We start from the raw sequence: 70,947 nt of genomic DNA on the forward strand, positions 1-70,947 counted from the left end.
CGCACCTGGGCCAGCCCCCCGCCATGGGCTTGCTCTCCATCGCCGCCTTCAACAGCGCCGCGCCGGCGAGAAAGCCCAGCCCGCTGACCACCTGCGACACCGCCTCCATCGGACCCATCTCTGCAATTCTCTCCAAGCTTTTCCCCCCCTTCGCCGCGTTTATACTTGGCATGGAGATTTTTACGGCCATGGATGGCATGTGGGGGAGGAGGAAGAGGCGTGTTCGATCCGCTCTGGTCGCGGGCAGACCAGTTTCGTGGCGTAATCCGCGACGTCCGACCGATCTTCACCGAAGCTTGGACTTTGGAGCCTTCTCTTGTCTAACTATGACCGCAAAAGTTTGATTTTTTTTCTCCCTTCTCTTGCAGTGGTCCTCCTCGCCCATCCTAATCCACAAGTATTGTGTCCCCATGGGCTCCACATATCTTTCTAGAGGGAAAAAATCTGTCGTCGGTCGCATGCTACATGAGAGAAACCATTACTTTGAATGGGGCTAATTTGGGTTTGTAAGTTGGGTGATATTAACTGTATCTGTACCCGATATCCGTTATCTGAAATCGGTGATATTAACTGTATCTGTACCCGATATCCGTAATCTAAAATCGCGGTATTTGTTATCCGGAAAACTCAGAAACTTGTCAGATAACGATAACGGATATCGATAACACATAAGGGTTCCGGGACTGTAATCGGATTATGATATCGGATATTGATGAGGATACTATAGTTATAGATCAGGGAAGGGGTATGGACAAAATTCGGGATGAAAATTCATCCCCGGCACCACCAGACGGGATGGGTTTCGTCCCGAATGTGGGATGAAAAAACCGTCCGTCTGGAGGTCTCGGACGATGGACGGACGAATGTGGACGAAAAACCGCCGGATTCACATCCGACAGTTGAGATGTAGCCACGTGGCCTCACAATGACAATTTGCATCGAAGTCCCTGTATTTTTTGTGTGTGCAAACTGAAGCCGCTAAGAAATAATTGGACATATGTCCATTTTGATTCTCTCTCCTCCATATTTCCCAAAAAACTTAGAAGATTTTATATTAATATATTAAAAATATCAAATGGTCTTTTTCGTACGGAACGAGGGAGGAGACGGGACGAAAACTTGTTCGGGGAGGACTGGACGGGATGGTTTTCGTACCGTCCGACATAAATTCGTCCCCTCCTTCGTCCCTACACTGAATCCGGATGTCGGGCGGGATGAAATTCGTCCCGTCCCGTCCACTAAATTAGTGTCCATGGATGAAATTACTGTTATGTCCATGGACAGCAGAAGGGACGGTTTCTTCATCCCATGGGAGTCAAGTAGGAGCAGAGAGGGAAGGCCATGCAATAGCCGAGCAGAAGCTGAGAGCCTTAGAGGGAAAGTCGAGGTTGACCTTGGAGTGCAAGAGGGAAAGCCTAGTGCGAGCCAGAGTGAGAGCTGAGCGAGAAAGCTGAGCGGGAGCTGAGTATTTATAAGGGTGACATATTTTGTTTTAGTCCCTGACTAGACGATAGTGTCTCCGACATGATGGTTCTCAAACAGGATGGGATGTGGAAGAAAATATTTGGGACGAACGAACTACGGGCAGGATGATTTGGACAAACTTTTATAAATTGGGACGTGAGACGGAATGATCTTCATCCCATCCTTTGTCCGTGTCTTGGAGGATCATGTAATCTAGAGGGGATAATTATACTGGACACTGATATAGTTTAGAGAAAATTGATAACGCATATGGATTGTTTCACTAATCGTCATCAGATATGTCTAGAAATGTCATTGATCTAAAATTAATCTGATTAAAGCCATCTATTTGTTAATATAAAATTACTAATTTTATTGGATCTAATTATGCTATCGTATAAGCTAATACCTGGGTGGTAATAGTATCAGTGATATATGAGGTTATTTATTGATATTAATAAAACAGTTAATCACTGGAATATGACTAGTAAGTGACCATGGTACATAGAGTATTTGAGAAAAAGACACCGATGTCTACTATGTGCACTGAGGATGCTTTGGGTTCCAAAGTAAAGATCTTAGGATGAAGTGAAATGTGAGGAGAGGAAGATAGAAGACATGAGGTACTAGAATAAAGATATTTTGTTAACCCAAAAAGTCAGATATATGGCTAGAAGAAATAAATAAAACTAGAATCCTTGGAAGGTGGGCACTACAGCAATGTAAAAATTGTATGTAAGTTTGAATGTGAATGAGACCATCGAGTGGTTCATTCAACAAGCCACTCGTTGCCACCTATACATCCCTCCTTCAATGAGTCAACTATTTAGCAGATGATGTGGCCGAGTTGACACTGGACCAAGGCGGCCATCGTTGACAATAATTTTTAATGGCTAAAAAAATGTGATCGCTCCACCTAATGGAGTCTCGTTCTCTCCCATGGTTAACAAGGTTTCCGTGTCTAATCGCAGTGTGAGGACCCGTCATGGGGTCTGCCAGACCTAGGTGAAAGCTTGCAAGGAAGTACACAGTACTCGTCTGAATCAATGTGGTTTTCTTAATAACATCGAACAAACATCATGCGTGTTGGCATCATTCATTGCTATGCGTTGTCATCATTGTCGCCGGCAGATCCAGAATCCGAGCTGATGACAATAACATTAGAGTATTGGGCTTGCTTCGCTAGTCTATGTTAGAGGAGTTGCACACAATGGTGTGGTATGTGCTGAGGTTGGGCTTGTGTTTCCTCTGCATTAACATCATGTGGTCAGCTGTTAGGGCTATCTGAACTATTCATAATACATGCAAATATTCATCTTCCATGTTTGAAAGACCAATAGTTAAATAAAAAAGTTGCCCTATGTCAATTAAATTTACATTTTATAAAAAAGAAACATCCCAATGTCAGATTGTTTCATTCTTTTGCAGTGGCCATCACCCATGTTATCCACAACTATTACGCCTTTACTAATCTATATATCTTTCTAGAGGAAAAAAATCTGACATCTATACAAATAAAATAAGATAAACCGTTTATTTCCATGCGCTGAAGTGGATCTGTAGGTATGGCACCACACACGCCCTGATTGTGGTGTAGCAGTAGGTGGTGTAGGATGTGCAGAGCAGGATGGCCGAAAAGATGACAGAGGATGGCTGGAGGTCTGCTGAGGCCGGAAGGAGGGTCGCCGAGAGGCAGCTAGAGGGCTGCCGAGAGGCTACTAGAGGGCCACCAAGAGGCGGCTGAAAAGCCGTCGAAAGGCAAATGGAGGGCCGCCAAGAGGCGACTAGAGGGCACCGAGAGGAGGCTGGAGGGCCGCCGAGGGGCGGCTTGAGTGTTGTCGAGGGGAGTCTGGAGTGCCACCGAAGAGCGGTAGTTGGAGGGCCGCTGAAGAGTGGGGGTTGGAGGGTCGCCGAAGAGCGGCTTGAGTGCCGTCGAAAGGCAGCTGGAGGGCCACTGAGGGGTGACTTGATTGCCGCCGAGAGGCAGCTGGAGGGTGGCTTGATGGCCGTCGAGGGGCGGCTAGCTGGCTGAGAAGGGCAACATAGGATTGTCGAGGGGCGGCAGGATGGCCGCCGAGCGGAGGTTGAGAGGCAGCTTGAGGGCCCCCGAACGGCTACTGAAGGACTGCCAAAGGGGTGGCTAGAGGGCTTCCAAGAGGAGTTGAGGGACCCTTGCACCCCAAAGTGAGGTGCGCGGCCAGCCAATGCACCCTGAAGATGGGGCAAGCGGCAGGCACCGCTGTTGGCTTATTCAAACTTGACGGGAAAGTAGGAGGGACTGATGGCCTAAAAGCATTTCTTTTCTCTTCCACTCCATCCATTTCCTCCTTGTTTTTTCTTTCTTTCATGGCAAGCAGTTACGACCAAGCCATTCCTTTTGCTCTATAAATGAGCAACTTTGTATGTTTCTTTTCTGCACAAGAATGCCATATCAAGTTTTTTGTTCAAAGATTTAGCTCTCTCTTACTATCTTCCTTCTTCTAGTTGTAAGTGTGTGTGAGACCTGCCAACAACCACTGCATCTTGAGGGGGAGGACGCGGTGTCGCCCGTCGCGGCTATTGAGGAGGACGTGCAGATGGGCGCTGAGTCCTAAGTAGGGTGCACGACCAGCTGCCGCTGCACCCTAAGGACGTGTGGTCGTAGCCACTGCATACTGAGAAAGGGATGCACGGCGGCAGCCAATGCGTCCCAAGGAGGGCGCGGGGCTGGCCGACCTACGCCATAAGTATGATGCGCCGCCGGCCACCGCAATGTCCTGAAGAGGGGACGTGCGACCGGCTTGAGGAGCGCACGCAGCAGGCTGCCCCTGCACCTGAGGAGAGGACGTGTGGCCGCCGCCACTACGTCCAGAGGAGGGCACGCAGACGACGATGTGTCCAGAGGTAGTCTCATAGGAGGAGACGGCCTCCTACACTACGTCCTGAGGAAACCTGGAGTCCTTGCGAGGTGGCGGCGGGGGCTGAGAGGTGAGGTGCCCCTCACACGGCTACGAGAGTTGGTCGCCGAGGACGGAGGAGGCAGCCACGCAGGGTGTGGCGGTCGTGCAGAGTGAGGTACGCGTGAATTCCCCACTGCGTCCAGAGGAGCAGAGGAGGCGCATGAGGGGATTCCTTGCCACGCCCAATAGAGGTGGGTGTGCCGGAATTTTTGCCACGCCCGGAAGAGACGGGTGGTGCACAGGGTTTCCCCATTGCACCCGGAAGAGGCAGGCACGTGAAAATTTCCCCCGCTCCCAGAGGAGGCACCTGGAGTTGGCACCGTGCGAGGAGGAGGTGCATGGGGATTCCCCACAACGCCCTAGAGGCGCCGCACGGGGAGTCCCTGCTGTGCCCTAGAGGTGGTGTGCAAGGAGTCCCCATCGCGCTAAGAGGAGGCGTGCGGGGAGTCCATGCCGTGCCCTGTAGGTGGGGCACGGGGATTCCCCACCACACCCGAAAGAGACGTACGCGGTGGAGCGGCGGTGTGGCCGCGGTGGAGCTGCGGCAGGGTCGCGGTGGAGCAGCTACGAGGTCGTCGTGGAGCAGCGGCAGGCCCACGGTGGATCTGCAGTGGGGTCGTGGTAGATCTGAGGTGGAGCAGTGACGCAGCGGCAGATCCACGACGGGACCGCATTGGAGCGATGGTGGATCCGTGGTGGGGTCGCGATGGAACGACGGTGCTGCAATGGTGGAGTGGCAGCAAGGCCATGGTGGATCCGTGATGGGGGTCGTGGTGGAGCGGCAGTGAGGCCACGGTGGATCCGCGGCAGGGCCATGGTGGAGCGACGGCAGGGCTGCAGTGGATCCGCGACGGGCCGCGATGGAGTGGCGGCACGGGGGTGGTGGAGTGGCAGCAAGGCCGTGGTGGATCTGACGTCAGGGCTGCGGTGGATCAATGGCGGGCGACGATGGAGCGGTAGTAATAACACCCTAAATTTGGTCTTTATTTTAAGCAATTTAGCACATTTTTATGCATTTAAAGAGATTAAAATGGGGTTGTTATCATATATTTACAAGTAATTAATGTTTCCAAGTGATTTTTGATTTTTCCTTAATTTTATGTTAATTTATGAAATTTCCGGGATTTATTTAAGCTTGAAATACTTATTTTTAAATGAAAATGGCAGGTTTAAAATTTAATTTCGAGGTTAATTAGTGTGGGGATGAATTACTGAATATTCTAGAATTTATGGAATTTTCAAGGTTTTTAAGGATTTTATTGGACTTTTCTGCGATTTATTTGAGGAAGAAATGAAATCTTAAAGAGGAAAAGGATATATTTTTAACGGGAAATTGAGTGTTAAAGTAATTTTCAAACTTTGAGGAGCTTTTTTTAAATACATGTTGCAATTATACCCCTAAAAATGGCTCTCGGTCGTTTTGGCTGGGGCATAGATACAATTATGTAAAAGTTGCAGGGATTTAATTGAAAATTGTCATGTTATGTTTTATTATTTCAGGAAAAATAAGAGGAGAGAGAGTGCAAAAGGGGCATATACACAATTTCTTTTGGGCGGCGTCAGGCGGCAATTCCACATTTTAAGAAGGATGTTAACGCAAAACCATCAGAGTGGTTTTCCCGCGATCGACGTGGCCTCATCTCGGCCGTCGGATGAGACTCCAACGGTGCTTGATGAGGGGGGCCACCGGGAGGTAAGTTCACCACCCGTGCGGCGCATACAATGCTCGCACACAGGCGGTGATGTGGCGCTCTTCTACGCATCCAAATGACAAAAAAACGAACACTTAGGTGCATTTCAAAATGTAAGTCTATTCTTTTGATTTTTTTTCTTTGCTTTATTTTTGTCAGGGCGTACGTGGTGCAACGAGAAAGATCCTGCCATTTGAATTTTAAAATTTTTCAGCCAATGAGACAACAACACATCATTACGTGTTTAAAAAGCAAGTAACAAATAAATGGATTTTAAATCCAATGGCTAAAATTGGTTTAAATTCATTTATTCATGACTTTTGATCCAGAAGTCCGATTGAGATGATTTTTTTATGGATTTGTTTGTCTTGACCTCCCATTTCTATATATACAATTGGATTATTCAGATCAAGCCTACATTGATAAATAAAAATTAATTACTAAAAAGGGGTAAAATGGTAATTTTTACAATGTAACCTAAGTATGAAAGCTGAATTTCGAGAGGAGAAGCTCATTCTGGATGGTGCTCTATCACAGCTGAAAGACAGAGAGGAGCTCCAGCTTGGATCAACCTGTTTGGTACCTTTATTGTATTTGAATTTTTAGTGTATTTTGGATGATGTTTTAGTTTAATTTCTTCGTCTTTCTTCTTGAACTTGGTCTGAACTTCTAAACCGCTAGGTTTGAGTGAAATGTACAAGCAAGCCCTTACTGAGATTGAGAGGAGAGATTGAGAGATTTACCTAGCTATTCCAACTGCACATTTGAAAATCTATTTAAAAAGATTTAATTCTTAGGAGATTAAATTACCCCCTTTATTATCTTATAGTGTAGTTATTTATGAATTATCAAACCTACAAAACCAACGAAAACACAATCAAATTTCCTTATGAATCTCTCTAATTCACTACTTTGATCCTCTAAATTGGATCAAATAATTCAATTTAGAGCCCCACATTTCTTCTATTCCTCTCATCTCTCCTACCTCCCTTTCTAAGTTCCTCATCTAATTAGGGTGATTTGATCTTCATTGAAGATCAAATTAACTCTGATTAGGGTCAAATTACTCAAGCAAATCATCAAATTAGATTCCTTACTAGCTTCCCTTGGACGATACCTTTACTTATCACAACACATCTTAAGTAGGGTTTTTATAAATTTTATTGTATAAGCCAAAATTGAAAATGACAAGGGATAAAAATTGTGCAAAGATCACCCGTATTTTTGGCTGATCAATTGGAGCGACCACGGTGGAGTGGCAGCAAGGCCACGGTGGATCTGCAATGGGGGTGGAGCAGCGTAGATCGCCGGCGTAGATCTCTTGGCTGGGCCGCGATGGAGCGATGGCACGGGTGGGGTGGAGTCTCATCAGGGCCGCAATGGAGGCCGCGAGGCGGCAGTGGAGGCCTCAGCGGGGCCGCGGTGGAGTCCACAGCGGGGAGCCAAGGAGCGGCCACAAGGTGACCTACGACCAACTGCGCTGGGAGGAGGCGGCACACGGGGAATTCCTGTTGCGCCCTAAAGCGGAAAGCGTGGAATTCACGCTGTGCCCTGGAGGTAGTGGCTGCTCAGAGATCTGGCAGAGTGATGGCAGCCAGCGATCTGGCTGAGAAATGGTGGGCTGTGATCACCAGAAGGCGGAGCAGCGTGGATTGTCGACGGCGGAGCAGAGAGAAGTGGTTGGCTGGAAAGACAAAGTAGGAAATGTTTGAACCAAAAGGAGGTAGGGCAGTGGATGGGAAACCTCCACCACCCTAGGAGATGAACAATTGCAGGAACCCTACAATATCTGGCTCTAATACCATGTTGAAAGGAGAAGAGGGATTGATTTGGTTGATTAGAAAGGAAGGGATACATGCCCTTATATAGAGCTGAGAGAGAGAGAGGATGGGTGATTTATCCCATGTGGGACTAGGAGTAAGAGAGGTAACACTTAACGGGCTAAGGGGCTACTGGGCCTAATAGGCTATACCGCCTACTTTCTAACAGAGAGAACGTGTGTACATGCTGGAAATCAAGAAATCCTAGCCTCCAAATCCTTTGAATTATATCCAATGGCTGGGAGAGATAGGGACTTCTATTTATTATGTTATACCCTCTCTTTGTATCTTAAATTGGATTTCTGCTCCTAACATGTTGTTAGAGGCCTGGTGCCTCGCATTTATTTCATCCATTCTTGCTCTAAAAGAGTGTTGGAGAGAGATTTAAAAGGTGATCAAGATTCTTGGAGAAAGAGCACCACTTGGCCCTTGGGCAAAGTGATGACATGGTTTGTCTGATATTGTGAATGTTTGATTTATATTCTCTCACCTTTTGTCCCTAGGGAAAATTCTAGTAGATATCCTAGACTGGAAGCTTTTCAATGCAATAAATGACACTGAAAAGTTTTTCCAAGAAAATTTACACCATTTTCAGTGGTTTACCTGTTGGTGCCTTATTCTCCCATTTGGAGGAGTGCCGTCTCCCACAAATTGTGGCCAAGGGTTTTGTTTAACCTTAATTTTATTGTGTTCCCTAAAAATTTCCCAAATTTTTTTTAAAAGTCACATTTAATTAGTAGAACATATCTAAAGAAAAATAAATATGTATTTCATTTTTTATTAAATAGCTTTTACTAGATAATGGATAGTGATATCGAACATCGACGGTGTCATCATCCAACAGATGCAACCCTAATGGGGTATGTAACTACGACATGATGAATGGGTATCCTACGTGTCGTACGTGCAGGCTCTGACTGGAGGGAGGCACCGATCTCCGAGCTTGGACAGGCTCGTTGCGTGACAGCGACAGTGGCCTCTCGAATCTCGTCAGGGCGATGAAGGCGTCTACGGCCGAATGAAACCAATCCTTAGGGCTCACACGTAGCGGACGGTATCATCCGTACCGGTAAAACACTCAAAATTGTACATAGTTTCACTCACTACATCTCTGACCTACCTAACCCGAGCGTGGTGGAGTCAAATCGAAATATACTGCAAGGAATAAGTAAACGAGCATCAGGAGAGGACGGCGTACCTCGTCGGCAGGCTCGTGGTGCAGGATTTGATGACAATCGATGGTGATCGAAGCGGGTGGGGCGGAGAAGCGCTAGAGAGTAACGGCGCCTCAACTAACATCGTGCGTAGGAGCAGTTGAGGGGGAGCGGAGTTGAAGAGATGAAGATAGCAGCGATAGTGACCAAAGCCAACAACTGGGGTGGGATCGGCGTAGTTCTTGTGGTCGCACTGCAGGCAAAACCAGCAGCAGCGGCGGACCGAACGGCATCCGGGTGGATCGCCCACTTGTCGTTGGTACCACTAATGGTCAAACCAGTGGAAACTGGAGCCAAATAGTTGGTGGGCGGAGACCAAGAGCAGTGGATCAACTGCCCCAAACGGCCATCGCCCACGGGGAGAGGCGCCTGACGTGGGAACGTCGCCTCACCCGGCGGTAGCTAGCGGAGGCAATAACCGTTGGGGGAAGTGTCCACAACAGGCAGTCCAGTGGAAGGGTCCCACGCAACGGACTTCCTCAGACCCAAGGGGGAAGTCAACGACTCCTCGATTGATCCACGATTCCCTCACGGCCATGTTCAGTTCTCGTTGGATGGACCCCGGACCCTGCCTGAGAAGTTTCCTCTCGTGTATTCCAAGGACGTAGTCAACGGCAAGAGGGGAGGAAAGGAACCCGCAAATCCTCTGTCATTTCACTGGGTGTTCTAAGGACGCAGTCGTCCGGCGATCGCGAGGCTTGGATGCATGCCCGTCAACGGGTGATCTATGGACCCGTCGGGCGGAATGTGATCTGCCCCACAGATCAACGGTCGCGCACTTGAGGAGCGTTGCGACCAGCAAAAGACCGCCCTAGGAGGAGCTCCGTCTGGTCATTAATTTCTCCTTGAGGATTTGATCCTTACTTACCCTATTTTAAGTAATGAAAATTTTCTAGATATTTTCGCCTAAATAAAAACCTTAAACTAATTATTCAAACCAAATTATGGTTTATCAATTATTCCTTTCCATGAGTCATAATATTTCATCATTCAACCCATATGTAGGAATGGAAAGTGTCTTTGGAACAAATCCGAGATCGGCAATTTGCCCATAACTTTTGCGTCCGACATCGAATTGAGCTGAAATTGGTCCTATTGGATTTGTAAGGCCCGAATCTATTAGAATCGAATCAAAAAGCGCCTCAAACGGACCAGTGTAGCTCATTCTACAGAGATATCAAGTTCGAAGGTGAGTCTTCTTTCCCAAAATTTATTTTTCGAAATTTGGAAGCTATACAACGTGAAATCTTGCAAAATCTGAGCTTGGATTGATCGTGTTGGGGAGAAGAACACCAAGGTACACTTAGTTCATCATTTACTTGCCTTTTTAGCATGTAAATTAAACGTTTTATCCTGCCTTCGCCGAAAAAAAAAACAACAAAAGAAGGAACGCGGCCCGCAATCCCATGCGGGCCGCTGACTCAGCGGTGCCTCCTCGCTGGCCGCCCGACGTGTCAAGCACGCCAGGCGACCAGCGGGACCACCTCAGCCTCGTATCTGACATGTTTAACACGTCAGATATGGGCGCTTTGGGAGACACCCGCCGTGGCTCCATCCAGGCCGTCGGAGGCGACAGCCTGGATGGATCTAACGCTACGGAAAAATCAAAAACAAAAAAAAACAAAAATTACAAAAAAACCCAAAACAAAATGGAATTAGCGCCGCACCCCGTCATTATTACGGCAGAGGTATTTTGCCCACAAATCCGAACCGTCGATGGCGACAGGTGTCTCAACGAGGACGGTTCAGATGGTGGACCATTGGTGGACCCCCATCCAATTCAAAAATGCGGACCGTTGGCGGTGGAGTTACCGCCAACGCCCGCTATTTTTGACTCTTCAACTCTGACAGTGGCAACGGCGGTCATCAATGCGCATACCACGTCACCCACGCCCATCTTTTTTGACCAGTCACACGCCTCACGCCCGCCCGATCAAGCGATGGCGCAACCAGCTGATGGTCTCGATGAGGCCACGTCATCGGGACCATCCAATTGCGCCATCAAGGATGCCACGTCGGCAGAGTCAATCCCAGTCGACTCGGTCGACGGGAATGACTCAGCACGGGGAGTCCACAGCGGCCCACGCCGAGTCAATTCGGTCCATGCCGACCTCCCTGTCAACACGGACCACATGGTCCACGTTGACCAAGTGGTCAACGTTGACCATGCGGCTAACGTTGTCCAAACGTTCAATGTTGACCAAACGGTCAGCATTGACCACACGGTCAACGTCGACCATACGGTCAACATTGATCGTTTGGACAACGTTAGCCGCATGGTCAACGTCGACCAGATGGTCAATATTGACCGAGCCGACTCGGTCAATATTGACCAAGTAGACCATCCTGACTCCGACAGCACGCACCGTGAGGACTTGGTTGCCCCCGTGCTCAACCGTGCCCACGTGACTCCCTTGACCGACATTGACCACGGTGACCCCCTGGTCAAAGTTGACCAAGTTGACCAATTGGTCAACTCTAGACCAGAGTTGCCCAATGTCCCCAAGGACAAGTCCCACTCCTCCCAGACTACCCCCGGCGTCAACCTTGTGCATATTGACCACTTGGTCAACACTGCACAGATTGACCCGTTGGAGTCAACTAGAGTCACTTTGACTGACTTGGTCAACTCTGAACAAGTAAAAAAAAGTGACTCGAAAGAAATGAACTGACATAACATGGGATCTCGTGACCACCCCACCCCCACTAATGGGGTCCCCCACACGCAGGTCGTAACAACCTCAACGATGACGTGGGCATCGAGAGTGGCGGGCGCCACTACTACACAACCCACTACACTTCCCAAGCCCACCCTCCCCCCTCTTTATGACGATACGATCCCCCCGAGAGGCTACATTGACTCTGATGGTGTACGGTTAGTTACCTTCTCTAAGGAGGAGGTAACGCGAATGGCCACGCCATTCGCTTATACATTGATCGGGCGGTTCACTACGAAACGCCCGGTCATAGATGATATCATGCGAGTCTATTTAGCACCAGGGCATTTTCAGGGACAGGTGGTCATTAGAGCACGGAACCACAAGAGCGTCTTTATTCGGTTCCAGCTTGAGGCGGATTTTAGGAAGGCATGGAGCCGCACTACATGGACAGTCAATGACTCCACGATGCACACCTACAGATGGACAGCAGAGCAGACAGGGCGCTCACGTGAACATTTCCCCCACTCAGTCCCAGTATGGATCGGATTTCCTGGCCTACGTCCTCACTTATTCACACCCTTTGCCTTGGAGTCTCTCGCTAGTGCGGTAGGCACTTTTATACGAGTGGACAAGGACGTCCACCTCTTCAGTCGTCCGGGCTATGCGAGAGTATGCGTTGAGATCGACTTACTCTCCCCCATACATCGCATGATACTCATCCGTAATGGGGACGAAATGATCAGTCAACCTATTGTCTACGAAAACCTCCTGCGATTTTGTACGCACTACAGCGTATTAGGCCATACTCTTCAGACATGCCGCCAGAAGGCGACGCATGCTCCTTCGGCCACAGAGGAGGAATACCTCCCACCTATGGATTATAACAACTACATTGTCGCCACTAGCCCTACCAACCAAGGGCGACGTTCTTACGGGAGACCACCATTAGCCCCACACCCTGTAGTGACATCGGCGCATCCCTCCGTAGTATCTCCTCCCCCCCCCTCGAGCTACTGCAACAGCTCAGCCCCAAGTGGCTAAAGCTGCCACTCCTACTTCCCAGTGGGTGAAGAAGGGCGTTGCGAAGCACCCCAAAAACCCACAACGGGCCAGAGATGTCCCTTCTCGTAAGGGAAAAGAGGTCAGTTCCACACCACTGATCTCGAACACTTTTGCCCTTCTGGATGCACTCGAGGAGCCTCATACTAGGGACCTTCTGACGGATGGACGTACCTCTCCCCCTACCCGTCCTACCACTTCTCCTAGATCTACCACCGACCTTTCCACGTCCCTCCCTAGTATATCCTCCCAGGTTTCTCCTACCGCTTCGCCTCGCCACTTTTCCCCTCGGCCTACCTCTTCGTGTCCCTTGCCCCCTTCTCCACGTCACTCACTCCCCCACGCCACACCCCTCGTCCACTCTACATCTCCCCCCTCTCAGTCCTCTCCCCCCGCCCCATCACCTTCTCCACCTCCTCCCTCTCTCCCACCCCCCGATTCCCCCCCTCCTTCCCCCCCGCCCCCCCATGCTCCCTCTTCACTACCCCCTGATCCACCCCCCCATGATTCCTTCAGCACCACCTGATGACCCACCTCCCCCCACTCACACACACCCACCTCTTGATTCCATACCCATCCCCACCTCCTCCCACATACCCCCCTCGCATCACCCATCTTTACCCTCAGAACAGATGGAGAGCTTGACAAATTGTCAAGCCACTCTCACTAGTTCAGAGGACAAGTACAGCGAGACTAGTGGTCGGGATTCCACCGATGAGGAGGACGGGGAATCCCTCTCGGAGGAATCGGATATGGGTTCACCTCCCTACCCGGCACATCGCTCGGATGCATCATCTCCTTCACGTCGTACGTACAACACCCGCTCTCGGGTGCGTCACACGAGCCGATAGACTTATGATACCCAGCCTCGTTTGGAATTGTAGAGGGATTGGTAACCCTCTCACCCAAACTCACTTACTCTCTCTTATTCATAGGCACAGCTTAGGCATAGTGGGGTTGCTCGAGCCGATGATTACATCGGACCAGTCCCAATTCATCGCAAGGAAGCTCGGGATGGATCATGTCTATTGCCATCCATCGAATAAGCTTTGGCTTTTCTGGAAGCAAGGCTATTCGATTGCATTCTTGGCTGAAGGGACACAGTATGTCACCTTTGACATGCTGCATCCCCCAAAGCCCTACCTATTTACCATTGTGTATGCTCTGCATAGACACACCGAGCAGGAGGCCCTCTGGGAGGAACTCGTTCACCATATCCACTCTCACTCGCATCTAGTTGATCTACCTTGGCTTATAGCCGGAGATTTCAACTGCATACAAGACGCTAGTGAGCGCCAAGGGGGCTGCCCTCCACGGCTGCGCTCTATGCATGCTTTCAATGACTTTATACATGACACTTCCTTAGTGGAACCGCCGACCATAGGAGAGAAGTGGACGTGGTGCAATGAACGTCAAGCGGATGCACGTATATACGAACGGCTTGACCGCTGTTTTACTAATAGTACCGCATTGATGCATTGCAACCTCACGGTGGAGATCCTCCCGAGACTTTATTCGGACCATACACCGGTCCTCCTTCTTCCAGACTCGAGTCATCGAGTCCGTAGACCACCATTTCGATTCCAGACTATGTGGTTGGAACATAGTGATTTCGAGCTACGCACGTAGTCACCGCACGGATCTCTACATCTCCTATGGAGAACTTTAGTTATCGGCTCAGGAACCTCAAGCTCCACCTCAAATGGTGGAACCGTCATGTCTTTGGAGACGTCCACTCACCCGTTGAGGAACTTAAAAAGAAACTGGTCGATGTCGACCGACACCTACAGGAGTGCTGGACAGATGACATGGGAGACTATCAGCTCCGTCTCAGAGAGCAGCTGGAGGATGCCACGCGACGTCAGGAGATTTTTTATCTCCAGAAATCACGTATCCAATGGCTGCGAGAGGGCCATAGGAACACGCGTTTCTTTCACGCTTCGATTCGCCACAGAGCACGATCGAACTATACGACCCTACTCGAGACGCATGACCAGGACCTTGATCAGCTAGCAGGCGTAGGGGTGGAGTATTATCACTCCCTCCTCTCCTCGCAGCCCATTGTCATGAGCGAGGCCATTCTCTCCTCCATCCCCTCCTTGGTGACAGACCAAGAGAATGGGCGAAATTCCTCTCGTTTTGCAGGTACACCCATGCGTGCAGCGGACATCATGAGATGAGTTCAGTTGTGGCTTCGGCGGATTCATCCTCTTCTGCCCCCCCGAGTCGGCCGATCAGAGTTCGCGTGTAGGCTCCTCCGCTCCATTGGGATCTCGGTGACCCCCGCTGTGACCCGCATCCAGTATCGAGTTATCCATTGGCGTCCACCATCCATAGGCTACCTCAAACTAAATGTAGATGGTGCGGCGAAAGGGAACCCGGGGCCCGCCGGAGGCGGAGGCATCCTCTGAGATCACACAGGGAGTTTCCTTTTTGCCTTCTCTTCCTTTTATGGTGTACAAACTAATACGGTAGCCGAGGCTATGGCGATACGTGACGGTCTCCTCCTCTGTGAGGAACGGAACCTTCATAATATCGTCGTGGAATCGGACTCACAACTATTAGTTGATATGTTTCGTTCACGCACATGCTCTCAGTGGCGACTACATCGAGCGTGGAGAGACATCACGCTGTGCCGCTCGCATATCGCGTGCTTTCGTCATCAGCTGAGAGAGGGCAACCAAACAGCTGATGCCCTCGCCAACCATGCGGTACAAGCTTGCACCCCCACTTCACTTTTCTATTCTTGGTAGGAGCTTCCACCCATGGCCCGAGGATGCCATCGACTCGATCGTCTTGGCCTGCCCTCCCTCCGCACACGCCGCCTCTGCGTGAGGACAGGCCCGCGAGATTGGAGGATTGCCTGGAGCGCTGGCGTACGAGGCATGGACCGCGCCTGCCCCGACTAGAGCGTCACTGCGCACTACTTCCATCACACATGACGACGGCAAAGACCCACCCCCACTAGAGCGCCGCCAAACGCTACAACGACCTCGTGCAGCCGCCCTAGAGAGACGCCGACGTACACTCTTCCCCGAGCGTCCGTGAGGTACCACCTATGTATCTTTTCTTTTCCCTAACTATGGGCGTGGACGAGTGGGATCCGCGTGTAATTGGGATATATATACTCGATCCACGCCCACAAACATTGAAAAACAGTACACTTTATAAATAAAATCTCCCTGGGTGGCATCCAGGGCACGGCAGGATCGGACTACGGGCACAACCCTAGGGTTGGCTGTACCCGGCACCGTGATTTTTGCTATAAAAAAAAAACCCATATGTCATTCACATCTCATATTGATGCATCATAAGAGGGTGCTAGATGATGGAATATAGAAATTGAGTGAAATCATAGAGATTCAATTACTTCATATCAATGAACATTTAGATAAGATCAAGAGTATCTTAGCATTTGAAACATTTAATTAAACTAATATTTATATGTAATGAGAATATCCAAAACCAGCTGAACCTTGCGGTGATAACTAGAACAAATTTCATTCGTTGTATAAAATCCACATTAGACAACTAATGCAAGGGGTGTAATAAATGATTGAAATAAATTAAAATAAAATGAAGGAAACAGTATGCAACTTAAATAAGCTAAGGGAAACTTTACAATGAGAAATAAGTCAACATTTCATTTTCAGTATCTAGGTATAATTAGAGCGAATTGAGGCAAAGAACAATTCAAAGGTGACAATATGGCAAAGCATCTTTGCGAGATAAAGGCGAGAACATGATCATAATATGGGTGATGAATATTTCATGGCAGTGTTATTCTGTTGATGTGACACTACGATGAATTAAGGCAATAAGCTGGATCATGTTTGGTGGAATGAGGGCTGGTTAAAGAAGTAGATGGGTAATGGTGATGGCATCAAATACAGAGCATGGTACAATGGTGATGAAGGGATCAACGCCTTTTGATGGAATGGGATGTAGAAGAAGTTTAAGGGGTGTGTGACGGTGAGGGATCACAGAGATAGTGATTGGACTGAATGTGTGACAAATTGATGGCCCACGCCATCAAGGTTCATCGACGACGCCATCGGCGCCGCTGGCCACCGCCATCAAGAGCCGGGTTTAAGGGGTATGCTCGACTATCCCGTTTGTTTTCATTGCTCTTGTTCGCGTGTTTTGTCTTTTCCTGTTCTCAACATTTGGTTTTCGTCGCATTCGCGATGCGTCACGTATGTCCGTCTTCGTCGTCTTGGGAAGGGGCCCCTAGTCCTTTTCCCTTCCTCTTTTCTTTTCATATCCTCAATCTCCCCTTTGTCTTTGTAATGGGGGCCCATTATATAAGGGCCCCCTTAATGGACCTTTTTCCCCTTGTTGACCCAGCTAAGGGGGCCCTTTGACCTCTTCCCCCGTTATAAGGGAAGAGGGGGAGCCCTAGCTGCTCAGACCAGGAGAAATCAAAGAGGAGTTATTGTGTTTATTTTTCTTGGTCTCACCCCTCTCGTTCAGAGAAGAAGAGAGGGGGAGAAGGAGAAGAGGAAGATCGAGAGGAGGTGGAGGAGAAGGTCTGCTCATTCGTCAGCCCCTTTCCTCCCCCTCCAAGCTGCAGGCAACCAATATCGGTCTATCTTGGTCACGAGTGCAAGTCGGCCTTGCTTCCTCCGACCGCCGCCCATCCCTCTGTCGTATGCACGCTATGGTGGTGAGGAACGGGATGGTGGGTCCCTCAGTCTGACCCCGAGGTGTTTCCCCAGACGGAGCTCCTCCCAGGGCGGTCTTATGCCGGTCGCAACGCTCCTCAGGTGCGCGATCGTTGATTTGTGGGGCAGATCAGATTCCACCCGACGGGTCCACGGATCGCCCGTTGACGGGCATGCATCCAAGCCTCGCGGTCGCCGGTCGACTACGTCCTTCGAACACCCAGTGAAACGATAGAAGATTTGCGGGTTCCTTTCCTCCCCTCTTGCCGTTGACTGCGTCCTTGGAACACCAGAGGAAACTTCTCACACGGGGTCCGGGGTCCCTCCAACAGGAACTGAACGTGCCCGTGAGGGAATCGTGGATCAATCGAGGAGTCGCTGACTCCCGCCTTGGGTCTGAGGAAGTCTGCTGCGCGGGACCCTTCCCCTGGACTGCCTGTTGCGGACACTTCCCCCAATGGTTACTGCCTCCGCTAGCTATCGCCGGGTGAGGCGACGTTTACACGTCACGCGCCTCTCCCAGTGGGCGATGGCCATTTGGGGCAGTTGATCCACTACTCTTGGTCTCTGCCCACCAACTGCTTGGCTCCAGTTTCCACGACGAGGTACGCCGTCCTCTTGATGGCGAGGACGCCAATGCATCAGCCCGGGACACGTCACCGCAGGCAGTCGGGGTCAACACAGACGTTACGGATCCAAAGATGAAGTCAACAGAAGTCAACCCACCTCGGTCAATAGGAGTCAACGAAGAAGTCAACACGCCACAACCGTCGTCCACATCACCACCCGCGCCGCGTCTCCGCACGCGCGTCATGACACGACGCCAAAGGCAGATCCACAACTGCCCTTTAGCGTGACGTGATGCACGCTTTCCCTTGCGTGTCTTATTTTCTAGTTATTTTCTCTTTCCTCCAAGGCCTATATAAGGTCATTTGTTTCAAGAACTCATTAGGCAATCATAATTCAAGAATTGAGTTTTCTTTCTAACTCTTCTTGGAGGATTGCCCTACCCCTCATCTTGCCCTAACCTTCCCCGTCGTCGCCGTCGTCGTCGTCGTCATCACCGTCGTCACCGCCGCCACCACCGCCGCCGCTGCCGCCGTCGTCGTCATCACCGCCGCGCGCGCGCGGTCACACGCCGCCGCGACCGCCACGCCACGCGTGCCATCCCCGCCGCGCGCGCCTCCGCCTGCGCTGATCGCGGCGCTGCGCGCCGTCGGCGGCGCTCAAGCGCGCGCGCCAGGTGCGCTCCGCCGCACTCGCGCGCACTCGCAGCGCGGCGCTCGCGCGCGCGCTCCGCACTCGGCGCTGCGCGCCTCGCGCTCAGCGCTCCGCGCCCGCGCTGCTCCGTGCTGCTCTGTGCGCTCCGCGCACCCTTGCGCGCCGCGCGCGCGGAGACTTCGCCGCCCCCGGTGTCCCGCTTCGCCGCGTCAACCAGGGCGGACAACGCCCGAGCGCCCGTTCAGTATCACGCCGCCGTCGCCACGAGCAGAATTACCTGCAGCCTCTACACGCACTACGGTGCTGAGGTATACCTGAACCCTGTGGTGTCGACGTGTTCTCCGCTCAGTATTTTCTCGGGAAGTTTCCACCGCCGTCAGAATTAGACTTGGATTTCCTCTTCTTCTCTCCTTTTCTCGAGTGTTTCTTCGCGACGTGAATTCGAGGTATTGATTTTGGTGCTTAGGCATCGTCGCGGTGGGGGAAGATAGTACTCCCGCCCTCGATAAGGGTCGGAGCTGCACCACCAGATTTCATCTGTTTTAAGTCCGAGAATCGACCGTGATTTCTGTGGATTGTTTTATCCCTTAACCCATTCCTACCCATAGCCTCGTCATCCGCCCTAAATCGTCCATCCCATAGTCGTCCTACGTCACCTCTCCTAACGCTCGTTTACTTATTCCTTGCAGTATAATTTCGATTTGACTCCACTGGCTCAGTTTAGGTAGGTGAGAGAGGTATTGAGAGAAACTATGAAGGATTTGGAATGTCTTACCGGTACGGACAAGACCGTCTGCTACATGCGAGCCCTAAGGATTGGTTCCATTCGGCCATAGATGCCTTCGTCGTCCTGACGAGGTTCGAGAGGCCACCGTCGCCGTCACGTGATGAGCCCGTCCAAGCTTGGAGATCGGCACCTCCCTCGAGTCGGAGCCTGCACGTACGACACATAGGACACCCATTCATCATGTCGTAGTTACATACCCTGTTAGGGTTGCATCCGTCGGACGACGACACCGTAGACGTTCGATACCACTATCCATTATTTGCACTGAGCCATCATACTCGGTGTCGACTGGACGGCGCCCTAGACGACGTCCGACATCACAAATGATCTAACCCCAGTGAAAGCGTGGGGTTGCAATGGATGAAAAAACATATGGCAAAAATAAACTAGGCAAATAAATACTATCACTTCATTTTTGCGTCTTGTGGTCACATTATGAGTGGAAGGGATTATTGTATAGCCCAATTTAAATGGTTAAAGTATCCCTGAGAAAACATGAAAAAACAAAAGAATGATACTAGGTAGATAAGCGATGGATAATATAGTATTTATGATGATTTTGATGGATATCATGTGGCCATCGAACCAATCACAAGTCCATGTCATTATTACTTGCATTGAAATAAATGTATAAAAAATATTGTTATGTCATGATATTTTTAATAAATTCCTTGAATATCTGCAATGACTTGGCGGAGTATGATGAGATCAAGATATAATGATCACTAATTTTTTAAGTTCAATCTAATTCAATTCATTGATTTCTGTTGCGCATATCATTTTGAATCTTCAACCCAGTCCATAAAACATAACATCATGCTGCACCACGTGACACTTTATCAACCATTTCAGCAAATTAAATTCTCCCATGTGCCTAAACATCAGGTGGAATTTAGTCACATTTATTATGATTTACTAAATGATTTTTTTTCACGACACCATGGTCAATGACATTTCTTGTGATCTAAGCTAGGAACAATTCTTATGGTGCCATTTATCATATTGGGTCACTATATTTTTCTAGTTTAAATGGTTAAATGTTTACTATTGTCATGAATCATTGTGCACTAAAAATCTATTGATTAGTCGCATAAATTTTTTGCTTTAAAAATTGTCTTACCATAATAAGACTTTTTTAAAGGTTGATGCTTTCAATCATTGGCCAAAAATACCAAACATTTTTTGCTTTAAAAATTGTCTTACCATAATAAGACTTTTTTAAAGATTGATGCTTTCAATCATTGGCCAAAAATACCAAACACAAACATAACAAGTGTCAGGCAGAGAAGAAATTGATAAACCCCCCCAAAAAATCACAAATGCGTTTAATTAAATCCATTCACGTATATTCCAATGTGAAAAATTTACTTCATTATCAATCTAAAGTTTCAAAATTCTAAAAAAGTCCAAACATTGTATAAAATCATAAAAATAACTAAAAGAGTCACTTTAGTAATGATATTATACATACATGATCAGGTTGATGTTAATATGGACGTTGAATTTATAAAATGAATGCACTAATTAGAATGTTACCATACACCCCAATAATTCTTAATAGGTTGCCTTGTCTGAGCTTGAACATATTAGCAGTAGGATTTCCATTGTTGTCTAGTATGTCTAAAAAAGGGTCTCCAATTCATTTGAGGCTAATGAGTATTTTGTTGATAACCCTCCTAATAAATTTAGAATTCACTATCAATTACATTTTTTATACAATTATCACTTTGTGCAATGTACTTTCAATTTTCTCATGCTTGTTGAGGAATGAAGTGGGAGGAAGAGAGCGTGTAACTTTATCCCTAGTGTAGGCACATGATGAACATAATCTCTGGAGATATGAGACGTGACTTTCTTTGTAACCAAATAACAAATAAATAAAATGAAGGGTATTCCCCAATACGCAGATAGATAAATGAGACAGACATTTTCCCGGATTCACGAAATGGAACACGAGGAACACGAATCTTTGTAGAGAATATCTATCGTCCCATTCAAACCATTATAAGATCACCTTCCTGGAAATGCTTGCAATTTTCAATTCAAACGAGCATTTCATTTATATCCATAATTACTACCGTGTAAAACGACGATGAATGACATCAGGTAAACCCATAATATCTCGGGGAAATGATTTGTTATGATATGGTACTCTATCATTGTCTAACATGAGAAGTGAATCACGCATAATTACAAAAGGACTCTTAACACACATTTTGAGGTGGATTCATATTATGCACTTAAATTGATAGCATAATCTTCCACCAGAAGAAAGCATTCATTATTTAGTTTCATCACAAAACCCGGTAGAATCTCACGCAGGGTCTCCCCCGGCCGGACGACGCGTCCCGTGCAGGACGCCCCACCAAAAATAAAAAAAAGGACAAACCGGTGGAATGGACTTCTCACTGTCAGACACCGTCGGATTCCACTAATCTGGCAATTCAAGTATCCAATCGCAATAACTCCTCTCGCTCTCCTCCCTCTCCTCCATTCCCATCCCACAGATTCTCCCAGATCTTGAACACAGACGAAGAAAAAAAATCTCAGAATATCGGACGGGTTCAGAGAAAGAGCCGACCTCGCTCTTCCGTTATCTCCACGGGAAGGATAATCCAGCGCAACGAAGAAAAAAAACCAAAAAAAATACAAGCGAACACCGCTAGCAGAATCTCTGAACGCCGCTCTCCTTCCCCACCGGGGGGATAAGGAAGTGCCAAAGCCGGCCCGCCCCGTCGACCTTGTTCTTCTCGCAGAGGAACTCCGCCGCGTAAGTCCTCTCCACAGGGCGGTCTACGTCGTGGAGAAAAACATCAGTTTTGCCTTCTCCCCGCCTATTCCGGCCCATCACGGCCGCTGAATATATCGCCCCCATCCTCCCCGGCGCCGTGGCAAAGTACCCTTTGGGCGCATCCACCATTATCAGATCCCACTCCACCTCGTACACCTCCGCCGGCAAGTCCGGCAGCGCCAGCGGGCAACGCCTGTTCCCCTTAATCTCCACCGGCGGCAGGCAACCCGGCTCAGACTTATACTTTCGCAGCAATTCCCCCGACTGCCGAACCTCCGTCGGGTACTTAACCGCGTGCGCGTTGAGGAACCGGGACTTGTCTTCCTTGATAACCTTCCCGTACCAGTCGGGGTCTTCCTCTAGGAAGAGCGTTCTTCCTCCGGCGTTGAAGGCCGCCCACATGAAGGAGTCGAGGCCGAGGCCGAAGACGAGGAAATTGCAGGGCGCTCGCCGCTTGAGAACGGTCAGCGTTATGTTGATCTCCGCCCAGGACTGCTGCGGCTTATCCGACATGGTCGCGTAGTGAAGGATCGTTTCTGTGAGTTGGTCGCGCGTCGCGCCGGCCGCGGCGGAGGAGAGCGGCGGGCCGGAGAAGGCGCAGCGGCTGCCGCTGGTTGACCGCAGAAGAGACGATATCGAGAGCCCGCCGACGAGGAGAAGCGCCGAAGCGGCCACGGCCACCGCCCACGGCCTCACCGATCCTGCCCACATTCTTGCAAAGGCGAGACCTTCCTTCTTCTTCTCGGGGATTAGTACCAGATCTGATCGAGGAACGCGGCTCTGTAAACGAGAAAACGACGCAACGCGATTGAAATTTAACCATTTACGGTGTATGTTGTGGGTTTATTTTGTTGCTCATTCAGGGTAAGCGCGATTTAATGACATTAATAGGACGGGCGGGAGGGAGGTCAACCGCATTTAGCATGGATACCGCAACTGATATCCAACCTCTTCATATCGATTCCCAGACTGGACGGTATTTCTACTGGGCTTGCCTCAGGCCTATTCAGCCCATGTTGTGTTCTCTCTCGTCCTGTCTCTCTCTATCTCTACCTGTTCTTATCGAGAACCACGATGGGTATTCGATTATCATAAATAGTATTATATTATGCTGGGGTCCCCTCAAACCTCATCAAATCTTTCTTCCCCGACCGCGCTACCCTCTGTTCTAGAATCCAGAGAGAGAGAGAGAGAGGAATAGGGGATAATTCCGAGCTGCTAGCAGGGTGGACGATAATCGATCGGACGGTGGAGAATTCTACACGCGGACGATCCTACGGTGCGAGCGTGCGTACTTAGAGTTTCATGGGGATAGCCGCGGCAGAAGGAGAGGTCGTCGCGTAGCGCGTGGAAGAAGATGAGACCGGCCGTTCGAGTAGGGTTTTACTGCACTGCCGAGGCGGCAGGTGAGGTAAAGTCGAGGCCTTGGGGCCTGTGAAAAGCCGACCTACTCTCTCTCTCTCTAAATCTTTTTTTACTGTGAAGCTTCTGGGGGTGGGATAAAAACCCTAATCGCTGGCGTGGGAGGGGGAGAAAGGAGGAAACTTGACGACGGAAATGAAGACCCTGTACCCAAAAGGGAAGGGGAAGATTCACCCCTCGCCGGCGTGCGGCACCGGCGAGGCGCTGGCGGTGCTCAACCTCTTACCGGCGGCGATTCTCGCGCTGACAGCGGCGCTAGGCGCGGAGGATAAGGAGGTTCTCGCGTACTTGGTCACGCGCTCGCTGCAAGTCCCTTGCTCTGTAGCGGCGGAGGAGCGGCGGCGCTGCCGGCGACTAGGCCACCATCCGCCGCTCTTCGACTGCGGCTGCTTCGACTGTTACACCAGCTTCTGGTTTCGCTGGGACTGTTCTCCCGACCGCGAGCTCATCCACCAGGCCATCGAAGCCTTCGAGGAGCATCTCGCCAGCTCCGAGCAGCGGCGCGGCGGAGGGAAAGCCGCGCGGCGGAGAGACCGCCGCTTGTCGGACAAGTCCGGCAAGCCGAAGAGCAGAAGGAAGGGGCCGAGTAGCGAGGGAGAAGAGATATCCGCGGTCGAGGAGGCCGGGCCTAGCTCGACGATAGAAGAAAGTATCGATTTTGAAGGCGAGAGAGAGCTCGTTGTATCCTCTGAGCTCTGCCCGGACGCCGAGGAAGAAGCAGAAGTGGAGATTAGTAGTGGAGAGGCAATGGGTCAGTCTCTGCCGGCGAGCGTGGAGAGGAGAAGGCCGTGGGTGGATGTGATGGGTATCTTTGGAACTCGCTTCTGGAATCTGTGGTGCCCATCGCCGTGAGACCCGTCTGATGAAGGCGGATCAGCAGAACAAGAGAAAACCTCAAGTTTAGGTTTTTTTTCCCCTCTCCCTCTCTTGTTCATTCCTCTTTTTCTCTTCTTACTGCACCCGTTCCGCCTTCGTCGAAGGGGGTTTTTGGTTCTTGTGCCCGGCTTCTCCCGTACCTATTGAGTGTGCTGCTGCTGTCTCTGTGGCTCTGATATTTCTCTCTCCTCGGCGGCGCCGACGTCTCAAGTGGGTTTAAGGAGGTGGAGAAGACTGCAGGACCCGTGAGCCTGGGCCCTATTGAGCACTGCTTTCTCTATTAATGGAGCTTCTGGGTTCATCTGCAATGAGTTTTGGTGGTGTGGGTCGGACGACGCCGAGATATATATAACATATTGCATGGTTATCATGGCTTCCTGGCACTAAGGATTTCTCTCAAGATCTCAGTTCAGGCGTTGCAACGGCAGGTCCCCTTAACTAGTTCACTCAGTGGTCGATTGGAAAGGATGGATGGTTTGAGGAGTTGATCGTTGGCAGATTTGACGTCTGAGGAACTGCTTGCGTGGTCGTTGGCAGATTTGGCAGATTTGGTAGATAATATGCTTGTGAATCACGTCGATTTGATGGCACACGGGAGAGGAGAGTCATCCGTGGTCGATGATATTCAGCCTTGATTAAGCCTACAAATGAAGTGTTTAAGAACCAAATGGATTGAAATTTACTAGAGAAGAAACGAGTGAAAAATATCATCCCACCTTAATGAGATTGAAACTGTGAACTCCAATGGAATATAACTTCAGAATTTTCAAGGCAGAACGTGGATTAGACGTCTGAATTACATGAGGATGAAATTCTGTGTCTAGAAATTTATAGATGTATTCATTTATCAAACTCTTTTCCCATGCAGTCAATGCTTAAGTACATGAACATCATTTCGATGAGACGCAGACTTAGAGATTACAGAGAGAAAAGGTATTACTCGTGTCAAAGGTCAAACAATTCATCTTCTATCATTCTGCGCCAAACACGATACATGTTTCTAGCGACCTTCAACATTTAACTTCCGTCAGCGAACCTTTTTCCTGAGATCTTGTTATGAAAAAACCTTTTTCAGCATGTTGTGAATAAACTTATAATTCATAAAATATGAGGTCCACAGTTTTGCCCAATAATTGAAGCTTTTGTGGCCAGTTTTATTTAACTTCCATTGTAGAATCTTACTCAAATGGGGATTGAGACGATGATATCCCAATTGAGATCAACCTTGGCCTACTTGGCTGACAATCAGAGGTTGCTTTGGATGATCATGCCCTCTTCATTTGTAAAACGGCTTGTGTGGCCTTAACAATTGGTACGGTGATTGATGTGGCTCTAGTGGAAGTGAAACTATCCCTAGGTAGGACTAGGAAAAAACAGTCCTAAGTCAAAAATAATGTTTACGCCGATTTAAATACGAACATCTACCAACAATGAATACTTGGATGATATTGTCAAGGTTGATCACACGGTTCAGTTTCAATTATTTGCTCACTTGTATCAGCCCAGCGACTTTGCCCTCTGCTCTATTCCCAATTACCTTCAGACTTCCCAGGAAGCATGCACAAGAGGTAGGTCATTTGGGAAATTCTTTTGCTTTACTCTACCAACCAGCAAGCTATTGTGGTACTTATTCATTTATGCCATGACAATTGCTAGAAAAAATATTTTTTGTAAATGAATTTAATCAGACCTATGAAAAACTAAAAATGAGCACTCAAAGATCTTTTGCCCTTCACCAAATCACATCCCCTCTCTTTTGACTCTTTCATCGCAGCATTAAAAACCACACAAATTCTAGACTTCTGGATATATCCAAACAAAGATTGGCACAATAACTATCCTTAACTTCTTGTGCATCAGTGCCCCTTTGGATACTTGAGGATCTACTCGCCATTCTAATCACAGGAGGGCAACCCTAAGAAAAACATGGGTTATCATCACTTACAAACCCCCCTTTATTATTGAACTTATTTTCATAAACCCCCCTTATGCTTTATGTATGGTGCGATGACGACGCAGGTAGGCGCGGCGGCACAAGTAGGCGCGGTGGTGCAAGTAGGCGCGGCGGCAGGTGTGATGATGATGGTTGCAGCATTGGTCGCGGCAATGGGCACAACAGATAGCACCGATGGCATGGCAGTGGCAAGGCACAACAACATAAGGATGTGGCGATGGCAGCGCGCATGCGATGTGACAGAAAAATAGCAACACAATGCAGTGGAGACACGGTGATAGTGCGGTATTGGTAGGGTTTGGCAGTGTGGCGCTGACAAAGCGGGGCAGTGCAGTGGAACGGCTGCGACAAGGCGCGACAACAAGGCCCAGCGGCATGGTAGCGCGGTGATGGCAAGGCGCGGTAGCAACAAGGCACGGTGGCACGGCGGCTCGGCAGCGGTAAGGCACACCTGCAACAAGACATGGCGGCGCAATGGCGGCAAGACACAACGATGATAAGTCCAAATTTAGGGGTTTTATGTCGTTGTTTTGATTCAGACTTAGCCAACAATATTTATGAAAATTTTCCACTTAATTACTCTATAATTAATATAGGGCAAGTAAGAGGTCGATCCACAGAGAGGCACAAATTTAATCTCAGAATTTTTTTCAAGCTTGGGATGAATAAAATGATTTTAAAAGTGAAAAATACAATTTCTGGGATTTTTCAGGATTTTTAGGTATTTTATATAACTTCCTATGATTTAAATTAAAGCCAAAATACAAAGGAAAACACACAACACTAATTTTTTTTCTCAACAAAAGAAATCGAAAATAAGTATTTTTAGAATTTTCTGGAATTTATAATCTACATCACAAACAACTAGAAAAACTAAAAATGAGAGTTAGAGATTTTTTTCAATTTTTTAAAATGTTATGATGACTGTAACTTGGTTATATGAATTTTATAGATTTTTCCTAATTTTTTTGGAATTTTTCAATGCAGAAAATAATTTATCTGATTTTTTCTGTTTTATTTCTATTTTTAAATAATTTTTAAATACTAAAAATATGGTATTTACCTACTCCAGCGATCGTCGGAGCAGCGGCGGCGGCGGCAGTGACAGCAGGCCAAATGGGCCGGTGGACCTAGGTTGGCCGGTATAGGGCTGGCCTTAGTGGGTCCACCAACTAAGGTTAGCCCAATTTGGCTAAGTGAAGGCTTGGCCAAATGGGCTTAACCTTATTGGGCTTAACCCAATGGTCAGGACTTAGCCGATTTGGCTAAGTCCTGCACAGGGCTTCCCTATGCCCCGCGGTCATGTGCGCTGCCCGCGCGCGGACCGGCAGGCAGAGGGCTGTCCCTGCCGCACGGGCACTGCACGACACCGCACACCACCACACGGTGGTGGCTAAAGGACAGAAAATTTGAATTTCGAAAGGATAGAAATGATATTTTATGCGATTTTTTTTGGAATTTGAAGTGGGAAATGCTTAAGGATCTAGAGAGAGATAGGGAGATATTTTAGAGGGATAAATAAATATTTTTAGAGAGATAAAATGTCGAAGTAGAGAGGATAGAGAGAGAAAATGGTGAGATAGAGAGAGAAAATGGATGGAAAATGATGTAGAAAGTAGAAATCTAAGATCCTAAAGCATCAATGAAAGTTTACAGAGCCCTCAATGCTTCCTCTCAAATATGGATCCTTATATTTTGCCAGGATCGAGAGTTTTTCAATGCAAACAAGAGACGAGATTAAGAGAAAACTTCAATAAACTTACATTAAGCAGGTTGAACAACCTGGATTCTGAAAAATGCCTTGTCCTTCTAGCCCACACTTGCTAGAGCACGTCCAGAATGAGGAAAATGTGGGAGAAAAATTCTATTTATACATTGGTAGAATTACTAAAATACCCCTTTGGGCATTATCTATTGTCTTTTCTTGCCATTTTGCCTCCTTTTCTCCATTGGTTGAGAGCTTTGCCTTGTAATTTCCAGTTTGTTTCTTTTGTACGGTGTTTGAAGGCCCAATAGGTAGGTCAGGTCGTGGCCCAAGCCCCTCTGATCTCTCCTTTAAAAGCCCACAACACCGTTTCATCATTTGCAGCCCATATTGATAATCACTAAGCTCCCATAAATCCTCCAATTTCCTAAGAATTTAATTCTTATGAAATTTCTGCACATTTGGAACTATAAAATACTTATCAGTAATCAAACTGATGGACTTCATAGAAGTCAATGAAGTTAGTGAAAAATAATCATAATGTGCAAAAGTTGGAATTTCTAGCTAATGCATAAATATTTGGTTAATTCAAATAATAACATGATAAATTATAAATTAATAATAATAATAAAAACATCTAAAATATATGAAACTATATGTTCATTTATCATGTTATCAACAGCGTGGTTGCGGCCATGGTGGTGGCTGGCGGTTGTAGTTGTGATGTTGCGGCTGCGGCGGCGGCTGGCGACTGCGGTTGTGGTTGCGGTTGTGGCCATGGCGACGGCGATTGGCGGCCACGGCTGTGGCAGGCGGCTGCGGCCACGGCTGGTGACCGGGAGGCGGTCGGCTGCTGTGGCGGCATGGGCGACCCAGGGGATGGTGGTCGCGGGCGGGAAGGCCGCTGGTGGTGGCTGCGGCTTCCGGCATTCAAGGCTAGGGTTTTTTTCTCTCACTATTTTTGTATTGGCATTTTTGTAAATACTGAAAAAACTAAAAAAACACTAAAAAAATCAAGGAAAACCATTAAAAATCACATTTTTTTCAATCTTCTTTTCTCCTCTCCTTTCCTATGGATGGCCCCACATTTTATAGGGCAATATGGGCCTTCCCCCTTAGAAATAAAGGGGAGAAGGCCCAAATAAAATTAATTAGGATCCCCTAATAGGAGAGAGAGAGAGAGACCCCTAACACACCCACACATGGGTTCACACACGTGCAAACGTGTAGGTCCATACAATGGTTCAAACACGTGCGAACGAACAAAATTCAAACACATACATGGCCGAGATACAAGGCCTAATAAACAATGAACATATTAGGAAAGATAAAGTCAAACCTTTCTGGCTCGTTGACTAGGTCGGGTACTCCGAAGACTGGGCCTCATGGGTGAACCCTTGTTCGACGAACTGGTTCGACGGGGTCTTTGAAGTTGGATGATCTCCCATCAGTTGGTTTATGTAATGACTTTGGAAGTAGCCCTTAGAATTGAGACACCAAAGATGCATTGTGGATGAGTGATTCTATTTTGACTATGACCTATGAGAATCTAATTTATGAGATTCTAAATTATCCTAGCCTAGACATAAAAATAAGTCCATGAAGGGGAATATGTGGTCATGATATCGTCATCAACCCTAACTTAAGTTAGATGATACACTAAATAGATGGCAAGGGTAGTGGAAATATTGAAGAATGCATTCTCTGGTGATTTTTCCACACATCCTTAATAACTAGAATGATCTATTAGGGTTTGATGATTCACCGTTCCCCAAGTCATTCATGATTCTCAATGCAGATGAGGGATTTTGCATACGTTGTAACTGATGATAATAAAAGTTCCATGAGAGAGTTCACAATATTCCTTGTGTCTTCTAGCGCATGAGGTGTAGCTTGGCTACCCACACGCTCAAAACTAACCAATCAATTGGGTTAAATCCATCATTTATTAATTAATATATGCATGATATAGTTAATTAATAAGGACAACCCAATAATGATTATTGGGTCATTGAAGTTATAAAATAGATTGATACATAGGCCTACCAAATCACATTTATAGGGTTTTTGGGCATTAGGGGATATATTCAAATTTTGGGACTTTTATTAATTGTTCCAAATGAAAGGTATGTTTATGCAAATTTCCCCAGAAAATATAAATAGAAGGGTACCCTAATTTGACACACATGTGAGTCAGTTTGAGTGCCCCCCATTCTTCACTTCCTCTAACATGAGTGCTACGTCCCGTGGGGACTCAATGGAAAGGAAATAAAATTTCCAGTTGTAGAGTTCGTGGAAAGAAGAGGAGGTCCAACACTTTAAGGATAGCATATGTACAATTAGAGAGCAAACATCAGAACGACTTATAGATGCTCACTTGATGAATCAAGAAACTCTAGATTCGATCCGTGCAAAGCTCATTTTTTTGTTTGTCTATGTTCTTGGTTTTCAGATCCATTTTTTATTCAATATTCCACTGTGAAATCGAGTTCGAATTTTGTCGATTGAAGTCCCAAGTTTCCCAACCAAAACTTAACAAAAAATTCATTCATCTTCCCTTCCAATTTCTAATCCTGTTCTTATTATTCATATTTTTTCTGAAGAAATTGGTCTACTCCCATTGCAACTCATTTTGTTCAGAGGACCATTTCCAGACTCGGCCAAAATTTAACCAAGTCTAAGTTCCTCTAAGGGATTCATGACTCTGTTAAAGAAATTGGTCTATTCTCGGTGCAACCCATTTCGTTCTGTGGACCATCTCTAGACTTGGCCAAAATTTAGCTGAGTCTAGTTCCTCTTAGAAATCCATGACTTTCATGCATCCCCTCGACCTAACTGCCCACGATCACAGCCCCATCACCATCCGCTGCCACCAATCATTACTGCCAATAGGCATCGGTAATTTTATATTTTTAAGCATTTATAAATTACATAAAAATAATGCAATATCAAAAAATTACCATTTATGATTTTTACATTGAATTAAATATCTAAAAACCCTAAGAAATCCTAAAAATATTTTATTTACTTCTGACCTCATTCCTTTTATTTCCAAGCATACGAAAAATTCTTAATTAACATTTCTACCTCATACTGTATATCCACTTACTCTACATTATACAGAGATTTTAAAGATGAGAACACACTATAAATATTTTGTTATCGGTCTCTTACTGTCCAAAAAGGCCTTAAAGTGCATGAGGCAAAAATTAAAATTATTATAATCTCAAAATGCATAGTAACCATTCATAACGTTGAGGCTTTCCTATTCATGTTGGATTTATTAGGGCTTTACATATATTTTTAGATAATATCTAAGCTATTGAATTTCTCACTAAAGGAATTTGTATTTTTTGTTCAAAACTAAGAACTGTTTGAATGCAATAATTCAAGACATCTAAGAAATATTTAAATAATTCAGGCATCATATAAATTCAGCATTGTGACTTAAAATTTGAATTTGTTCTTAGATTTGTCTTGGATCAATGGCTTGAAAAAATCTGATAGTGATCTACTATGCTAAAAAAACCTTAGCTGATGATGAATTGGAATATATGACAGTGGAGAATGAGCCTTTAGCTGCGGTATTGGCTCAAATAAAGTTACAATGTTACATCCTCAGAATGAAAACTATTATACCTACCAATCATCAAGTGTGGAAGTTCTTTTTAGGTAATAATAAGCAAAACCTATACATTTGAGTAATAATTCAAGACAGTTTATCGTTTTGGAGTTTGACTTAGAAATTTGTGTTAATAAGGGTTGTTAGAACTTGGTTTATGACCACTTATCATACAGTTAAAGTTTTTGAACTAAATATAACACAAAAATTCTCCGATGATCATCTTTTGGAAAAATAATATTTGCATCCATTGCTAGCACCCATTGTGAATGAAATATAAATGAAAGTGCTTCCAAATAACTAACATCATCATAAGGAGAATACATTGTTTTCAGATCTTAGATTCTACTTATGGAATAACATCAGCTAACTCATCTATAAGTGGATGGAACACAGTGGATATGTGTTCCCAAAGAAGAGTAACATGGTATGTTATGATGACAAGAAGACATGAGGTAGTGATTTTGGTGACAAGAAGACATGGGAGAAGGTCCTCCACATTCAATTTTACTGAAGGAACATCTTGAAAGATGCTAATAATTATTTCAAGACACTTGAAGTTTAATATGCATCGAAAATTTATGAGAGATATAAATTTCCATTAAGCCCATTGTTGAAGTTCAAAAATTTTAAATTTTGGTGTATGGGTGTAATGGGTCCATTTTCTGCATAATTGACAGTGATTACACCCTCATTGCCGTTGAATACCTCATATAATGTCAAATTTATTCCCGACAAAAAAGTTAATATTAGATCTTGGTTGGATTTATGAATGACCGTATCTCATCTATAAATGGATGTCCACGAGAAATAACCAGTAATGGAGCAACTTTAGTAACATTCATTTATGGGTTTAACAGCTCTATAAGTCATTAAAAATAGAAATATTTATCTTTTCCAACTGAATAAGCTCTTGTAATTCAAGAGACATATGAGAGAAAGGGAATTATATAGATACAAAACCAAAGCATTCAGTGGCAGACACATGACAAGGAATTTTTTTTCAATGATAATGTCTGGTTATATAAATTATACCAAAATATTTTCTCTGAAAAGTATAAGTCCTGCTAAGATGACCCCTAAGTCACACTGATACTCGATGACTCTTATTTGTCTTGATTACACATGCAATGTCAAGCTTGAGTTTGTTGGCCATCAACGATTGGCTTGAACCTTACCTTGGAGGAGAACCGCCTGATTTTTCATGCACAATCAATTTGCATATTGCTGATTTAGGACTTAAGAAGTTAAATTCAACTCCATTTTATCAACCATTATGTGTTCTTCACATATATGATATACCTTTCTCTAAGAATCCCCTATTTACCATGGTCTTTTATTTCCAATGTAAGTGTATAGACCAAGGAGTGTAGTATCCAAACCACGAAGACAACATCACAACTGAGAATGTGTGAATTTATTGAAATTTCATATAATTTTACTAACTTTACATGCATTAGGGATAATGCGATCATAATGTAGGAGCCTAGGCCATCTATATAGTATGCTTTCTGCATTAGGTACATTCATTGATCAAGTTGTGGGGGGGAATGAGAAAACACTCTTTACTTCAAAATTCCTTTAATTCAGAAGGAACACCCCCATGTTCTTCAAGATTTTTTGAGAAGCAAAACCCCAATGCTTTTCTTATCAAAGTGTCAGGTTTTTGTATTTCCTAATGTTGAGTTAGTAACAAGAAGTAGGTGTAAAAGGCCTTGTCACCATATATATGCCTTCTCACTTTTCTATGATTTTTGGATATTTGTTCACCCCCTGTGGAACTTATGTAAAATAAGACACACAAAAAAATCTTTTTTCAAATTTATACAGCTTATACTAATCTGTTGGAAATACTAATGAGATCATGAAAATCCCAAAGAAAACATGATTCGGGGAAAAACTTCTTGCATACTAAAGTAGCTAAAGGGTTGTATAAGCTCAATTTTGATTTTATAAAATTTAAACATGGTCATGATACATTGTGGAAAAAAAAAAAATCTACAGCTAATCCTTTACATGAATGGGTTCATATTTTTGGAAAATATAATCCTTTATGTGCAGGAGTAGGTTCTTTATGTCATCAGATTTCCTTAGTTGACGTTATCATTTAACAATCAGACGAGATGTTGATGAAGGTAGGGTGGCAGGAGCCCAACAACGAAACAGGTAACTGCCAAGGGAAATTCATAGATTTATAGAAATGGGAGAGTACAACACCTCATATGATGTTAGAGAGGAAGGTGGAGAGACATAAACCGCGATAAGGATATATGGGCCCATTGGCCCCTTTTTGTTTGTGAAGCCCACTTACAATCCCCCTCACGTGTGAGATTAGGTACTGAGCACTTAACCGGATCGTTCGAATCAAATTGGTTTGGGTTATTTGATCTGAAATTTTGGCCAAATCGTTTAACTTGATCCAACCCAATGGGTGGATTGATTCTAAATTGAATTTCTGACCTAAGTGATCTAGATCAGAAAGATCTGATCCAAACGAACATTCAATCGATCAGAATAAATCCCCAATCCTTAAATCAGATGATCAACATGCCTTCTAAAGGACAGGGCAAGGAGATGAATGACAAGCGCAGAGGGCTTGAGGAGACCACTCTAGAGTACCCCAAGAGACAAAAAACCAAGTCGCACTTCCTTTTGATCCATGGGTGACTTGAATACAAGAAGATGGCAAAGACTAGTATGTCATCCATGGTAAGATGATGAGGACGATGATGAATTTATCTTTTTCATCCTTATAATTGCTGATGCCAAATTAGGGCTGACAGATGGTGTCAACTTCATTTTCTATTTGCCATCCTCGTTGCCATGTCCAAGTGTATTTGTCATCATCATTACCCTTTTTTGGAGCTGGAGAAATGAAAATGAAGATGAAGATTCTTCATTATTGCTATTGTCCACTCTTCATCATCATTGCCAACACAGAACCTTTGCACCAAAGGTATCGAGTTTATCTATAGATGGAAGAGATTACAACACCTTCTGAATAGAAAGATGAAAAAATATGGAGCTATGGAGAAAACAGGATAATAGGCCTAATGGGCCGTTAGGAGGGGGGGGGATTTTATGCATAACAAAGCTTCAAACCACTTGTTGGAGTGTCCATGGGTTGAATGATACATAATTCTAATTTGCTCTTATTTGGAAACAATGCATGACACAGAAACCAGTTCAGGCTTCAGAGCTGTGACATTCATAACTTTGTTAATATTTTCCCAAATGGGAAGCAGTGATTTTTCTTCAAATTTCTTCTTTAAAATCTTAAACTAACGCCCCGCCCCATTTTTCTGTCAGTGGAATATTTTGCTCGATTTCCCTCCCATCTTGAAAAGTATTACAGAGATTGAACTAGATGTAGATCTCGGCAGGACACAACTGAAGGACCCAGTTATTAAAACTTGCCTTTTTGGTGTTAACCGTCGTAGATTATTCAACTGCTAACAAGAGTTGTCCATGAATTCAACCAGCAGATCCTCCACAAATCCTCTGTCCGGCATCTTCCCTGCTGCTCCATACATCGGAGCAAGGCCTCCTGCAATCGGGCCCGGATTCTTCTTCACCTGCAAACCCATTAAAATCATGAGACTCTTGTTCCCTTGCAGTTCACTGCAACTCCACAAACCCATGATAGGGACTCACAGTGGCCATAGATTCCTTCAAATCCTTGAGAAAATCATCCACCACAGCAAGATGCTGGAGAGTCACGCAGATGTGCAGTCTGCGCGTGCATGCAACGTCAAAATCAAGAGCCATGCAACATATAAATCAACGTGACAAGGTAATGGCAGAAGCTGAGAGTGGAGGCACACCCATTAGGCTTCTGGAGGGCGTTCAAATTCCATCCTTTAACAGACATTTGATCGTTGACCTCGAATATGTTGACCTCGTTGGAGCCGAACGCCACCACTGTCATGTCTGGCCGCCCAATTACGAACAGCCCGGAAATTTCTTCAATCCTGCCGATCATTTTTAAATGAGTCACCCTCGTTTCTTAAAGGCAGGAGAAGAAAAGATTAAGTTACCCTTTTCGGATCTTCTTTGATGCTTCCATGATGGCCCTAGTGTTCTCCAAGTATCCTGGAGGAGAGTTAGGATATTAAGATAAAGCAAGGAGAAGTACAATTTACGAAGAACTTGGTCACCTTCCATGCCCAGAGACATCATCGCAGCCCAGGCGCCAGCAATTAATCCCCCCGGCCTGCTTCCTGCCATAGTTGGGGAAACGTAGAGCCCGCCAGACCACTCGGTGACTGTAATGGGTGAATAACAGGGATCAAAACGAGTTTCCAGTGATTTTAATTTTACCTAAAACAACTGTTTAGACTGAGTTTGGGGGTTTATTAGGCTTCAAGATCAGAGGGACCAGATAAATGGAAAATTATAAACTGATAAATGAAATCTTAGACACTCACTGGCAACAAATTGGTGCTGGCAACAGAGCGGGGTGGGGATTAGCATTCACAGCAGCGACCCATGCACAATAATCAGAAGAGGATGAGAAAATTGTAAGAAAACGTGTATCAAGTATTCTACAGATGCACGCATAAATCCAAATAAAAAATAATTTTTAAAAAATTGAACAATGCTTCTATGCTATTTAATGGCACCCGTTCTATTCAATAATCATAGAAAACAGTTAAGTTTAATGTCTTGGTGAGAAAAAGAAAAAGTCAGAATAATGGAGAAGATCCAACGCATGCATCAAACACAAAAATAAATACATCTGGAATCGGTACCCCCTCAACACTGCCCAAAAGCAGCGTACTCTACATTACAATTTCGAAATTTCAATATTGAAATACTAGTCTACTTACCATTTGCATACGCATCCAGAAAAATCAATAAATAATCGAAGGCTGCTTACTTTTCTAATCTCATGATCCCTGTATAGGACTACACTGGTTCCTTTTGGAGCTAGTCCATACTTGTGAACATCAGCTGATATTGATGTTACCCCCTTGACCGAGAAATCGAACGGAGGGATAGAGTACCTTAAAATGAAAAAGATGGAGGATGCAGTCAGAACACTGTTTTAAATTTGAAAATGAATCACGACAGCATCATAACAATTCGAGGATGAAATTCCAAGGCACAGGAGAGTAAACCTATAAAGTTCAAGTTTGAGTTCTCTGCGGGGAAAACATGGGAAACTCTGATGATGTCGAGTAATAAACTTTTTGAGTTCACAAGATTTTTTTTTTTTTTTGAATTAGAGTTCACAAGCAAATGGGAAATCTAATCGGCAACTATTAAACGCTGGATGAAAAGCTGAGATGCATTAAAGTGGTAGCATTAAGCATTCAAATAATTCCAGAAGATCAATCTAAAGACGGGAACCACATTTTATTAAATGCTTAAAATTTCCGAACCCAAAGCAAGATCATTGCTATCCAGGGCTTTGAAGTCAGAGAATGTAATTTTCTCTTATGAGTATGCCAACATCCAGATCAATCTGATAAATGAAACTGTTTTTTTGCTAAAACCTACCCGAGCTTTCGAGCAAAGGGAAGAACAAAACCACCAAGGCAGAGGTCGACGTGCAAACAAACTCCAAACTCGGTAGCTAGCTCACCAAGTTCCTGGAAAAGAACAGATCCGTTAGAGAAAAATATTTAAAAAAAAAGAGAAAAAACTACCAAATTGTTTTCTGCTTACTTGAATCGGATCTACAATACCATGCGGAAAGCCCGGAGCAGAGCCGACAATCTGAAAAAGAGAAAATTCAGGGTTCTGACTACAGATGCATCAAGTACTCATTCGAGGCTGCTTTGAATTTTTCTCGATTTTTGAGGTTGAAACTGTGGGGGTCTGCGTGTTAGTTTCCTCTCTATTTCATTATACACGTCTCCTTCCAAGATCATCCCAAATGGAAAACTTACCCGGATTTCTTTATCAGAAACACATCAATCTCAAAAAAATAGATAAATAAATATAACGCACCAAAATTGTATTCTTGTTGACAAATCGCCTAATCTCGTTAACATCCGCTTGAAATTCCCGGTTCACACGAGCGCGCCAGATCTTGATTCCGAAATACTTTGCAGCCTTGTCATAAGCAGAGTGAGCAGATTCAGCGATTATCCTGCAAAAAGACGGAAGAAAAACAACGATTTTACACAAAGGAAAACCTTGCAAAAGCAAAAAAATATGTAAAAAATAATTGGAAAACCCACATTTCAGGCCTCGTTATTCCCTTCTTCGCCTTCATGTAATCACGCGACGATTTTACGGCGAGAAGTATACTTTCAGTTCCTCCCGACGTCATGTTGCCGCAGATTTGACCGCCTGAGCTCTCGTCCTTGCTGCCAAGCAACGCCGCAGTCATGGCCACGACTTCTGCCTCGTACCGCGTCACACTTCTGAAAAGATCTTGGTGAAGCGGATTTGTGTGCGAAAACCTGAAAAAAAACAAGAAAATCAAGGCGAATCTCAAGCATACGCAGCGAGAAATCCCTCAAATTCGGTAGAACTGAGAAGAACGATCTAAACCCATTTCTCACATGGAGTACGCCTCATTGATAAACTTGAAATGGCCCTCCGACTCGCTCCCACCAATATATCTGAAAAAAATCGCATTTTTTTATTAAAAAGACCGATCTTGCGGCAGATTAAATCACAATAACAACATACACGGCGCCAGAACATTTTCCCTGCCAAGTCGAATCCTTCGTTTTATCTTCTCGCAGCTTATCCAGGGCAGCTTCTCCGAGCCCCACTGGCGGCAACTCCGTTCTCCACTCCGCTCTCGTTTTGTTCCCGGAATGTAACTTACTCACGATCTGATAACCCAATAAACAAGATCGTACTTAATAACGAAAAACGATGCTAAATCAATTGACAAGTGATCGATGATTCTACAAAAACCGGAGTCCATGAATTGACATGATCGCGGCCGCGAGACGACGACTGTCAGAGTAGTAAATGAGTAAATAATCGAACGCAAGAATTGGGTCCAGAGCTTAATTTTCTACGGGGATTTAATGCGGACGTAGATAGCCGCCGACGCTAATCTACCCATGAACGATTAAAACTTAATAATTAGCGACAGAAATCAGAATTCCTCCCGGAAGAACAAACCTTCTTCTTCTCCGACTCCATGATGAATTTAACGCCGGGGATCAGCCTGCGGGCAAAGATCCAAACCCAAGAAAAACTCAGATTTCAGAAGAAAGACGAAATCAGAAGAGAAGAATCTACAGAATTACTTGAGGAGCTCCATGCCGAAGCCAAGAACAGCCGCCTGGGCGCCCTTCTCCCTCGCAGAGAAGAGAAATGACTGCATGAGCCATGCAACGAGCAGCGCAGACAAAGGACCGACGACGAGAACGAGAGGCTCGTAATGGGAGAGGAAGGCGTTGGCGTTGGCTCGAAGCTCGGCGACTAACCCTTCCATGGCGATGGCCCGTTCTGAACAGCAAAAGAAGAGGAAATCAACAAAGAAGAAGATAAATAGATAAAGGGCAAATTCTACGAATCGTGACCAAACTTTTAGTTTTGCTCAAAATATAGCACGCGCCAATCAGAAGACGTCATTTGGCGTCTTCTTTTGGGGAAATACTACCACATGTCACGAACTTTGACTTTTGTAGAAGGAAGTAGCATAAACTCTTAGTTTTGTAAAAAAAATAGCATGCACCAATGAGAGGAAGCCAGTTGGCAGCGGGCTGTTTTTTTTCCACCGCCAGTCAAACGGTGACCTGGATGCCTCCGTGGCGTCCAGCTGGACTCCACGGTGGCATCCACGTCACCGGGTGACCGCCGACGACGCCCCGTCTCCGTCCCCCGCCGCCGCCCGCCTCCGGCGGCCGCTCCGCCACCTCCTCCCCCATTCCTCGCCGCTCCACCAACCCCTCCGCCCTTCCCCGCCACTCCGCCTTCCCCTCCGCCCTTCCCCGCCGCTCCGCCGCCCCCTCCCCCTTCCCCCGCCGTTCCGCCACCCCGCTCCTCTGCCTGCGGCGGCCCCTGATCGCCGCTCCGCCTTCCCCTCCCCCTTCCCCCGCAGGGGAGAGGGCGGGGGAGAAGCGGGGAAGGGGGAGAAGCGGCGAGAGGGCGGAGGAGGAGGGCAGGGCGGCGGCGCGGAGTGGGGCCGCCGACGTTGTTTACCAGGGGGCGTGGGAGGACGGGGGAGGAGGCGGGGGAAGGGGGAGGGGGCGGCGGGGAAGGGCGGAGGGGGTGGCGGAGCGGCGAGGAATGGGGGAGGAGGTGGCGGAGCAGCCGCCGGAGGCGGGCGGCGGCGGGGGACGGAGACGGGGAATCGTCGGCGGTCACCCGGTGACGTGGATGCCACCGTGGAGTCCACCTGGACGCCACGGAGGCATCCAGGTCACCGTTTGACTGGCGGTGGAAAAAAACAGCCCGCTGCCAACTGGCTTCCTCTCATTGGTGCATGCTATTTTTTTTACGAAACTAAGAGTTTATGCTACTTCCTTCTACAAAAGTCAAAGTTCGTGACATGTGGTAGTATTTCCCCTTTTCTTTTTGCCAGCGATGGTCCAGAAGCTGACGTGGAGTCCACCTGGTAGCCAGGTAGACTCCACGATGGCATCCACGCCAGGTGGACTCCACGTCAGCTTCTGGACTTCGCTGGCCGTCGCCGCCGCTGCCCGTCGCTGCCCTTCGCGGGCGGCCACCGCGGCGCCCGTCTCTGGCCGCCGCCGCCGTCGCCACCGCGCCGCCGCCGCCGCCGCCCGCTGCCAGCGCTGCCGCCGCCAGCCGCTGCCGCCGCCGTCTCGCCAGCGCTGCCGCCGGCCGTCCGTCTTTCGCCCTCGCACACCCTTCCCGTTTTCTCCTTCTCATCGTCTCTCCCTCTCTCCACTCGTTCTCTCTCTCTCGACCTCTCTCCCCCTCTCCTGCTCCTTCTCTCTCCCTCGCTCTCTCTCCTCTCCGTCTCACCCTCGCTCCCGCTAGTTCTCTGTCTCTCATCCCTCTCTCGTGCTCCCTCTCCCCCTTCTCTTTCTCTCTCTCTCTCTCTCTCTCCCTCTCTCTCTCTCCCTCTCTCTCTCTCTCTCTCTCTCTCTCTCTCTCCTCCTCTCTCTCTCTCTCTGTCTCTCTTCGTTCTCTTCCGCTCTCTGCCTGTATCTCTCTCCCTCGTTCGGTCTCACCTCCCTCTCGTTCGCTCTCCCTCGCTCCTATATCCCCATCTCTCCCGCTCTCACTCTCTCCCTCCCGTTTTCTTTCTCCCTAGTTCTACCCTACTCTCCCACTCCTCCCTCCCTTCCTCTCTCTGCCACCGCCTCTCCCTCTGCTTTGCAAGGCCCTCTCACTCTCGCCTCTTGCCTCTCTCTCACCGTCTCTCCTGCTCACCTCTCCTCCTCTCTCACCTCACTTTCTCTCCTACTCTCTCTGTCCACCTCCCTCCGGCTTCACCTCTCTCTTCCTCTCGGTTCTCTGCTCGCTCGCCCTCACTTTGGCTCTCCTTCTCTCCCTATCTCAATCTCTCTCATTCTCTCTCATATTCTCTCATACTCTCTCCCTCTAGCCTGCTCCCTCTCCCTCGCGCTCTCTTTCCCTACTGAACTCTCTCCTTCTCGCCTGCTCTCTCACTCTCTCTCCCTCTTACTTCCTGTCTCCAGCTCTGACTGAAGATCGATTGTCCATCTCTCTGAGAACGCCGCATCGTCTTCCCTCTATTGGAGATCGATTTTCTCTCCCTCACAGTCTCGCTCTATTGAAGATCGAGAGGTGTTCTCAGCCACTTTCAGCCAGGTATAGCAGCCTTTTTCTCTCTCTTTCTCTCTTTTCAACGCTGCAATCTCTATTTCCATCCACTTGCAAGATATTCAGTGTGGATACTCCAATATCCATATTTGGATATCGTTATCGATATTGGGACATGGATATCGATATCGGTTATTTAGATTTGGATACTTGGACATGGATATCGACATTCCACGATGTCCATATTTGGACATTGGAATCCATTTTTCTGATTTCCATATTTGGATATCGATATCGACCTTTTAGATTTTCATATTTGGACTTCGATATGGATATTTTAGTGCAGGCCATAAGAATCCTCCTGTGTCGAGCAGCTGTAAGATATTCAGCCAAAGCAAAAGAGAATGTAAGTATCATACTGATTACCAAATTGCCTCTGTATAATTATTTACATTATGCTTCTGTACCTGTTTGTCAAATAGGGCCGATGACCGAAGTTTTCTTTTTGGTTCGGATTCAAGTGATGTGTGCTCAAGTGACTCCGATGGATATTCAAGTGAAGAATGGAATGAAGAATTTTGTAACGGGCGAAAAAGTAGAAGAGAAGAACGTCAAGCAGAGCTATGTGGTGATGATGAGGGTGAAATTATTTTGAGCACACACAGCGCTAGAAGATATGATCCTGGGTGCCCCAACGATAAAATTACAATGCAATTGGGCATGACATTTGAATTAGGTTCACAATTTAAAGCAGCCGTGAAGAACTACGCCGTATAAAACGGAACAGGTTCAATGTTAGGTTTAAAAGGTCTACGGAGAATATAGTGGAAGTTGTATGCCAGGAACATTGTCCATGGAGGATATATGCCAGTTGGGGGGTCCTATGAGGGAGGCCTTTGTCATAAAGGCAGTAAATGATGAAAATAAGTGCAATAGGGCTCCCACGAACATACAAGCCGATTATCGTTGGATCGCGGAACACTTCTTAGATGCTATTCGAAGGGATATAAACTATAAGGTAGATCATATGATGCAAGAATTTCTGGAAAAGTATGGAATCATAGTTTCGCAGGGCACATGTTATAATGCAAGGTCCTGGGCGCGTAAGATTCTTCATGGTTCTTTGAATGAGCATTATCACAGGCTACCCTGCTATGTGGCCGAGTTACAGAAAGTGGGTAGGAACAGTACCTTCCAGTTGGAGGTGGTGCATGACATTCATAATTCTTTGCCTAGGTTTAGCAGGCTCTATATTTGCTTTGAACCTCTAGCAAGGGGGTTCCTTGAGGGCTGTAGACCAGTGATTGGGCTGGATGGCTGTTTTTTGAAAACCGAATTGAAGGGGCAGTCGTTGAGCGCCGTTGGGAGGGATGGGAATAACCAGATGTTTCCTATTGCTTGGGCGGTGGTAGAAGGGGAAAATCAAGCTTCTTGGACTTGGTTTATTAGCATGTTGATGACTGATTTAAGAATTATTGATGGCTACGGTTTGACTATTATAAGCGATCAGCAAAAGGTATTTAACTTTCTCATTCGTCGTATTCTACTTATCTTAAGACTTACTTGGTTAAGGTAGAACCAATGTTGTGCACTAAAAACCTGATACGCTTTGACATTTCGCAGGGTCTCGCGAATGTAGTGGCAGGCTTGTTACCTCATGCGGAGCATAGGAATTGCGCAAGACATATTTATTCAAATTGGAAGAAGAAGGGACACTCCAGTGACATCTTGGGGAACCTATTTTTGAAAGCAGTGAAGTGCACAACCCGTGAAGGATTCCAGAGGGTTATTGGACAAATGGAGACATTGAAAGAAGTAGCTGCGCAAGATTTTGTAGAGGTAGGCATACAAAAGTTTTGCAGGGCTTTTATTTCTGAAAAGCCGAAATGTGAAGTTATTGATAACAACATGTCTGAGTGTTTCAATAGCTTCATCTTGAGGTTAGCACACATGGAGAAGGGTTTGTGGTTGACCTACGTGCCCAACAGTGTACCTGCAGATATTGGGCTATCACGGGCATTCCATGCCCGCATTCTATTGCCTGCATTCACTTTATCCGAGCAGACCCTACTAATTACGTCAACGAATGGTTGAAGAGGGATTCATACCAGCTAGCTTACAGTTATGGTATTCCGCCAATGAATGGGAAAAACCTGTGGAGGGAAAATGAGGGAAGCTACCTCTTCCCCCCATTGGCGAAGAAACAACCGGGAAGGCCAAAGCGTAGAAGAAGAATTGACGCTAGTGAAGCCGGTCCCAGTGGTGTACGATTGACCAAGAAAGGTGTGCAAATGCACTGCTCTCTCTGCAACCAAGGCGGCCACTATAGAAAGACATGCAACAATACAAGGCCACAACCTGCATATGAAGTATGGATTGAGTTTTATATTGAACTTCCATTATATCCTCGATTTTCCGTAAACATGAGATATTAAGCACATCTTGAACAATCATACAAGGATAGCAGTCTTCTTCGGGAGGATTTAGCAAAAATTGTTGAAGAGCATGACCAAGTTCCAAGTTTGACTGTTTCTTCATTTTAATTAACTACTATGTAATTTGTTGGTCAGTACTCAGATATTAATCAGTCAACATATTTTATAGGTATTAGTATGCCACCCGTCTTTGTTCTCGAGTGTTACAAGTCGTACAGGGGAATATTGGATTCCCTATATATTTCAGGATATTGAAATATTGAATATCGATATCAAGTTATATCGATATCAATATCCAAAAACTGATTTCCGGGAATATTGATATCGATATCGAATATTGATAGTGCGGAATATCGATATCAATAACTGAGAGAGAGACTGCATGAGTTATGGAGGGATAGAGGGAGTAGCTAAAGAGAGTAGAAGCGGGAGAGAGCAACAGAGAGAGAGGGGGTGACAGGGAGAGCCGAAGACGGGAAGTGAGAGGGAGCGAGAGTGAGAGAGCAGGCGAGAAGGAGGGAGTCTCGTCAATCATAATCATCATTCATCATTCATCAATCATCATCATCATACTCTCACCACAGCTGCCGGCAAAATGCTCGTCGCAGTCGTTAACAACGGCATCGAAGCTGTCCACGTAGCCCTGCAGGCCGGATGATTTTCAATGGCCTTCGTACTCTACGTCGTAGACCGCGTATCCCGCCTTGGTCAGCCGAATTGCCGTCCCTACAGCGATACCATTCAATTCCAAGACCGTCAATCCTCTACTATTCACTTATTTGTCCGCTTATACCATCCGATATTCTCCATCCACTCACCTCTCATCGAGATGCCGCCCTCCATCGCATACCTGTAGGACACAGATCAATGAGAGAGAGATGCACATTGATACCGTAGATTGATAGACTGATAGATAGAGAGAGAGAGATGGGGAGACAAGATATAACAAGAAGTTGAGATAGATGAGAGAGGGATGGAGAGAAGAGACATAACAAGAGATGGAGATAGATGGGAGGGAGAGATGGGGTTCGTGACGTTTCGTAGTGAGTCTTATTACAGCTCTGAAAAATCAGATTTATATTCTTAATGTTTAAGATCAATTACATATTTCATCTTTTTTCAAGAATTATGCAGCCCATCAGTAGCAACCCAGCGAATGAAGAGTTCAGTTTAATGACCAAATATTTTGTCTGTGCTTACCCACCAACTCCAGGAGAAAACAAAACCCCCCAACTAAACCCACAAGTCAATCTCTCATTTGATGAGTAACGTGCATCTGTAGGACACCCTATGAGTATGACCAAAGTTCTTGAGAAATGTGGAGATATTGTTCGATCATCTCGCTCTGGCTCTACCCATCCCTAACAAATGAGTAGAAAAGGGAGGAAAGAGGCCCTATTGAACCATCATTTTAAGGGAACAAGTGTAAACTTTGCCAGATTGTAGGGAATTCAGTCAGGCTGTGAGCCTTGGGACCAGATGCTCTCTGGGTCATGAGGTATCAAGTGTTGATTCATGGAAGTCACTTGCAAATTGTTGTTCAGGAATGATGGAGAATGGTAAGAAGAGAAGAATTGGACTTCTTGATACTAGCATTGCTGTTGGAACTGCGTCTGATATGGGGCCATAAGTTGAGCGTGGAGAATCATGCTATGAGTACCTAGAAAGAATGGGATGGATGGAGCTTCCAATGCAAATAATCCAATATTGTTGTTTCCCTTGTCTGCAATCTAACCTAATGCTGGAGCCCTTGTCCTTCAAATTTCCATGACATTCACACATTCATGCATCTGGTATAAATCTTGGCTCCATGTCATTTGTATCGTCTCCTTAGAAGTGATAACATTGTAAATGCAGTGTTATTTTCATACATTTGAAATGATTTTAGACTCATTTAACATCAGTTACAAGTTTCAGTTTATGTACATTGTGGACATGTTTACCCTACTCTGACGAATATTGACTTCTTAAAAGTCAAACAGTATTAATCTGATGATACTTTCTAGTTCCATGTGTGAAGAAATTTACAAGGATTGAATGGGGAAATTATGGACGGGCTGGAGAATTTAACAGAGGTAATTTATTGGGCAAAATGGCTTTAAATGTGTGAGATGTGGTTTTGGGCTTTCAAAGGAGCAATCAGAGGAGTGTGGGCCACATCCGGATCCACCCATTCATCCTTCAATTACTTTCTAAAGGGAGGAAGACAATTTTTTTATGGAGAAGCCTCAAACCAATGAGGAAAAGGATGCAATAAGACAGAAAAAATATAAACCCCAAAGGGATATTTTAGTGATTGTCCCATGTACCAAAACTCTCTTTCCCTTTCTTTTCCACTCATTCTTTACATGATCCTCCAGAGGCTGGCCAGCAGGGGAAGACTCTCCAGAATTGAAGTTGTTAAACCTACTTAATGTGAGTTTTTTTAAGATTTCATTCTATATCTTCTGTTGTTTGCATTAAAAACTTCATGATCTTGGCAGAGTATAAGTATCCACACTTGAGAGGATTCATTGAGAGCTCATGAGACAATTGTTTAGGTGTACATGGATGAAGGTGTAGGAACTTAGGTCAACATTTTTCTATTTTTCCACCCATTTCCCGCTTCATTCCCCTGATCTCTTTCACCGTTTCTTAATTTTATCTATCTTTCTTTTCATTTTGATCTATTTTATCTCTAGAAAAAATAAACTAGAGATATCTCTCTCCAAATATTAAATCCGTAGTTATAGTTTATTACTCTAAACTTTCATAAAAAACCATTTGTAGGCCTAACTTCCATTACTATCATCAGTTCAACCTTTATCTATCTATATTTTCTTCCAATCAGTTTCTGTCTATCACATACATTGTTTTATCTCTCTAAAATTTCATACATATCTCTAGTTTATTCTCCTAAAATTATAATTTCTTGTATTTTGAGGAAATTAAATTCCATAGGATTTCTTAAAAATATTTTATACCAAGTTCCTATTTTAAAGTATTAACTCAAATTTAGTAATTTTTCTTAAATTTTTATCCAAGAAAATTTTATATAATTATGAAAATATATAAATTTCCTAGAAATATATTTTCGTATCTAAATCCAGTCGTTTAATTCAAATTTATGCCTCAATTTATATCTACCACTTACTTACCCTGTACTTCTTATAGATTAATTACGTGGGAAATTATTATTAAAATTTGTGGCTATATCTGAATTCACCAAAAAATTAAAAATACTCAAGTTGGATGCATGAAGATGGACATTTTAAAAGTCATCATTAATGAGATGGCCTTAAAGATGATAGTTCCAGCACCAGTAATTCACGACAACATTAGCGCCAAATGATGCAATCCTTAGATGTACTTCTTAACTACCATATGGGTAGTGAATGGCACATCCGGGACGTGACGCCCCAGATGTGACGGGATGGATGACGCATGGTGACGGACGGTGACAGACGGTGACGTGACCGTAATTTTGTCACATCATTGTCACGTTATATGTCCCAGCATTTTTAAAAATTCCGTCACAATCTCGCCACACGTCACCACGCGCTTCATCGCGTCACATCCCCATCACTTGACAGCATCACTATCACAGGTGACGGAAAATAAAAGCCTTGAAATACATTTTTTTATGTTTTCTCTCAATTATGCATGGAAGTGTGACGGCGAAGGGCTTTGAGGAAGAAAGAGGGTGGTCAAGGTTTGGAGGAAGAAAGAGCGTGGTTAAGGGCTTTGAGGAAGAAAGAGTGTGGTGAAGGCTTTGAGGAAGGAAGAGCCAGGTCAAGGCTTTGAGGAAGAAAGAGCCTGGTCAAGGTCAGGGATTTGAGGAAGAAAGAGTGGTGAAGGGCAAAGAGTTGAAGAAGAAATAGCAGGATTTTGTGTCAGTCTGGAGGTGGAACGAGTTCAGGTTTGTATTTCATCGTCTGTTTTTTTAATCTTACAGTTTCTGACTTTTTTGTGACTTGGAATGGGTCTAATAGCTTTTTCATTGACTTGGAATGCGTCGGTTCTTTTAATCTTGCTCACCAATTTTTAGATGTTATTTCATCTGAATCATCAGAGTATTACACAATTACTATTTAGTTTCTCTGCTCGGAAATGCAAGGAGATAACCTTGGAAAATACATAAAAAAGGTTTCCTATGGAGATGTTGGCCCATTCCAAGATAGACTTTATTTGGGCCTCAGAAGCCTTTTGAAATGAGTTGTGGGTTTTCTTATGGGCTAGTCGGATGATTTTAAATGTGGGTATTGGCATCAAAATTTCAACATTTGGTTACTTTTATGTGTTTTGATTTTTTCTGGGATTGTTGGATTTTCTAAAGATTTACATTGGACTGACAATGCATATTGAACATTGTGGTTTTTGGCTCTATGGTTTAGTTCTTTTGGATGATGGTGCTTGTAATAGTGCGGTTTTTATTGAATATTATCGTCAATTTTTGGAATCCTAATGGCCTTGAACCTCTTTTTGGCTCTATGGTTTAGTTCTTTTGGATGATGGTGCTTGTGTTTGCAGTGGGAGTATGTTGTGACACGGATGAGTTTGTTAGTGTGGTTTTTTCATTGAATATTATTGTCAGTTTTTTTATATTACTGAGTTCAGACTTGATCTCTAGTGTTATGACTTGAGATTTTGCACGATGGCGCTTTTGTTGTGACGGGGAATGGTTTGGTAGTGTGGTTTTCTCTTTGAATGTTATCACAAGTCATTTGAATTTAATTGGATTCCCACTTCTTTAGTGATGAACATTATGTCTGCCTGTTACACTCTTTTCTCATGCATCTTTTCTGACGAGCACTGTGAATGAGTCTGATGGTGTATCATTTTAAGCGAATAGTGTTGTCTGATGTTTGAATCTTATTGGGTTCAGAATAACTCTGGAGTTCTTAACGTTTTATGTGCCAAATATTATATTCTCTCATGCATCTTTTTTGACTGCGACTGTCTTAGAATGAGTATTACAGTAAGGCTTTGAATGGTATTGGGCTGTGTCGACAATAATCTTCTCTCGTGAGTATTCTCCATCTATATAGTCTTAATGAACCTATGAATGATGATCGTGGTCATGGAAATGTTTTTACAAATCTTCAAACTATGCTGGTATCAAGAAACTTGGGTAATCATAAATGTCATACTTGAACACTGATGCAATCTAATCAAGATAGTACAACCTGTTCATGGCTTACATGACATTTGTCTACTAGTCCAACTCTCCTGCTCATTATCCTTTCTCATTTCTTTCTGAAGAGGGTTAACATGGGAGTAGTTTAATGATGTCATGCCCAAAGTGAGAGCTGACCTCTATGTTAGGTTTTTAAGGTGTCTAGTAGCTTGGCTGTCTCAAAAAGAATTCATGGGATGGTCAAAACTGAATCTTATCTTACCTAATACTGATGTCACAAAAAATCTCAACTTCAGTATAATTCAATAATCTTGCTACTGTAGTTTACTTAGGCTTGTGTGCAGAAACAATTCCCTTAGAATATAAATAAACCATGAGGTGTTTATGACAGTTGTTTTCATTTGGATGGTCTTTTTCTTTAATGATTTTCAAAGTTTAATAATATGGTTTTAATGGATGCGAGAGTTGACCATTGTGCCATCTGGAAGGCGACCAATCGAAATAATATTAGTTCTGTGTTTTACATGCATTGTGGCATCTTGAAGGCGACCATTTTGAATGCAGAATTTTGGCTCAATGCATTATTTTCCTTCATTTTAGCTCAATGAACTGAGCCGAGTTGATCTCCTCTCAATGAACTAGTCTTCGATGGAATTCCCATGTGGGGACTTGTGCGCTGACTTGGGTGGAGAGCCATCGATAGACGAGGTTCAGGAAACCCCTCTAATAATCCCAATTTTGCGGTTAAAATTTTTCGTTGGTAATTGAGATTATTCAATAAAAATATATTTAACTGTACTTGAAAATACATAGTTAGTGATGATTACAGATCATCTCCACAAGGAACGATGATTAAGGAATTATTTTCTGATACTAGTGATGATTGACGAGAAGATCCATGGAAACAATATTTGAGGATGTTAGCTAGTGATATTGATAAAAAGTATGTAATTTATAAGTCAAACTAACTTAAAGAGAAGAGTGAGCGATTGTGATGGATATGATGATGAACGATGGTATAAACGAGGATAGTGGTTGGATATGGAGTGGTACGATGGCGAGGATGGAGAGACAAGAAACGAGAGTAAAATTAGAGTGCAAGTTTGATGATAAACCCTAATTATGTTAACTATGGTGTCGGGAAAGAGAGAACATAAGGCGATGATACTTACCTTGGATCCTTACGTTCCGCTAGGATCACGATGATTTATGAGTACCCGTAAGCTCCCCTCATCTCCAATGCTTCTCCCACACACCCAGGACACCAAGAACACTCTTGATGGACCTCAAACTCACTATCTTTCAATCAACCCACAAGAATAGGAAGCAAGTTCAAGATGTTTTTTTACAACGATCCAGGCCTCTTTTTATAATCAGAGGGAATGGATAGAAAGAGGAGGGGAAGATGAAGCAACACTGAAAATTTCAGCTCAATCAGAGTGGTAGATCAAGAGTTATGGCCGTTTGAACTTGAAGCAATCCTAGCCCTTGATTTTTCTCTCTCCTTGTCAATGTCATCGGTTTTGTGCTTGTTAAGAAGTCAAAGCACTTGGTATTCTGTGGCTTTTCGTCTCTCATGGCTTTTCGTATTCTGTGCCACGTGTACATGACAAAAGGACAAAAAAATAAAGAAAAAACCTCTTTCTCGATGCTGACATGGTGGCGTGTCAGCGCGCCACGTCACCCTACGCCATAAAAAAGGCAAAATACTTAAAATTTCATATTAAATAAAATAAAACGCCAAAAAATACGTATGAATATATATTTTGACTCAAAAAAATCATATCTTTCCAAATTTAATGTCAAAATATTCCATAAAGATCATATTTTGTCTCAAATATTATATTCTTATAGAATCTATTGTTAGCAAAATCCCAAAAAATGTAGAAAATTCATAAAATCATTCTTAAGATAGATTTAATCATTTACAGCTTGATAGCATGCAAATAAGAGTGATTTAATGCAAATAAACATGTAAATGTGATCATATAAGGTACTAAAAATGCATGTTATCATCCTATGCCTTTTTTGTGACATCTCATATCAAACGTATTGGAAGGCATAAAATATTGAAATATTTCACAGAGGTTGGGTTAGGCATATGGGTGTGCCTATTATGTTGCGACCGAAAAGTTGTCCCATTACGAAATATGTTGAAGAGGCGCCAAGATGGATCCACAAACATATTATGGAGGCATTTGAAGTTCAGTCATGGTAGAATATATGCTTAGCTGAAGGGCATTCCTATTGACCAATGTTCAATAGCTTAGGGATAATGGTAGGGCGGTGCAATGATGAAGACAATAAAGGTTGCGACACATAAACTATATGGGGTCATGTAAGGGAGGCTCGTAGATATATTAGCAAATGTCCCCAAGTTCTCGTCGATAGTGGACGCGTGACTCTTGAGAATTCATGTGGTCTTCTGGGTGTCACATTTAATTGTGCGAACAATCGGTGGAAACTATGTGAATGTGTGCTTACAGTATGTGAGCTAGTGGGGAAACACGATGGTGAGAATATGAGAGCAATTACTCTAAGCGTTGGATGACTTCAATTTGAAAACGAATTTCGGCGACAACCCATCAAGCTTAATTATGTAATATATTACTTTATTAAATAACTCACCATTTTTTAATGTAGTTTGGCACTATCACCACAGAAAATGCCTCAAGAAACGGGCAGATGGTATCACTACTAGCGAAGGCGCTTAGGCTAGTGAATGGCCTGCCCATGTGCTGAACATCATTGTTCAAGCTGCCTTGAAGTCATTGTGTGTAGCAGTGAATATACCTCCCCCTAGGATTGCAGACAGTTGCATAGTTGGTGAAGGAGACGATAATGCTTACGACTTTGACATAGATGATTTGGATGCCACGCACAAGGCAGTGTCGAGTCATGGAGACATGTTCATTTATGATACTATCCTTTTCTTGGGGGATGTAGTCGCTCATTTGAGACTTTTCTGACGATGACGACTGGTATGAGGTATTAGTCATGATCTTAAGTACGACACCACTTCATGTGAAATAATATTTTTCATATTTACACTTTGCAGAATTATGAAGGCTTTCAGTTAGGAGGGATGATGTAGGATCTTCTTGGAGGCATCCAAGTAGAGGGACAAGACATGTGGACTGTATCATTCTCAGAGGCATGCAAGGAGAAAGATATGCATCATTCATATTACTAATGTATGGATGCGACACAGTTTTTATCCTATTATTGTCCATTTTTTTTTGTTTGTTACAAAAAATGACCAAATCTCTTTGATTGAAGCAGGTCAGATTTTTATGCTTGTTACTGTGGGATTTTTTTTTGGAATCTGAATGTTTGGACGGCTTAAACAGGCAGAAGATTGTCAAATTTTTATATGATTGTCTATATATTTGATAAATTACAGTCCCCCCCCCCCTTATACATGGATGGGATCCAATGTGCTCATCGACTGGATTCTGTCTATGTGGGGAAATATCTGTGATCAAGGGAGAAGAGGGTCAGCATTTCATTCTTTCTATGATTAGGAAAATTTTCCTCTTTGATAAATAGCTGTTTAGAAGGATCGGGCATTTTTTGTTCTTTCTTATGCAAAGTTTTTTCGTCACGCACTAGCACTAAATTTTATTCGGTGGGAATCTGTTTATGCGGGTAATCTCTGCGCTTATGGGAGAAGAAGCTCATATTTTTATTCTTGCCACTGTTGAAAAAATAGTTATCCATTTATATACTCCCTTGGAGACCTAAAACAGGTAAAAAATAGTTTTGTTTGATCTTGTATACTCTTGCAACACATATTTTCTCTCAAATTCTTAAGTTTATTTTACTGATGACCTTTATCCCACTGTTTGACATGTTTACCTAAGTTTTTTTCTAATTCAATACTCTAAGAAGTTAATACTTGGGCGTTTATTTATTTTCTATATAATGAATGAATTCGGATAATCGGAAATGAAGTTTGAATTTCAAATGTTTAGAAATTTAATGATAAGTTTGAGAACACTTTTACATCCATCTGAATTGATTCAAACGACATGCCAGCCAAGTAATATTTTGGGTTTTTTATTCGTTTTATTTTTTAAACTTTGAATTCAGCATTAGAATTCTATAATTTACTGTCATGGATGTTTTATTAGATATGAATATAAATGGGTTTTAGACTTTTGCAGTCATTTGTTTGAATTTTCTTTTGCAATCATTACCTATAATTGTTGTAGTTTCGTGAATCTTCTCTTGAGATAACAAAATTTGACGTCTAATTAATGTCTTCACACCTATGTCATTTTTAATGAAGAAGAATAATAAAATATAATTGAAATATTTTAAAAATAATGGGCAACTTAATGCATTTATTCATTAAAAAGTGATGGCGCGGCACCGTCCGGCACCGCAGGACCGTCACTCATGGAGCCCACATCGTCGTCGAGCCTGCCACAGACGCACGTCTAGCCGACGTGACAAGCCAAAGCAACGACGCGCACACCCGGGTTCAAATATTCAGCGTGACGACGCGCCATCTTCGACTCACTTACCTTTCACACATCTATCTTTCATTTTCCGCATCTATCTTTCATTTCCCGCATCTACGTTGTAGCGAGGGGAAGTTCCCGTATGAGGATATCTTCCCCTCCCGCTAATGGGCCCTAGCCCTTTTAGCCATTTCCCTTTTTATTTTTATTTTGTTTGTTTTTTTTTGTTTCAAGGGGCCCATCCACCTATTCCCTATAAGAGGAAGGGGTGGACGCCCTCCTTAGACACTTGAATTTCTTTGAAAAAATATAACGTTTGGAAGTCGAAGAGTCATTCTCATTGAGGAGAGGAAGAAGAAGAAAGGAGAAAAAGAAGGAAGAAGAAGAAGGAAGAAGAAGGAGAAGAACGAGAAGGAAAAGGAAGAAGAGAGAGGAGAAAGAGGAGTCGTCGCCGTCCTGTGCGCCACCACCATTCCACGCCTGCCGCTGTCTCGTGCGCCGCCGCCGATCCATGCCCTGCAGCCGACCCCCGCGCCGTCGTCGCGTCGCGCGCAGTCGCCGTGCCCCGCGCGGCAGCCAATCCGCGCGACGCCGCCGTCCCGTGAGCCGCCGCCGTCCCCTCGTCCGTTTGCGCGCCGCCGCTGCCCCACGCACCTGTGCTGCCACCGCCAGCGCGCCCGTGCGCCGCCAGCGTCCCATCAGCATGCCGCACGCGCACCACGCTGCCTCAAACGGCCGCACGCCGCCCGCGCATGCCCGCGCGCCGCTGCTGCCCGCGCACCCGTGCTGCCTCCACCTCGCGCGCCCACGCGCCGACCGCGCCCCATCCGCACGTCGCACGCACGCTGCCATTGTCTCACCGGCCGCGCGCCGCCCGTGCACCGCCCTCGCGCCGCTACCTCCCCGCACGCCCCGCGCCGCCCGCGCACCGCCGGCGCGTTGCCCGCGCCTTGCGGCGCATCGCCCGCTCCTGAGCTGCGCCAAGCACCGCGCCCCTCACCGCGCCGCGCCGGCTCAGGGCTCGGTGCCACACCCAGCGCCGCACCCTGCCACCTAGCCACACTCCGTGCCGCACTCCACTGCGCCCGCGCCCGGTCCAAGCTCTGCGCCGTGCCCGCGCCTTGCGCCACACCTTGCGCCACCGCTTTGCCCGTGCCACCGCCTCGCCCTCACCTGTGCCATTCAGACACCCGCACCCTCGACGTTTCTGTTCCTCCGGATCCTAAGTGCCACGTGATATCCTGTCGCAGGACTCGGGTTAGACGTAGGTGATAGTGAAACAGGTTGAGAAAACGACGACGAATTCTCTGAGAGTCTTACCTTGCTGGTACGAGTCGGGCGAGCCCGACGAGTGTGAGCATCTAAGCGAGAAATTCTCCTTCAGCGACATAGTCGTCCTCGACCCTCTCGAGCGAGGTTCAGGAGGTCTGGTTGACCATACCCTAGGCGACCCCGTCGGATCTCTGGAACGGCACAACCGCATTCGGCACTTGCACGTACTACACATAGGATTTTTCATTATCCCGTCATATATTATACCTACTCTTCATCATTATCGGAAGACACTTCCCGTCGTAGTCCGATAGAGATCCTTATTCGATACCGAGCCACTACCCTCGGTGACGACCGGACGACGTCCGGCATCAAGAAGTATTGGGGTATAGAAATGTAATTTAATTTAAAAAACCAAACATAAGTTTTTCAAACAGGTTTTGACCTTATTATTCATTTCAAATGAAGGAAGTAAGAACAAGTTTGTACGTTTTCTTAAATACTCAAAATTTCATGAAAATATCGCAGATCAAATATTACACAGAAAAAAAATTGTTGCAATAAAACCAATAACTATAATGATTTTATTGCTTCCACGCCAAAAAAAACAACATCCCATCTTAATGTATAATGCACTATAATGATTGTAAGGTTTTTTCTCCCTCTTTAAATGTTTTTACAAATCCGTTACCAACGTCATCTGTGATGGTTGTTCCGTGCCGTCACCCATCTGAGGACCCCATCACCGTCACATGTATTTCGTTACTGTCACAGGGCACCAGTTTCGTCACTGTCACGTCATTCCTCACGGTGCTGTCACCGTGACGTGTGACATGACGGATGAAGTTTGCCGTTCACAACATTACAGGGTTGCATCCTAAATGAGACCACTTTCCAATTACAGATAAGTCCAAGTAATTCAGCCAATGATATTTCCGTAGTTAATAATGAACGTAGAATGAGATAATACACACTCAAATATTTCTTCAATTATTCTAATATTATTAGAAATTAGATAAATATTTTTAAATTTGGGAGAGAGGGTTGTTTTTGGAGGATGCATGACAACACACAATGGCTTTTTGAGGAAAATGTAGATGGATGAATAACATGCAGATGATGGCCATAGACACTCAAATATCCACAAAGAGAGGGCCAGAGGATAGTCCACAAGGTCATTTGGAGATTAGATGTTGGAGTTTAGGAAATGTGGATGATGGTGATGGCTGGTTATAAGTGGCACGACATGATGGTGTGCAATGGAAAGTTGAGACACGAGCGTGATGGATGTGATGGAAATATGTGTGGCCAGAAAGCCAATTATACATTCAACATCTTGTTCAATGTTTGGTAATATAATTTATTTATTATTATCATTTAATTACCGGATTTGGAATCATGAATGGCCTCTTTGTAGGTCAAAGGACAACCACCCTTGGATATTGAATCATTTAATTACCAGTTTGAAATCAATTTTCCACTTTTTCCCTTCGTTAGGATAAATTTATATGCCTTTTCAACTACATTTTCTTGACCCATTCAAACTATTAGGATATCATTTTCGAGGTCTTTAGATACCGAACTCCAAATGGAGAAAAGCATTATAATTTTTTGAAGTAAAACTGTGGAACAAATTTTGGGTTCTTTACCATGGAAATACATCTTAGGACCTACTGTTCATTGTAGTTGACCTGAGTAATTAGTACCTCAGTTCCAAGATCTTCAATCAACATGGAGAAATAAGTCTTTATTATTATTTTTTGAGTGGAGTCCTGAAATATACGCTCCCTCATCTGCATGTTGTACGATCTCATTTACGAGCATTGACTTTGAGTCTTTATGAGATCCCACAAAACAGTTGACATTTTCAACAACAAAGACGACGAAGTCCATAGAATCTATGCCAAGGTATTCTCATATTTTTGAGTTTGTCGGATTTAAAAATATCTTTAATAGATCTAAACATGTTTACATTATATACGAGGCAAGAAGGGAGCAATTGATCTGGCCAATTTGATGAAACTCAGGATTTGATGTGCTCTTATTGCCTTCACTGAAGTACCAAAGGCACAGAAGTACGACTTTTACACCGTCTTCTCCCAAAAAGATGTCCAGAAAACTATTTTTGCAGTTTGTTTTAAAATTCACTAGACATTTTGAAATAAACGTCTTTGGTATTTTGAGGTCAAAACTTATGTATCCAGAGTGTAATACTGGTACACTAATAAAAACGAGCAAAAACGTACACGAGTATCATTAAAAAAGAGTAATTCTTTGACGCAAGATTGCATTATTTACTTTTTCTCTAAGAATTTGTAGACCTTTTTAATACCCAAAAGTTAAATACATCTACAGTTAAATAATCGAGGTACGGTAAGAACCCTGATCCAAGAAAGGAATAATATACGACTTTATTAAGTCTGAGGACATCAAGCATAGTTCTTGACATATTCAACCGTACCTTCCCTGCTACCAGAAAATGGTAACCAAACAGATGAACCAGAAATTCCACAGAGCTAGAGGTAGTAAGTACAACACCGATGTCAGAGACAGCAAAACGGCCACCAAAAACCGTGAAAGCTCCGCCATCAGCCCCCCGAACTTGAGCAAGGCATCTAGCACGGCATGATCATAAACAATGAGATATATTACATCCCAAGTTTAAAGAGATGGCCATTAACCATGCAATTCAGCCATGCCGTTTACTACCACAGACATTCAACAATCAAGCAGAAGTAATCAATAAACAGCAAAAAATTTTCAAACATGCATAAATAATGCAATAGTTTGAGAATGACTTTAATCAGCCATGTTTAAAGAGGTTGGCATTAAAGTGCTGGCCTGAAATATTAAGGTTATGCAACCATTAGACAAGGTTGTTCTGTTCTGTTCTTTCGAAACAAACAAAAAATTCGCACAGGGCCTTGTTCTTTGTTCTGCTCTTTTTTTTTTCTAAAACGAACAAAATTCGAACATTCTCACAAATTCGCACATTCACACAAAACTAGAACAAAATTCGCACCAAGCGAACAAAAGAACCGCACATGGGTCTGTGCGATGTTCTGTTCGAATTTATTTTTGTTCTGTTCGGAAAACCGAACAGAACGAACAATTCACACAAAAAGAACAGGTCGACCATGTCTAGCAACCATCAACCTTCAAAGTCTTCAATCCTCATTAGCGTTAACATGACAAAACGACGATGAAGAAATTTATCAACCAAATAAATAGAGTAAAGAGGGTGGTACTTACTCCGTTTTTTTTTTTCCTTCATTCTCAAGCAGGGGGTCATGATCATCAATCAGTAGGCGATCCTTCCATCTCCCTCGACGATTATATCCTTGAAAGCGCCGCCGCTGGGGATCATGGGCAGGACGTGTTCTTGGTGAGGCACAATGATGTCCAGCAAGTACGGGCCGGGCGTCTCCAGCATCGTTCTAATGGCTTCCCTCACTTCCCCCTTCTTCCACACCCTCGCCGCCGGTATGTTGAAGCCCTTGGCAATCGTCACAAAGTCCGGGTAGATCTCTGATTCGCATTCCGGGTTTCCCAGATAAGTATGCGCTCTGTTGGCCTTGTAGAACCGATCTTCCCACTGCACCACCATGCCCAAGTGCTGATTATTGAGCACCATCATCTTGACGGGGAGGTTCTCAATTCTGATCATGGCCATCTCCTGGATGTTCATGATGAAGCTGCCGTCGCCGTCGATGTCGACGAGGATCGCGCCGGGGTTCCCGACGGCGGCGCCGGCGATGGCGGGCAGCCCGAAGCCCATCGCGCCGAGCCCGGCGGAGGACAGCCACTGGCGCGGCCGCTTGTAGTTGTACCACTGCGCGGCCCACATCTGGTGCTGACCGACGCCGGTGGCGACGATGGCCTCGCCGCCGGTGAGCTCGTCCAGCTGCTGAATTGCAAACTGAGGGGGGATGGCGTCTCCAAACGACTTGAATTCAAGCGGGTACTTGGCCTTCTGCCGGTCAAGCTCCTCTCTCCAGGGAGAGAAGTCGAAATTCCGGTGAGCCCCGGTCTCGAGGAGGAGCTCGTTGAGGCCTTGGAGCGCCAGCTTGACGTCGCCGCAGATGGAGACGTGGGGCTGCTTGTTCTTGCCGATCTCGGCCGGGTCGATGTCGATGTGGACGATCTTGGATCGGCTGGCGAAGGCCTCGATCTTGCCGGTGACCCGGTCGTCGAAGCGGACGCCGAAGGCGAGGAGGAGGTCGGCTTTGTCGACGGCGTAATTGGCGTAGACCGTGCCGTGCATGCCGAGCATCTTGAGCGAGAGGCGGTCCGAGGTGGGGTGCACGCCGAGGCCCATCAGGGTGCTGGCGACGGGCACGCCGGCGAGGTCGACGAAGCGGCGGAGCTCGTCGCTGGCGTTGACGCAGCCGCCGCCGACGTAGAGCACGGGCTTCGTCGACTCGGCGAGCAGGCGGAGGATCTGCTCCAATTGGGCGCGGGCGGGGGGCTTGGGGAGGCGGGAGAGGTAGCCGTTGAGGCGCAAGGGCTGGTCCCAGACGGGGATGGCGAGCTGCTGCTGGATGTCCTTGGGGAGGTCGATGAGCACGGGGCCGGGGCGGCCGGAGGTGGCGAGGAAGAAGGCCTCGCGGACGATGCGGGGGATGTCGTCCACGCTGAGCACGAGGTAATTGTGCTTGGTGATGGAGCGGGTGACCTCCACGATGGGGGTTTCCTGGAAGGCGTCCGTGCCGATCATCCGCCGGGGGACCTGCCCGGTGATCGCGACGAGGGGGACGCTGTCGAGGAGCGCGTCGGCGAGGCCGCTGACGAGGTTGGTGGCGCCCGGGCCTGAGGTGGCGATGCAGACGCCGGGGCGGCCGGTGGAGCGGGCGTAGCCCTCCGCGGCGAAGATCTCGCCTTGCTCGTGGCGGAAGAGGTGGTTGACGATGACGGGGGAGCGGGTGAGGGCCTGGTGGATCTCCATGGAGGCGCCGCCGGGGTAGGCGAAGACGTCCGTCACGCCCTCGCGCTCGAGGGCTTCCACGAGGATGTCCGCGCCCTTGCGGGGCTCGTCGGGGGCGAAGCTGCGTGCGGGGGGGGCTTCCACGGCGGGGCTCGTCGGGGAATGCTCGGAGAAGAGGACCTGCGGAGGGCTCAGGCGCCGCGGAGAAGAAGAAGAAGAAGAGGGCTTCTTCGAACAGGGCTGCTGGGGAGCTGAAGGGAAGATCGCGCGATTGGGCCGACCGGACCTGCCGGAGAAGCCCCCCGGCCAGATCTTCGCCGCCGCCGCCGCTGTCGCCGCCGCTGTCGCCGCCATCGCTCTCTCTTCTCTCTCTCTCTCTATAGAGTATAGAATGAGGGTTTTAGGGGTAGAGCGAGCGGTCCTCGCTGGGAGATATAAGGCGATTTTTAGGCTTCTGCTGCGCCGCGGCTGCTGTTTTGCTTTATCCTGCCGCTGTCGGCTGTGGATAGGCACGGAGAGTTTTACCGTCATCCGTCTAGACTCTGCGTGATTCGTCCGTCTTTGGCGTCATCCATTCGGGATTTTGCGTCATTCATCTGTCACTGGCGACCGTATTGAATTTAGCATCGATCACCCGTCTATATCGTCATCCTTTGGGAAATTTAGCATCTGTCATCCGTCCGGAATTTAGCAACATTCGCCCGTCTTTTTCGTCATCCTTGCAGCGTCATCCTCTCGGAATTTAGCATACGTGTTCCGTCTTTACCGTCATCCTCTTAAAGTTTTCGTCATCCTCTCGGAAGTTTGCGTCATTATTCCGTCTTTATCGTCATCCTCTTAGAGTTTTGCATAATTAATCCGTATTTGGCGTCATCCGTTCGGATTTTGCGTCAGTGATCCGTCTTTGTCGTCATCTGTTCGGACTGACTCGTCCGTCCGTCTTATGCGTCATCCGTCTGTCACTGTACTGGCTACTTGTTTCTTTTTAAATAACTTTGGGCAAGGGGTCGAAGGAGCGAGGGAGTCGATCGCAATCGGTGAAGGGGAGATGGAGGAGGAGGAATTGGAGAAGTGGGTTTTGGGATTTCCGCGGTGGGCGGCCAGGATTCGGAAGATCGAGCCGCGCGATCCATTCTTCTCTGCTGGTGATGCCGAGCGTGAACTGATTGCGAAACAGGTGGTTTTTCTCTTCCGCTTGTTTTTTTGGTGTGTACCAAAGACGATGCCTTTTTTCTTCGATCGTTAGCGTTCTTTTATCTGGGTCATTTGGTGTTTGGGGCTAGGCTGTTCGAAGAAAGTGTTGATTGCTTGTTTCTCGGGGTTGTATCGGGGTTCGTTATGCCGTGTTCTTGTTGATGTGTTTGTAAAAAAGTAGGCGTGAGCTTAGATACTTGATATGAATCAATCTCAGAAGAGTCAATCAGCAGGATTCTCAGTCGACGACTGAGCCTCATGCAGGGACATTACCGATTCTTGAATAATTATAGGATTATGAACAACCACTGTGTAAATATATCTGAGAAACTTTTGATGAATGATTGATTAGGTTTTTCGTGACACGTCAGGGCAGGGCCTTTCCATATGTTGAAGATCTGGAAGTTACCTTTTTTTATTTCTCTATCTTTCTCTTCTTCCATCCCTCTCCTGTCTTCCTCTTCATTTTCTTGATTCTACATAAAGGTGATTTATGTATATACATATATGTGTTTGTTTTTACGGCCTGACGTTTTTTGAAGCGATTGCATCTTCTGGGAAAACATCTAACATTCCAGGGGTAGTTATTTGATGGGGTTATTTGGCAATTAAACTCTGTCTTTGTTTAATGTCATTGAGAGATCATATCAACCAACTTTGGGTATTTAATCTTTTTATTTCAAATATCACCTGGAGAAAAGTTGGAGATGCGAACATGGTCCTATTTCAGTTATGGAGATCCAGCAATTCTGACAGCAAAATATACTCATGGGCTCTGTATTGCAGTTTCTTCATAGGAAAAGTATTTCTTTGATAAGATAGCTTCGACTTTGCAATCGAACTAATTCTCCCCTTTTGGATCTTTTTATGTTGTTATTGATTCTGGGTTGTTGACTTCTTTGTGCAGCTAACTTTGGATTTGACTGAAGATGAAAGACTTCAGCTCCAATACATGGAGAATGCTGAGGGAGAGTAAGTAATTTTTGTGCCATCTGCCGAGTTTAAGGTTTTTCCATTAAGGCCTGCTCATATTTTCATAGAGGTAGAAGGTTACCTTCATTTGACTACTTAAAATGCCACATCCTTCTTTCATTACTTTTCGGTTCATACGCTCTGTGGCTCAAGTAAAAAAATAAAATTTTGAAAATTTTATTTTCAAAGCAAGAAGATATGACTTACTTTTGAAAATTTTGGCATCGCATATAAAATAAAAGAAAATAGAAACATTTTGCTTTGAAATTCTAATATGAAGGAGATTTAATCATTGGTTGTGTCTACGTGAGGGTTAATGGATTTTATTTTATTTTTGGAGAGCATGATTTTCTTGGCTCTACCCGCCTGAAATTTTTGCTTGCATGGTTCAGAAAATAATATGGGTAGCATTGTTTGTGTTGACATGTTCTTTACTTTGCTAGCCAAATCCCTGCGAAAATAACATTTTTGTTAAACTTTGAGAGGCTGGAGGAGAGAAAGAGGAGACAGAAAGTAGAAATGCTTACTTGTTTCATCAATCAATCTGCCTTAGATAGGCAGACAGAGAGTTATAATATTTCATAAAACCCCTAAGAATTTGGAGAATGACGACTTAACCCCTGCCACCTGACAGTTTGAGATAAACGTATTCATAGGCATATATACCTGTTGTTTTATGACAGGGGGGTGTATTGTCCAATTGTGGGTTGTGGAGCACGGTTGAGAACGTTGAATGAGTTTGAAGACCACTACAATGCCCGGCACACAGCGTGTTGCTCGGTGTGCTCAAGAGTGTTCCCCACGTCGCGCTTACTGAGCATCCATGTCTCCGAATCCCATGATTCTTTCTTCCAGGCAAAAGTTGCTCGTGGGTTTCCCATGGTAAAATCTCATCTTTGTACCCCTCTTCCCATCTCTCTTTTCTCATCTCTCTCCCCTCTCTTGTATCCATATCTCCTCTCCTCTTCCGCTTTCTTTTTCTGTCTTATATATCTCTGACCCTCTTGAGATGTCTAAACTCATCTTGCTTCTTTAATCTCTTCATTTCTCTCTACCTCTCTCTTTTCTCATCTCTCTCCCCCTCTTATATCCATGTCTCCTCTCCTCTTCCTCTTTCTTTCTCTATCTTATATATCTCTGACCCTCTTGAGATGTCTAAACTCATTTTGCTTCTCCAATCTTTTCATTTCTCTCTACCTCTCTTTTCTCATCTCTCTCCCCCTCTTATATCCATGTCTCCTCTCCTTTTCCTCTTTCTTCCTCTATCTTTTCTTTCTCTAACCCACTTGAGATGACCAAACCCTTCTTGCTTCTCCAATCTCTTCATTTCTCTCTTCCGTTGTCAATTAGCTCGTTTTCTTTGACCCGTAATAGACCTCGTATCTCATAGATATTTTCCCCTTTTTTAGTTCCATCCTCTTGTTTCTGGAATTCATCCTGCTTTCTTCCCTGGTAGGATGAATTTTCCATGATATTTGAGTGAACCCGTTATTCTATCCTTTATGTTCTCGCATTTCTGAAGTCGTATACGTTCAGAGTTTTATATCAGCTCCATCATCTTTATCAAAAGAAACTCAGTACAAGACCAATCTCAGTACATTGCCCTCTTTATTTCAAACATGGTTGATTAAGCATTGATTGAATCAGTTCGAATGCCTGGTGGAAGGCTGCGGGATGAAGCTGAAGAGCTACCAAAGCAGGCATCAGCATCTTGTGGACAAGCACAAGTTTCCCGAATCATTCCAATTTTTCAAGAAGGTCAAGTTATCCAAGAAACAAAGGCAGAAGGTCCACAGAAAAAAATCTAAAACAGGAGCGGTGGAAGTAATGGATGATTCTGGGGAAGGGGAGCAGCAAAGTACACAGAAGAGAGAGGAGAGAGAGAGAGCCCATGAGATAGCTGATGTGGAGATGGAGGATCTTGTGTCTGCAGTCTCAAGGCTTACAACTTCAGGCTCTGCACCCTCTTCAATCTGCTTCGGCCACCGCCACGCCCGGGCCTTCCAGTTACTGCCTAGATCAATACAGCAAAACCGCAAGCCCAAGCCTTCTGAAACTAATGGATAATATTGTTCCTTGATCTTGGGGTAACTGCGTTTTGATCCTCCCAAGCCTGGAGTTATGTACCTTTCCATTGCTTTGTCCACTTCCTGTTGATTCCACCAATGGGCAGATAAAATGAGAGGGAGAGAGGGGAGGGTATAGCCCGCAAGGAATATGGAGAGAGTAATAACTTTAAATTCAAAATGGCCAGATTACAAGATTCCAAAAAGCCAAAATATAGAAAATAGAAGAATTAAACTGAGACATTGCTTTGACTGAAAGAGAGCCAGGGGGAGTAGCCCTTTAATGGGGCAGATAAGAACAGTGGGATTGTAGCTTGGGTCATGAAAGAGCTGACTTGATTCCAAAGCGCCAGAAAGGGGGGTGAACGGCACAGAGAGAGGAAGGTGTAAGATGATGTTAACTGGTAGTGATAGTCTGGGAAAGTCATGAAAGAGGAATAGTAAACGTATACAGAAAATGATAGAAAGAGCAACAATTCTTTTACTAAGCTGACATTCCATTGGTCGCGGGATGAGGTGCGTATAAACACACCGAGTGTGCGAATTTTAGACAGCACCAAACCTCCTGCATGGTGCGAGGAGTGGTTTTGGTCCAGAAATTCCCACAGCACAACATGTAAAACTGCACACACTGAATCTTGATTAATATCAAAAATAATATTGATATTAAAAAAACACACAAGACTAGAGAGGCGAGAGAGATGTAAGATGAGAGAGTGACGAGAAACAAAATTCAAGAGAGACGCGTGAGATGACAGACAGGAGAAAGAGATAAAATGAAAGATGAGAAAGATAGGAAATGAGAGAGAGAGAAACGAGAGAATGGGGTTGAATGACAGTGGCGGAACTGCACAACAACCGTGTAACCATGCACCACACAGAAAAGACCATCCCTAGGCATAATTAAAAGATGGCCAAAAGTGAAGTTCAAGAATGGGTTTTGGTGAAGCTGAATAACGGAAAAAAGTTGGGAAACAATTCAATATATATATATACATAAGAGGGAGAGAAAGAGATAGACTGACCGGGGGAAGTGAATTTAATTCAAGGAGATGCGGAAAGACAGGGTTGGAAGGAAGCACCGCAGGCTATCCAGTGCTTCTTCTTCCAGGCAGGGACACGCATCCACTCCCGGGTGACAGCGTCATAGCTGATGAGATAGTTGATATGGCTAGTGCGAAGGGATACCACGAGGAGCCGCCGGTTACCGTGGCAGGTCATCCTCACCTCCCTTCCATAAAACTCCAAGCACCACACATTTGGCATTCTGTCCACCTCCTTCCACAGGAGGGTCATCCTCTGCAATTCCCACACGCACACGCATGCGGCTGCATTCCTCCTCCGCAACCCCACCAGCAGCAGCCGGCCACTGCACTCTCCGAGGGCCACATCCCCCACGTGCGGCGGCGATGGCACACCCAGCTCCTGCCACTGTTGGCTTGCGGCATCATAGCTCACGATGCCCTCTGGCTTGCACCGCAAGAAGTACACAGTATGCCCGATTGCCGTTGCCGGAGATCTGAAGCTCAGCAGCAGAGGAAGGGTGATATTTGCAAAGATCCCGCCCGGGCGAGACCAGCTTCCCTGCTGGGAGTCATAAATCTCGAGGTCCCCATCACGTCCCAGGCACATGATTCTATAATGGGTGCCGTCAAATGTCATTGCGGCCGCAGCACTTGACCAGGGTGGGTTCAATCTGGGCGGCAGCTCATGGTAGGATCGGGTGAGGGGGTTAGTGACAAAGAGCTTGCACTGGGCGATGTCGGCGAGGCAGATGAGGCCGCCGGCGGAAGCAACAGGTACAAGGACCTCAACTGGCAGAGCAGGTGATGGCGGGCGGCGCCACTCCTGGGACGAGGGGTCAAAGACAAAGACGTTATTGATTGCACCACTGCGGACGATGGCATAGAGCCAGGGCAGTGGGAGCGGTAGCTCGGAGCATCGACGGGAGAAGCCTTGGGAGCAGAGCAGGGAGTTCCACTGGCGGCAGACAGACCGGAGCCGGAAGTAGGCAGCGACGGGGAGCCGTGAGATGACTGATTCAAAGAGGTCGTCGGGGAACTCTCGCCAGATGCTCTGCTCCATGGGCAATGAGATGTGCTTCTCGGTGTTCTTCCGAGGTTTCTTTGCCGGAGGCGGGCTCTTTGGGTCTGGCATCTCGATTTGTTGGCAACTGCCGCAGGACGGTTTGTTGCTCAGATTGAGAAAATACCATCTGTGATGGAAGAAGATCAGAACACTGACTCAACAGAAGTAAACTTGGCAAAATTTTCATTTAGTTTCAAAAGAAATAAAAGAGAGAGTGCACATAATGTGCTCACAGCCTTAAGCATAACCCCCTACAGAAAAAAACCCTACAAAAGCATGAACAAGAGCATCACCAGCTCAAAGCACGAAAGAGACAAACTAAGAGAGCTCCTTTCTCGGGGTAAAAAATGAATAACACATTCGCTCAGGATTCACCGTCACAGCATGCAAGTACAATTTCTTCGAGATGAAAACGATGGGTTTTGCCGTTGTTGTCTTCACTTGTTGCCACAAAAAAATGACGATATTGTCGACTAGTCACCTTCTCTTTTTCATTCCGTCAGATGATGAGCACAATGATGATAGCTGTCATCATCTGCTATGATGATGATCCAATCATCATTGTCATTCAGGCCCCAGTTGAGGACAATGACAAGAACTACTCAACCTAGAAGGCAAGCCAGTCTTAGGTCAACTTCTTGAGTTTGTAAGGCAAGGGCATTCGGGAGCCTTGCTTTCTGATCCTGGGAATGATGACGCATTGATACATCCATCCGCGGCCAGAGGGGAACTCGTCCATCAGGGGTTCCATTTCTACATTTCTTTTCATCTCTCTATCACTCTCAAGACAAATTCATCAGAACGTTCTTGGACATCTCATGATTTGATGGCAATTGAGCTTAATCGTGTTATTCTTGGCTAATTCTCCGCTGTTCCGGCCTCCGGCGCTCCGCCACTTCTTCCTGATTTCCAGTAAGACTTTCAAGAAAAATGTCTACCCTCCTGGCACGGGTTGCTCCTCTCTTTTAAAGTGATTCACACGTGCAAACATTCGCATGCACAGTCTGTTCTGTTCTTCTATTTGAAAGTCGATGATATGTTATTGTGAAGAACGTATCACACATGAGATAGATGGAGTTCATCCAACTGCTCACCACTATCAGAAAATGTTCAATTTATGACGGCTGTAATTAACTGGTCAAAATGTCATCCCATGATTTGAAAAACACAAATCCAAATGACGATGGTATGCAAGAGTACAGCGGCTAACACATCACTTGATTTTTCAAAGATCATTAGAAAATCTTTGAACAAAGAACACTGAAATATGTCCTTACTTCCACATTCATTTCTTTCTTAGTTACCACACCAGTATCTTATACCAAAAATGAGAAGCGTAACAGATGCCACTCAATATTAGTGCGCCAACCATCTTCCAAGCAGTAAGAGGGTACTATTCGAGCTCATCATCAACCAGATAAATTCCAAGTACTATGAGTGTGATCGCATGCTACACCTTTTTTCAAGGAGAGAGGATGTCGAGCCCAGAATGGGCACCAGTGATCGAGAAGGTAGAGAGGAGACTAGAGGGATGTCACTGCTGTGTGCTGTTGAGAGCAGGCTGGCTGGGACTGCTGTGATCAGTTTTCATTGCAATCCTGATATTTTATTGATTGGCTTTAAGCTGTCCAAGGGGTTCGGAGAGCAAATCGAATCCTCGATGAGGTGTTTCTTATGGGAAGGCTCAGTGGTCGGGAATGGAAGGGGATCAGTTATGGTATTGTGGGAGATGGTTTGCCAACCAGTGGACCGAGGGGGCTGGGGGTGCTACACTGACAAGACATGAACAACGCAGTTGACAAAAAGGCTGCGCAGGATAATGGGACCAGAGGAAGACATGGCCATGAAGATCTTGAGAGGGAGTTATGATACACAGATGAATTGGGAGCAGCAGTCAGCCCCGCTCAGAGGGCTTAACTTTCTGGCAGGATATGAGATTAATTTTTCCAAGAATTCAGAGGTTCTTTGATGCCAAGAGGGGGAAGGAGCTTCATTCCACCATTAGACAGATGACTGTTGGATCATGGCATGCTGCGAGAGGTTTTCTCATCTATTCATATTGATACCAAACCCGCAAACATCTGTTTGAGATTTTTGGGATGGCACATAGTGTTGATCTGAGTATTACATGTCTTTATTTTCTCTCTCTTGTTAGCCCATTAAGGGCCCTCTCTAGTCAGCCCATTAGGGCTTCCTATAAAACCCTGTAATCTCTTTCATTTGCTATCAAGAATTGTTCTTTTCTTGTTTACATAGTATCAGAGCCCTAAACCTAACCCTAATCTGGGTTTCCTGGGCTCGACCTTGCGCTCCGATCTTCGGCGGTTCTCACGACCGCCTGATCTCGCGCTCCGGTCTCTCGCCGTCTCGCTCCGGGCCTCCCAGGCGCTCGCCGTTCTGACGTCTGCCGTCCCAGCATCTTCTGCTCCGGCGCCCGCCGTCGGCCGCGCCGCCTCGGCTCGCGCCCTCGGCTCGCGCCGCCCGGCTCGCGCCCTCCCGGCTCGCGCCGCCCGGCTTCGCCGCCCGGCTCGCGCCGCCCGGCGACCAGCGTCCAGCGACCGCCGTCCAGCGCCGCGTCCAGCGCCGTCGTCCCACCGCCCCGTCGTCCAGCGCCCGCCGTCCGGCTCCCCCGTCTCCCGCCTGCAGTCCCGGCTTCTCGTCGTTCCGGCGCCTTCTGACTGTGGTCTACTCTGCTTTCATCATGACGAACCCGGTTGAAGCCCAGACCTCTACTGTTACGCCAGACTCGACGCCGGTATCTACGCCACATGCATCTGCGGTGCCTCTCGAGCCCGGGAATTGGTCGTCCTCCTCTGGACCATCCTCTTTGCCTCGGATGCCTCCGGATGGTATGTTTACTGGATTCAATCTCCTGCAATGGCGCCAGTACGTCCAGATAACTTTAAAAGGGCGTCTCATGCGCCATCTTCTAGAAGACGGACCTTCCCGGACCGATCCCAAGTATTATGACTGGCTGGACGTTGAGGGGGTAGTTCATCGTTGGCTCTTAGACAGTATTTCACCAAGTGTTAAAGGTGAATTCATGTCTCTAGAGTCGGCTCGGGCGGTCTGGGAAGCAGCACTTGAGAGCCACTCCAAGAAGCACAACATTGCAACTCTGTACGAATTGGTACATCGGGCCGCTAACCTGCGTCAAGGGGACCGGTCTATCATGGAGTACAGTACGGAGCTCATTTTGTTGTGGAATGAAATTGACTACTACATGCCGCCCGACCCCCATTCGGTGGACCGCCAATATACTCTTCAACTTCGGGTTTTCCAGTTTCTTATGGGACTGAACCCGGAATATGAAGTTGTACGGGCTCAGCTTATTCATCGGGAGACTGGTCCTACCTTCAAGGATGCGCTCCACAGTGTGCGGGTTGAAGAATACCGCTTTCAGCAGGCCCAGAACTCGGCTTCGGCACTTGTAGCTCATTCCTCTTCGTCTGCACGCCCATCGTCGACTCCACCACCCGGCTCTTTGCCACGTGGTCCGACGGCTTGGACGGAGGATTCTCCAAAGGGTGATCCTTCGCTGTTTTGCAATTACTGCAAGAAGCGAGGTCACTCTAAGGAGACGTGCTACAAGCTTCAACGGAAACGCGCACTACCGAGCAACCTTGCTGCAGCCGCCTCGTCCGTGCCCCCCCCGGGTCAAGTGCCTATGCTGTACGGTCTTCTCCCGACTAGTGCCTCGCCCGCTAGCTTCACTCCAGAAGAGATGGAGCATCTACACCGCTTGCTTGATCCTCCAGTCGTGGGCTCATGCTCCTTGGCCCACGCAGGTATGTCCACCAGTCTTCCCACACCTACATCCCCTCCTGGCCATTCTTTTTCCTCTTCCACTTGGCTTCTTGATTCCGGTGCCACCGCCCACATGATCCCAAATCCTCGAGCCTTTCAAACTTATGCACCCGTTTCTGGCTCCTCCAAAGTTAAAACAGCCTCCGGCGATCTTCTCACCGTGGCGGGTATTGGTCGTGTGGCCCTTTCCTCTTCTATGCATCTATCCAAAGTTCTTCATGTTCCTCGCCTTACTCATCATCTTCTCTCCCCATCTAGCCTTGTTCGCGACTTGAAACAAGACCTTACCTTCTCTCCTAATTCATGTTTTTATCGTGATAAGGTGTCGGGGAGGACGATTTCCATTGCTGAGGAGCATGAGGGGCTCTATCTCGTTCGTCCTTGTTCGAGTTCTCTTGCTTTTGCTGCTGCGGCAGTTTCCCTTTCGGCTTCCCACGAGCGTTTGTGGCTTCTTCATCGACGTCTCGGCCATCCTTCTTTTGCTACTCTTTATCGTCTCTTTCCTAAACTCTTTCAAGGCCATTCTGTGGACCGTTTTGTTTGTACTGCTTGTCGAATTGCCAAACATCATCGTACCACGTATCCTATCTCGTCTTCTCATTCTTCAACCCCATTCTCCCTTATTCACACCGATGTGTGGGGGCCTTCCCCTATTCATAGTACTTCCGGTTCTCGGTGTTTATGCATCTTTATTGACGACGCTACTCGATTCACGTGGGCATATTTCTTGAAGAACAAATTGGAGATATCTCGTGTCATTCCTCAATTTTACTCCCTTATCCAAACTCAATTCTCTATATCCATTCGTCGCTTCCGCTCCGACAATGCTAAAGACTACGTTAACACCACGTTAAGCACCTTCTTCCAAGACAAAGGCATTATCCATGAAACTTCTTGTCCCTATACACCACAGCAAAATGGCGTTGCCGAAAGAAAATTCCGTCACATCTTTGAAATGACTCGGAGCCTTCTCTTCCATATGCATGTGCCCAAGTATTTTTGGGGGGAAGCCGTCTCCACCGCCATCCATCTTCTTAATCGCCTTC

The 70,947-nt window shown here is 45.8% G+C and overlaps 6 protein-coding genes across 6 annotated transcripts in view; 2 read left to right on the forward strand and 4 right to left on the reverse strand.

The window, feature by feature from the left end:
• The window catches only part of LOC144705205 (chaperone protein dnaJ-like protein), a 685-nt gene extending 429 nt beyond the window's left edge, over positions 1 to 256 (reverse strand). The window contains exon 1 of the mRNA XM_078577783.1: positions 1 to 256. This exon is cut by the window's left edge and continues 429 nt beyond it. Within this exon, the coding sequence (XP_078433909.1) occupies positions 1 to 199 (199 nt within the window). The 5' untranslated portion in view covers positions 200 to 256.
• A 21,826-nt stretch (positions 257 to 22,082) lies between these two features.
• Positions 22,083 to 23,167, reverse strand: LOC144706163 (arabinogalactan O-methyltransferase 2-like). Its single transcript, XM_078579073.1, has one exon. It carries the CDS (start codon positions 23,019 to 23,021, stop codon positions 22,182 to 22,184), a length of 840 nt encoding a protein of 279 aa, XP_078435199.1. The 5' UTR covers positions 23,022 to 23,167; the 3' UTR covers positions 22,083 to 22,181.
• A 403-nt stretch (positions 23,168 to 23,570) lies between these two features.
• Positions 23,571 to 24,727, forward strand: LOC144706164 (uncharacterized). Its single transcript, XM_078579074.1, has 2 exons — positions 23,571 to 23,721; positions 23,796 to 24,727. Exon 2 carries the CDS (start codon positions 23,868 to 23,870, stop codon positions 24,582 to 24,584), a length of 717 nt encoding a protein of 238 aa, XP_078435200.1. The 5' UTR covers positions 23,571 to 23,721; positions 23,796 to 23,867; the 3' UTR covers positions 24,585 to 24,727.
• A 10,459-nt stretch (positions 24,728 to 35,186) lies between these two features.
• On the reverse strand, positions 35,187 to 39,353 carry DPL1 (dihydrosphingosine phosphate lyase). Its single transcript, XM_078578364.1, has 15 exons — positions 39,110 to 39,353; positions 38,982 to 39,027; positions 38,535 to 38,683; positions 38,405 to 38,464; positions 38,078 to 38,302; positions 37,845 to 37,986; positions 37,560 to 37,610; positions 37,392 to 37,483; positions 36,769 to 36,895; positions 36,317 to 36,332; positions 36,047 to 36,154; positions 35,927 to 35,981; positions 35,714 to 35,860; positions 35,544 to 35,622; positions 35,187 to 35,464 (listed from the first exon to the last, which is right to left on the reverse strand). Exons 1-15 carry the CDS (start codon positions 39,295 to 39,297, stop codon positions 35,342 to 35,344), a joined length of 1,608 nt encoding a protein of 535 aa, XP_078434490.1. The 5' UTR covers positions 39,298 to 39,353; the 3' UTR covers positions 35,187 to 35,341.
• A 17,883-nt stretch (positions 39,354 to 57,236) lies between these two features.
• Positions 57,237 to 60,186, reverse strand: CSR1 (chlorsulfuron/imidazolinone resistant 1). The gene is made up of 2 exons (XM_078578992.1): positions 58,103 to 60,186; positions 57,237 to 57,465 (listed from the first exon to the last, which is right to left on the reverse strand). Exon 1 carries the CDS (start codon positions 60,126 to 60,128, stop codon positions 58,152 to 58,154), a length of 1,977 nt encoding a protein of 658 aa, XP_078435118.1. The 5' UTR covers positions 60,129 to 60,186; the 3' UTR covers positions 57,237 to 57,465; positions 58,103 to 58,151.
• A 606-nt stretch (positions 60,187 to 60,792) lies between these two features.
• Positions 60,793 to 64,100, forward strand: LOC144705351 (nucleic acid binding / zinc ion binding protein). The gene is made up of 4 exons (XM_078577971.1): positions 60,793 to 60,951; positions 61,876 to 61,940; positions 62,624 to 62,822; positions 63,588 to 64,100. The coding sequence occupies exons 1-4, from the start codon at positions 60,823 to 60,825 to the stop codon at positions 64,005 to 64,007; spliced, it is 813 nt and encodes a 270-aa protein (XP_078434097.1). The 5' UTR covers positions 60,793 to 60,822; the 3' UTR covers positions 64,008 to 64,100.
• The last annotated feature ends 6,847 nt before the right edge of the window (positions 64,101 to 70,947 follow it).

Source organism: Wolffia australiana, chromosome 7 (genome assembly GCF_029677425.1).
Source record: "Wolffia australiana isolate 7733 chromosome 7, ASM2967742v1".
Classification (NCBI taxonomy): Eukaryota; Viridiplantae; Streptophyta; class Magnoliopsida; order Alismatales; family Araceae; genus Wolffia; species Wolffia australiana.

Excerpts from the sequence above, each read along its gene's own strand:
- LOC144706163 (XM_078579073.1), bottom strand. The coding sequence starts at position 23,021 with ATGTGGGCAGGATCGGTGAGGCCGTGGGCGGTGGCCGTGGCCGCTTCG.
- LOC144705351 (XM_078577971.1), top strand. The coding sequence starts at position 60,823 with ATGGAGGAGGAGGAATTGGAGAAGTGGGTTTTGGGATTTCCGCGGTGG. Across the intron at positions 60,952-61,875 it reads GTGAACTGATTGCGAAACAG|CTAACTTTGGATTTGACTGA; the intron begins GTGGTTTTTCTC and ends TTCTTTGTGCAG. Across the intron at positions 61,941-62,623 it reads ATGGAGAATGCTGAGGGAGA|GGGGGTGTATTGTCCAATTG; the intron begins GTAAGTAATTTT and ends GTTTTATGACAG.
- DPL1 (XM_078578364.1), bottom strand. The coding sequence starts at position 39,297 with ATGGAAGGGTTAGTCGCCGAGCTTCGAGCCAACGCCAACGCCTTCCTC. Across the intron at positions 39,028-39,109 it reads TTCGGCATGGAGCTCCTCAA|GCTGATCCCCGGCGTTAAAT; the intron begins GTAATTCTGTAG and ends CTTTGCCCGCAG. Across the intron at positions 35,465-35,543 it reads TGAAGGAATCTATGGCCACT|GTGAAGAAGAATCCGGGCCC; the intron begins GTGAGTCCCTAT and ends ATGGGTTTGCAG.
- CSR1 (XM_078578992.1), bottom strand. The coding sequence starts at position 60,128 with ATGGCGGCGACAGCGGCGGCGACAGCGGCGGCGGCGGCGAAGATCTGG.
- LOC144706164 (XM_078579074.1), top strand. The coding sequence starts at position 23,868 with ATGAAGACCCTGTACCCAAAAGGGAAGGGGAAGATTCACCCCTCGCCG.